This window comes from Mauremys reevesii, linkage group 20, assembly GCF_016161935.1.
Source record: "Mauremys reevesii isolate NIE-2019 linkage group 20, ASM1616193v1, whole genome shotgun sequence".
NCBI classification, from domain to species: domain Eukaryota; kingdom Metazoa; phylum Chordata; order Testudines; family Geoemydidae; genus Mauremys; species Mauremys reevesii.
In genome coordinates, this window is record NC_052642.1 from 24037471 (window position 1) to 24098418 (window position 60948).

The window sequence follows — 60948 nt, forward strand, 5'->3', positions numbered from 1 at the left end:
CTCCAGCCGCTCCCGTGGCTCACAGCCCCGCCCCCCTCATTGCGCGGGGGGGGGGGGGGGGGCACGGGGCGTGGGCACAGCGGGTCTCCCGGCAGGGTAATGGCTCTGCCCGCAGCGCCGGGCTGGACTCTGCACCCTGCGGTCTCACTCCGGAGCAGCGGCTACTTGCACAGTAAGAGGGTCTGGCCCTACTGCGGCTCCCCGTGTGGGGCTCACGAGCCCACGTGTCACTGCGTGGAGAGTTTATGCCGGTCGTGTCCCCTGCGCCCCGGCTGCCCTCGCCCATCCTCACGCCTGGTCTGAGGGCCCTGGCGCCTGACTGTGGTTCCAGCGCAACAAGACACCCGGACTCTGCCGCAGAAGGGAAGAGGGCAGGTGGGGTGCACCCCTGGGCCCACACATTGTGAAGAACCCTAGTTACAGTCGCCGTAACCGCTCCTTTCTGTCACCTAGGGGTGCGCCACTTCCGGTGACTCCTGAGCTGTGCCCAGACTATGGCAGGGGCGGCTGCGGAGTAGGGTCTCGTACTAACTGGAGGACAGCATCTGCTCTGGAAATATGGATGAGAGCAGAGTCTGGAAAAGGTGCAAAGAGGTGTCCAGCTGCAGCCCTACAGCTGTCCAAAATGGTTCTTAAGCAGAGCCCTCTCTGGGCCCTGCTCTAGCACCTTTCCGAAGCCGTGTACTGAGTCTTCAGTTATTCACTCTCGTTTTAAGGTTTCACGTGCCAGTAACACATTTTAACCCTTTTAGAAGGTCTCTTTCTATGAGTCTATAATATAGAACTAAACTATTGTTGTGTATAAAGTAAATAAGGGTTTTAAAATGTTTAAGAAGCTTCATTTAAAATTAAATTAAAATGCAGAGCTTCCCCCCACCCCCTGACTGGTGGCCAGGATCCGGGCAGTGTGAGTGCCACTGAAAGTCAGCTTGCGTGCCGCCTTTGGCACATGTGTTTGCAAGCTAACTAAGGGACACCACAAGGCTCTGTCTCAGGCCACAGGCAGCTGAGAAGGAACTGGAGTGATGCCAAGTCTACCCTTCCCTCTATGTCCTCACACTGCCACATGAGGATGTGTAGGGCATAGACTTGGACACTGCTGCTGAAAATCTCCAAAGGCACAAGGACACCCAGGTGCACCCAAAGAAGAGCACCCATAAGGACAACTACTTGGAGAACCACCACCCTTCTTCTGGGTGGGGCCTGGTGGGTTTGCAGATGGCAGCCCTATTCTAGCTCCTGTCACAGAGGAGCTGTTAAGAGGAAATACATTACGCCCACAGCTTAGCAATGCTGGCCACACCCAGCCAGATATCTCTTTGTCTAGCTCTCATGCCTCACCTACCAGACAGCTAAGCCTGTGTCTCTCTTCCACTGAGGCGAAGCATCAACTGGGGCTCTGACGCTACCCTGTGTGATGCTCTCTGTGGTGGATCACGTCTTCTGGGTATTGCTCAACCCTGACATTAAACTTCATGAGAGGTGGCCAAGTTGTTATCAAACCATTCCGGACATGAAGGGCCCCAAGGCTGCTCCAGAGAGCGATTTGAGATTTTCTCCCTCCCCTAACAGTCCTGTTCTTAAACTCAACCTCCAAGTGTCAGACTGGACAACTGCAATCTGGTTGCATCTGCCACTAAATTATTTGCAGCAAACATGTGGATGCCTTGACTCTGTCTTAACCCACTGCCCCAGCTCCCAAGACCATCTTTTTGTGACAGTGAATTTGCACTCAGCTAGGTCAGCTAACGCCTGGCTGTGGACTGAGGTAGTGACTTAGATACCCAAGGGGATCATGAAGAGGGTGAAGGCTTTAGGGGTTTTGTTTGTCCCGTCCCCTCCCCGGGAACATTAGTGTTCCCTCGAGCACAAACCCCAGGATGGCACAAGCAAGCTCTCGGCTAAAGCACTGGTTTTCAACCTGTGGTCCATGGACCCCTGGGGAGCTGCAGACTGTGTCTAAGATTTCCAAAGGGGTCTGCATCTCCATTCAGAATTTTGTAGGAGTCCACAAATGAAAAAAAGGTTGAAAAACCACTGGTCTAAAGACTGAATCATTCCTGTTCTTTTACGGGCCAATCCAAGATCCCAGTCAAACCAGTGGGAGGGATTTCATCTGCTAGAATGGGTTGAATCAGAGTCTAGATGTATTTTTCAGAGGAAGGAAAATCCATAGGATCTTCAAATCACTTCCCTAGGTGAAGGCCCTTCCTGGAAAGGAAGGTGGGGGTTATCCAGACAACCTGCAGCACAGGCACATGGGCAATGAAAGGACTGCAAAAGTGGGGAGAGCAACTCAGAATGCCACCCATGCACATTTGGTCTGGCCGTCCCTCCCCACCCCCCAATCATCCCAGGAGAGAAGGGGCTCCAGCTTTATTTTTCCATCAGGGCTTCAAGCCATAACTTACACAGTGGAGCTAATTTTGTTTCCCATTAAAAATAAAATGGATTCTTTTAAACTGGAACCCAACTTTTATGTTTCCAAGCAGCTGGGAATTCATACAGATGTCAATACTGAAGGGTAGAGGCAGGCCAGAGGAGGGGAGGGATTTGTGCCTTGTCTCTGCCACGGCTGAGGCTGAACTATTATTTTTTGTAGCTACTTATGGTCTGTGACATGACTCGCTCCTTTCTGTACTGGGATTCTGCCACCTATTCCTGCCCCAAAAAGCAGCCTATCTAAAAGAAAAATGACTCAATCAAAATTGTATTACCTTGTCCTTATGCACATCAGCTCTTACTTGCATCACTATGGACATCAGAGAAAGTACAAATGTGTGCAGCTCTTAGCACCATGGGGCCTAAGACTGATTGAGCTGCCTTCCCAAGGCACCTCTGCAAGCACAACCTAATGCCAACATAGAAATACATAATAAAAGCCTTGGGTTTGGTTTGGTTTTTACCTGGGTTCAGTTAAGAACCAGGTGCAGATCCCTATTTTGCATCAGAAGGGGTCAGGCCTGGAGTGTCCTGCCTTCCTTTGTTCTGTCCTCTGCTGGGAAAGAGTCTTTTGCCCCAACATGTCTCTGCACAAAGGGCCCATGAAATCCTGCTTCTCTGCTGTGCTGGAAGAGGGCTGCAGTGAGACGGGAGCACAGGGATCTCTTGGGCAGAGGAGACATGGTTCTCATGGTTCAGAGGAGACATGATCTCCCCTAGAGTGCAGCCTGGTGGCCCACCCTCCCTTTGGTTTTACTGGAGCTGCAGCTAGAATCTGGCTTTTTCAGAGTTGGCGTCTTTATGTAGCACATGCTATTGTTACCAGCTGACAGCTCTTGGCTGAGTGGCCTTTGTGATTCAGCCATGTGTTTATCCCAGCTAGTGGCCCAGCCCAGCATGGGTTTCCATGGAAAACTTCCATCAAAAACAAGGAGAAAGGGAGCTGGAGCAAGAGTGACTCAGATGCAACTGGAAGATTCTGTGGGTTAAATGGGGGAGGAGGGAGATACTTCATTTGAGACCATGTGTGTCTGCTCCTTGCCAAATGCAGACACCAGGGGCAGGGAATGACCTCGTCTCTCCACACCTGCCTGCCTGCAGTGATCCAGCATGACTCCCCTCTGCAACATATACTCCTTCCTTCCTGTCCACATCCCCCATTACGTTTCCTCTCTGCCCCCTCTCAACACTCTCCTCCCTGCTCCGCACACATTTTCTCCTGTCTGCCCCGTTCCGGGCTGAGGTTCCAAATACATTCCAGGCATACAGACAAGCTTGGACTCAGGGGTCTGAGTTGCGTAACTGTCTGTGAAACATGTTGATGATTTCCATTTGTACCCTCACCCCAGCCTCATGCGTCAGCCTCCTCATGTTGTCAGATACTTACGAGCAGTGCTCTCTTGTTTATAAGGAAAGGCAAAGAGCTGAGTAAGAAGCTTGGCTTGTGTTCTGGGTTTCGCATCAGCAGTGCCTGGAAACGCCTGGCTCTGTTCAGTGTGCACCCCATTGCTGAAGGGCTTTGGCAGATACAGAATTAGTGGGGTCAGGAATGAATCTAGACTGGGGACAGTTCGTATTGAAATAAAATGAGAGTTGAAATGGAGAAGGGGGTGGGCTTGGCTGGAGGTTGTGCCACAGCTGAGAAGGGGATAGAGTAAGATGGGTGAGTGGATAGAAAATGCAGAAGGACAGGTGGGGTTTGGAAGGGGATGTGGGAGGTTTCATTGGATTCGACATTACTCTCTTCAAGCCCAAGTTCTAGCTTCAATACCTTTGACTAGTGGGAGGAGGAGACGTCTGCAGACCTTTAAATAGGCTCGTTCAGCAGAGGGGCAGAGGGAAAAATTGCTCCCAAGAGCAGCAGTGGGGCTCGAAATGGCAGCTCTGTTAGTGGTAAGAGGCAGGCCCAAGCCCTTCTCCTATGCAGAGCCATCACCCTGAAGGAGAAGAGAAGCAGAGCTTTCACCTATTGCCTGCTGGTCCCATGAGGAACATAGACTCTGCTGTGAGGAAGCTCCCACCTTCAGAGCCCTAGCTGTTAGAAGCCATTTCTGGGAACAGGAGGCAGAGCAGGGCCGCACAACAGAGAACCTTACACTACAGTAGTCACTGGTATCATTACACCAGGGCCATTAAGAAGTAAATACAAGCAGCCAAGAGACCAGAGCCATCCAAGCCACTCAAAATCAAACCGTAAAGGACAGTGTGTGAAACATCATTGCCTGGAATCTATTAGCATGAGTAGTTCAGTCATTCCTTACCGGAACTCAGCTCAGGGCGTCCATTGCACAACTTGCTGAGCCACCCTCCTCCTCGGAGAATAATGCCAACAGGCCTCCTCAGGGAATGCTGCGCTAGTGACAGCAGTACAGTCCTGCAGTCACAGGCTGTGACTGGGCAGGCTTCTCCCACACCCCTGCCTCACCAACATGCCCCGATGCTGCCATGGACAGCTCCTCTCTAGGAGCCAGGGGAGGTCAGTCCTTGAACTTTCTACCAACAGGCAACTAGCGTCAACAGTGGTAGTGACTTTTGGGATAGATCTTCCTCTATTTCTTTTCCAGTCAGTCACACTCCCCAAAGCTGTTCTGTGCTTCTCTCGTACACAGGCCTTTCTAGAGTAATACTCAAACTCAGGGCTTGAGTGTGAGCCACAGAGCAGGCTGCATGCATGCAGTGGGGTCTTTAATATCCCTTTTGTATTGCTGCCCAGGGCTGAACACACAGCAAGGTAATACCTACTTTACACCAGACAGAGAGAGTTTTGAAGTTGTATTGTCTAGTTAAAGGGAGCAGGGAGCCAGGACTCTGGGGTTACATTTTCAATTCTGCAGTGACTCCCTGTGTGTCCCTGGGCAAGTCACTTCCCTCTTCTAGGCTGCCATTAGCAGCACTGACCTCTTGTACAGTGTTGTGCTATCCTTGCATAAAGGGCCAGGTTTGTAAAGGTCTTCAGGCACCTGCAGGTAGGCACCACACAGGCTTTTCTAAGGTGCCTGACTCCATGGGAGGAGTTGTGCTTTAAAAAATCCTACTAGGTGCGTATCTGCATCTTCACATGCCTCAATACTTTTACAAACAGCCCGATTTACATGTTTGAAGGGAGGCAGGTCCTATAGGGTTAAGAGGCATGTGCAGGTCCTTACCACACACCCCTTTGGCTCCGTTCTGTTCAGGGTACAAGTGAAAGCTGGTTTGGTGCTTTCTTCCTGGTCCCCCTTGCTCCATCCTGACCAGAGCCGTAGGGTAAGGGGCTGCGGGTGAGCGGTTGATGTGCACTGGCCTGAACTATTTAGCACAAGGCCAGTCAAGCTCTGCTGTGTTTGTCTGGAGAACTCAGTCGAGACAGGAAGCAGTTGCTATACTGCAGATCAGGAGCGGGAATTATTCCCTTACTTCTTAGTCCATGAAAACTGCTGCAGACCCTTGTAGCCAGAGTGTGAAAAATTACATCTTTGAAAGAATTGACTCAAACTTGGTTTCTGCAAAGTGCTTGTCCAGCTGCAGCCCTTTCATAATTAAGAGCAGCTCAGTGGAATGAGCAACACCAAAATCAAGAGCATCTAACTGTTCTCTCTGGGCCTGTCTCACTCTGAAATGCAGGCTACTAAGGAGTCTGAGCACCTCCTTAGAGCGGCGCTACTTCTACTGTGCATGCAGCAGTCCCTACAGCCCATCTCAAAAGCCTTTAGAAAGCTGAGCCTGACTCAGAAGGAACATGGGAAAGTTGTGGCAGCTTGTATGCCTGAGGTGGAGACAGGGCAGGTCTCCCTTTCACTGAATAATCTCTGCTAGCACCTGGGTGCCCACCCTCCTACGCAGTGGTTCAAGGCTTGCAATACATTCACAGCAGAGTTGTGTGTGCATGCATAGACCACTGCTGGATAGATTCTGACCTGTTCTTGAGCTCAGACAAACCATGGCCCTCTGCTGGCTGAAGCCAGACCTGCCACTGTATTGTCACCATCCTCTACTAGACAATCATACCTGCAAATGCTGGTTCTCTCACCTCCCATGCTTGGCTCACCCATAGGATGTGTCTTGGTACTATGGAGATAATGGAGAATGACTTTTAGCTCAAGCAATTTTGGAAGAGGCATCCCACAGTCTGTTCCTTATGGTCACAGGGGTATGATTTATCCGTTTACTACAGCGACTATGAACTGTCCACCTGTCAGGGTGCAAATGCTGAAAAAACATGATGTTGGCTAGTTTTAAATCCTGCAGTTAGCACAACTCCCACAAGACGGCAAAATGCTCCTATCAGCCAGAATCGGGTCACAGAAAGCGAAGGCACCTTAGCCTAGATCTGCCTACCCCCCTGAAGAATTGCAGGACTTTTCCTACCCTCATCTAGATCTATGAATACATCAGCAGCATTGTGTGATCTTCAGGGATCATTCCCGAACAACACTATCATCTCCCCGACAGCAACAACTGGGATTTCTTCACCTGCTCTACAGCTGCAGAGAGACCACAATACTGTCCTGTTAGCACCTCGAAGAGGGTATGAATCCCATCTGGGAACTGGGACAGTGTCATCACTGTGATGTTCTCTCTTCTATTGAGACACGGGTTGTGTTGCTCTGGAACAGGTGTTTTCAGAGAGAATCCTTTTAAAAGAAGCTCTTGACTCAGGCTTTTTTCAGGGAAGTACCCTTGGCCTCAGATACTGCCGATTCCACTTCAGAAGTGGCTAGTACAACCAGTGTGGGAAGCCCAGCAGAGCCCCCAACTCTTCCCCCCCCCAACCCTTTTTTTTTTTTTGGAATGAAGCTTACTGTATGTTCCAGGACAATGTCTCAGCCAAAGATCTGGCCTAGGTTTGGCAAGCAGGACTGTCACACTCAAGGCTCTTCCTTTGAAAAAATGCACTTGATATGGGACAAACTGCAAGGAGTGAAATTACATCTAGCCCTGGCTGGATGTGCACAAGAACTTCTTAGCTAGGAGGGGAATGTACCAAATGCCTTGGCACCAGCAGAGGGGCAGATGGAATCTTTTCTAGAGCTAGAGAGTACCAGCTTTGGCACCAAGTTTGGCCAAGTAGCTGGTTTTCTTTGAGGGGACACTTTGGAGCATAAAGGCTATGTGAGATCCTAATGCTCTGCACCAACCCCTCATTCTGTGTCTCTGCAGACACCTTCTCTGGCCAAGATCTGGGACTCCCATCAATACCACTCAGAGCAGCCAGATAAGTCTCCATAGAGACCACAAGAAAAACTACACAGCAGACTTGTGTGGCCTTTCCATTATGAGGCTCCTCATGCTAGTACTTTGATGCTCTACAAAATGAGATTGCAGAAAATGGGAAACATGTAGAGAGCGAAGGCAGGGAGGGTTTAATATTCTCCTGAGTTATTTCACCAAAGAAATTCTGGATCTGAAGTGAGGCAGCAAATGCCCTGTCCTCAGCCCATCCAGGTGGCAGGAGAACATAGGGACCTTTGGAACCTACGCAGACACACGGACGACAGCTCAACTGGAGTTCCATTGACTATAGATCATATCACCAAATATCCATCTCCTATGACAAAACTCCACCTGGCTTCACATCTTCTGACCTATGATAAGAGTTGTAGATTTTTAACACCAGAAATAGTATGATCATTTAGTTTGTCCTCCAGTAGAACACAAAACATTTAATTTCACTCAGTGATTCCTGTATCAAACCCGTAACTTCAAGAGTATCTTTTACAAAGCCATCTAGTATTGATTTAGAGTCCACGTGCCAGAGAATCCACCACAACCCGAGGTAAAACGGTCCAATGGTTGTTACCGTGTTAAAAATTTGTGCCTTATATCTAGTCTGAATTGATCTGGCTTCAGCTTCCAATCACTGGATCTTATGATCGTTTGTCTGCTAGACTAAAGAGGCCTCTGCCTGTCAGAAATCGTCCCCCCCGAAGGTGCTCCTGGGCAGTGATCACATCACCCAACTTCCTCTTGGGGCATCTAAGTAAACCCAGCGCCTTCAGCCTCCTCCCCTCCACACCCAGGGCAGGTCCCTCCGCTCTCATTCCCGAAACCTGGCCAGGAACTCGAGGTAGGCGCTCCGCTGGGGCGCGGCGGCGGGGACGAAGTGCCCCCCGGGGTGGCTCAGGAGGACGGGCTCCACGAAGTGGGAAGCCAGCTCTCTGCTCAGCGCGGGGGCGATGACCCGGTCCGTGTCCCCCAGGACGTGCAGCGAGGGCAGGGCGATGGGCTCCCGGTAGTAGCCGCGGTGCGGGGCGGCCCGGCTCCTGAAGCCGGCGATCAGGATGGCGAAGCGGCAGGGGAAGCGCGTGTCGCCGCCAGCGCCGCGCCCTGGCTGAAGCCCAGCAGCCCGTCGAAGGGCCCCTGCTCCGCGAAGGCCCGGGCCACCGCCGCCAGCGCCGCCTCCAGCCCGCCGCCGGCGGCCGCCTCCTCCAGCGCCTCGAACGTCTCCTCGCGGGGCCGCGAGAACCACCAGGCGCGGGGCTGGGCCTCGGGCCGGGCTCCTGCGGGGAGAGCGCAGGGCGCGGGCTGCAGCGGGGCGGCGGCGGCACCGGGCCCGGATCCCGGTCCCGCCGCCGCCGCCCGCCGCCCCGGGACGTTACCGTGCTCGGGCCCCGGCCCGGGCCCCGCCGCCGGGTGCGGCGCGCTCACGATCACCAGCTCCGCGCGGCCCCGCAGCGCTTTGCGCAGCGCCCCGGTCCGCTCGTGGAAGCTGCGCTGGCTCTGGCGGTAACCATGGAGACCCAGGAGCCGCAGCGGCGGCGGCTGCTCCCCGGCCATGGCGCTCCCCGGGACCGGATATCCGGCTGCCCAACAGCCCGCCGGAAACGCCCGCGCCCCGCTCGGGGCGGGGCTGCCGTTGGGTTTTCATTGGCCAGCGCCTGCTGAGAGGCGGAGCCGGGGCGGTCCAGCTGTGAGGGGCCCAGCACAGCCCCCCCCCGGGCCGGGGCCGAGCTTGGAGCCCGAGTTCATCCACCGGCGCCCGGGGATATTCCAGCGCCCCCGCTGCACCCGTGCTGGGGTGACGGGCCCTGCCCCCCAAGCTGGTCCAATACACGCGCTGACCTCACGCCGGCCTGTCAGTCTCTAGGCAGCCAGCAGCCCCCTGGGGCCAGGCCTAGCTCAGAGTGCCAGGCAGGGGAGAGAGCCGGGGGGCAGGGCAAGGCTGGGAGAGCAGGGGGCTGCGGGTCAGGAGTGAGGGGCACCAGCAGGAGCCCAGGGCTGGGATAGCAGGGGGCTGCGGGTCAGGAGTGAGGGGCACCAGCAGGAGCCCAGGGCTGGGATAGCAGGGGGCTGCAGGTCAGGAGTGAGGGGCACCAGCAGGAGCCCAGGGCTGGGAGAGCAGGGGGCTGCAGGTCAGGAGTGAGGGGCACCAGCAGGAGCCCAGGGCTGGGAGAGCAGGGGGCTGCGGGTCAGGAGTGAGGGGCACCAGCAGGAGCCCAGGGCTGGGATAGCAGGGGGCTGCGGGTCAGGAGTGAGGGGCACCAGCAGGAGCCCAGGGCTGGGATAGCAGGGGGCTGCGGGTTGGTATAGAGGGGCAGCAACACAACTTTGGCATCTGGCTTCCATTGAGTGATTTTTTTTCTTGGAAAGCCAGTATTTTTACAGGGTCTGCCCTGTCCCCCTCTGCTGTGAGCCCCTCTCTATCCTTTGCCCCTGCACCCTTTATCTCCCACCGCCACCCCCAGCAACACCACTGGTGACAGAGCAAAGACAACCACCCAGAAGAGGCAAGTTAACATCAGCTCTGACAGAGACAGGGGCTTGTTTCACTTCTCCTTTATATCAATGTAATCAGGAGCAGCCCAGGGCAGGCACCAGTAATAAGGTGAAGGCTGCTTTGTGAGTAGAACCAAGGCCCGGGGAGAAGAGTCCACATCTGCCCACATGTGAAAGGACTCTAGGGCTGGAGGACACTTTATTTCCAAGTTTCAAAGAGGATTTTGCAAACCATGGAAGGTGAAACACAAACTGACAAAGAATCTGTCCCTCTACTGCAACTGGCACATTTATCAAGATAACTACAGTGTGTAAGTTAGGGTTCACTGCTGCCCCCCAGCTGAGCCTTGATGTCTGCACACTGGGGCTGAGGCACCGAGGGGAACAGAGCAGCGTGTTGGCCTAAAATCCATCTTCCCCAGGCGGAACACAACTGGAACCGTGTCACTGTTCCCAACTTTGTGCTTCTCAACATCCTGTTAGTGAGACTATGTCCGAAACCCAACAGAGTTGAAGGGCCTTTGCATGGCCATTTCCACCTCTCTGTAGTACACACGGGACATTGCAATGCAAATTAATCATGGTCTGGGCCCAGCTGTTCCTCAATGGGAGATCTCAGTCCAGTGCCCAGGGAACAGTCCCTATCACCGAAACCACTGCTACAGCTGGTCCTTTCAGGCAGCCTCCGTGGAGACACTTTGGGCTGAATGGCCAGACACTGAGAGATGGTTCTCCAGGGCAGTGAGAGAGTGGCCCTGCCGCTGCCTACTCTGGGTGCCAGTCAGTCAATCTACAGGGCTGTTGATCTGGCCCATTTCACCAGCTCTGAAGTCAGACACAGCCCTTCCTGAGAGCAAAGCTGGGAATGCTTGTTTCCAGGCTGGTAACTGCAGGGCTGTACCTGCCGATATCCCCATTGCTTGGGGGTTCAGGGGTGCTCTGGCTGCAATGGGGCCTTGTCTTGACAGCTGCAGTCGGTGCATTTCTTCCCCACACCAGCATCCACTGGTACCACAGGTTCAGGCAGCTTCCTCTACGGCCGAGAGAGAGAGAGAGAGACCATTCAGAAGAGGATCCTGCCCCAGGGTTCTGCCAGCACCATCCTATCATCACACCTGCTCCCTAGTCCCAGCTGCTGCTCTTGAAACACACCTGCTCCACTCCCCTTGTGGCCCCTATTAGGTTATCTTGGTCTCTTCCATCCCCCACAGAAAGCTCACGTGCTGGAAGTCATGCTCGCAGGGTGGATTTATGGGCATGCTAAGCCTCCCCTCTCATTTCCTAGGCAGATGCTCCTGCATTGCCCTACAGTGAACAACTGACAGGCTGTGACACAGCCCTTTGTGCTGCTTCTGCTTATCACACTCCAGACAGGCGCTGAGCAGCTGCCACTTGTTACAGAAACAGCTACAATAACTCAGAGGAGCGCCTGCTCTCAGCCCATCTCTCAGCGGGAACAGCCGATACCGATCAGACAAGATAGCTGCTTCTCATAGCCACTCCAGTCCTGCTGGCCCCTTAAATCACTTCCCAGAAAGTCCTCCAGACACCAGCCCCTTGTGCTAGGATATTGTGACACACCCTGCGAGAGCTGGGAGCCCTGGCCTGAGCCTACCCCAGAAAGCACAACCCTGCCACACATGGTGGGGAGCAGGAGCGCTGACCAGTGGGGTGAGCTGGCTCAGCAATGACCCCAGAGGACTCTGCTGGGCCTGCTCCACCCCAGAGGGAGCCACAGCAAGGAAAGCTGCTCAGCATCCCTGCTGCAGACTCCTCCTGACACACACAGCCGCAGCATGGGGCCACCATCGGAAAGGGCTTCGGATTCGGAGCTTGAGGCTGGAAGTCCTGGGTCCATTTGCCATATGACCTTAAGTGAAAGTCTGTGCCCGTTCCAGGCCAACAGGGAGCATGAGGGAGGGTGGTGGCTCCAGCTGCCGAGCGCTAGACCAGCACCAAGCATTTCATGATCACCAGCCACTGGGTGGTGCTCTCAGCACACGGCAAAGCTCAGGCAGCGCAGGCTGCAGGTTGCGGGGCGGCTTCCTTGTCAACAGGAAAACCCCAAACCCGGAGAAGCAGGAATCAAACCTGTCCCAAGGGCTGGTGTCTCGTTGCCCAGGGCTCTGGCACTGTCCCCTCCATCCCTAGGGAGTACTGGGGCCACCAGCTGGGGGGCAGAGAAGGGAAAGTACCGGGCCAGGGCCCAGCTCCCTCCTGTTTCTGTCTTTGTCCACATACAACAGGTACAAAGCTCTGAGCACCTGCAGAGTCCTCTGGTGGTCAGGTGCAGGCAGCACAAGGTGCTGCCGCCTGACTGGGAGGGGCGAGGCCCAGGAGGAGCCAAGGCCTTGGCTAGGGCAGATTTGTGGCCATGTTCCCCAGCATCATCCCGAGAGAAACGGGCCAGGAGGAGGCAGCAGTGAGAGCTTGTGTCACCCCAGGGACCCTTCTTCCTTGCAGCCCCACTGCAGGTCCTTTACCTGCGTTGGCCGGCTGGTGCCCCTCTGGGGCTGCTGGCTGGCATGGTTGACTGTCCAGGGCCCCAGGGACTGGCCGGCGTAGAAATCCATGGGGTAAGTCTGCTGCCACTCGATTTCCTTCAGAGCCACAGCAGCCTGGATGGGTGCAAAGTCATGTCACCACAACAAAGGACCCAGATCCTCCACAGGGGAATCGCATGGAGAAGCGACCAGTGTACCAGCCCCTCTCAGCAGGTGCTGGGGGCTCAGACTGCTCCACACATGCACTTGAACGACTTAGTATAATGGCTAGGAGCATTAAACTCCAATCAGAGTCTCCAGCTTTCTGAGGTGCTGGTACTAAAAGGGCACTGCTGCGGGGAAGCTCGCAGCGCTGGGGTCCCTGGCTGGGCACTGCTGCGGGGAAGCTCGCCTGCATATTAAATCATGACAGAGCATTAGGAACAATCCAGGTGCTCGCTCTGATGTGGTGGGGGGAGCAGAGACGACTGGGAGCACATGGAGAATGAGCCTGCAGCGCTCTGTGTGGTCTGCAGAAGCATGTGGAGGTGGCTGTGACTGGCCCTCCCACCTGACGGGTCACGCAGACCAGGCAGAGAATTACAAACGTGTCCATAAATCTTCCCTAAAATAATGTGCTGCTGGCCCCTTAGTCCCTGTCTGCAGCGATGGGACAGCCCAGTCACAGCCAGGCTCAAAATTCCCCTGCTGTTATTTGTCTGTGCCCGGCTCCCAGAGCCTCTGCCCTCCTCACAACTCGCCTGCATTGGGCCAGGCCCTCGGTGGAGGAGCAGGAGGCATTTGGGGAGCTTGAGGCCAGCTGGGTGGGGCCGGAGGTGCACCTGATCTGTGCTATGGAACAAGTTCAGCCAAGGGAATGTCCATTCTGGGCCCCGAGCCTTGTCCGCTGGGTCCACCTGCGGTGCTGGGTACCGGGGCGAATCCAGTCCCACCTCTGCCAAGGCGAGACCGAGGGCTGCTGGGAACTTCTTACCTCGTAGGGCGTGAGCAGCGGCTTGCTGAAGGCTCCTCCCCAGTCAATGGAGAGCCGGGGACAAGCCACCTGCACCCACCTGGAAAGGAAGCACAGGGGCCACTTAGTTCAGGCCAGAGCTGCAGACAGGGTCTGCTCCCTCCCGCCAAGCCACTGGGCAGGGCCTTGCGCAGCAGCAATGGGAGACTTGCTCGTACGCTGCCCGGTGACCCCACGGGCTAGGAACAGTGCAGCAGGGAGGGGGCCAACAGGGTGCACTGTGGTTGCTGGCCTAGCTTGGCCTCCCCCGGTGGGGGTCCCTCTCAGACCCGGTCAGCTCCCTAGGGTGGGCGAATCCCCAGTGTGTGTGGGGGGGGCACGGGCTGCATTCGCTGGGGAGGGTGTTACACGGCGCCCCGAGTAGCAGCAAAGGTGGAGGCTTTGGGGACCTTCAGTGGCTGCCTTTATGGCCACCCCCCCCATCTGAGGAGCTGCTGCCGGGGCCAGGGGCGTGGCCAGTCAGGGCAGAGGGCGGAAGAGGGGCCCAGCGGACACGAGGGAGCTCCGAAACTGCAGAGGCCACAGAGCGATTATCGTCCTTTGGAAAGGCCAGATCCTCCAGCTCACTGTGACAAGGGCTGCAGGGGCCCGGGGCTGCCCGCCCCCTGCCACGACCTGCTCGGCTCAGTGGAGCAAACCGTGCTCGGCAGGTTTATTTCAGCTTGGCCTGGGCTGCCTCCCCGTCACCAGGAACCTGTCCTGTTCTCCACCATGTTTAGCCGAGTCCAGCCGAGCGAGAGCGTCACATGAAGCAGCCCCAGCACCCAGGACTATTTCAGAGCCCAGGGTCAAACATGCAGGGCTGGGAGAGGCTACTTCCCGAGCACTGGGGCACATGGCCTGGGGGCCACCCCACAAACCACCTCCTGCAGCAAGGGAGGGAGATTTGCAGGCACCTCACTGGGCAATGGTGCTCATTCCCCGCAGGTTGCTAACCCTGGGGGCCCATGGCCAGGAGAAAGGGGGTGACCTGCTTCTGCAGGGTGAGGGGTGGCTCTGCAGACACTCGCATGGGAGAGGATGGGAGGGGACGCGGGATGGTGCCCGGACAAGCCCTGGAGAATAGCAATGGAGTGAAGATGACCCCTGGGGAGGACAGACGAATGCAGAGCCTGCCCCACAGAGCATGGTGGGCCGTCACTCCAAGACACAGGCCATGTTGGGAGCAGGTGGGTGGCTCCACATGGACACGTCTTGCTGAACTAGGGCATGGGGAGGGGCTCACGGCCACATGGGATCCCAGAGCTGGGGCCTGCTTGAGTCCCCTGGGGGTAGCCCCTCTGATCCCAGCCAGGCATCTCCAAACTGGGTCCTGCCCCCAGCTACTGGGGTGGGGGGGCCATGTTGGACCTCACTGGAGCGCATGCTTGGTATCTTGCCACTCACCACCACAGCTTCAGGGGATGGGGAGGGGGGGCCTTGTGGCTTCCTGCTCAGGCTCTATGCCTCAGCCCCCCAAGCCACTGCCCAGGAGTCTCCAGCAGCCAGAGCTGAGCTCTCAGCTGACACTAACCAGCGTTTCCAGGGGGCCTGCACCCGACTCCCACGGCGAGGGCGGCACTGGGGGAGTGTGGGAGACACTGACAGCCAGGAGGTGCAGCCCATTGGGGGTCCCCACAACACATCATAAGAAGCTGGTCGGGGCCCTGAGCAATTGCTTGGCCTGCTGTTGCCTAGGGCCGGCTCTGCCGACACAGCACCTGTGCTAGGACAAGTCCCTGGGTCTGGGTGACACCAGGGAGCGACACTCCAACATCCTGGAGTAGAGACAAAGGCCTCGCTGCTCCAGCGCCCTAATGAAATCACCGGGACTGGTTCCTGCCCCACGACCCCCTGGGGAGAGACTCCTGCTCGTACAGGAACCAGAGACTGGATTTAAGCCCATTCCCAGTCCCTGAGGGTGCGCCTGCCTCCGAGCTCCCAAAGGGAGATGGGCCCACATGCCACTGACACAGCGTGTGCCTCAGGAGGCCACAGGGGCCTCGTACGAGACCATCACGTCCAACCAGCCATGTGCAGAGGGGCAGCGCCAGGCACCAGGGGTCTGCCCAGCCAGCCCCATGGACTGGACACCTGGCACACGTGAAGGACGGTGCCTCCTACACATGTGCACTGGCCCAGGCCCACCTCCCCCCTGCAGAGGAGACAGGCCAGGCTTGGGGCAGAGGCGGGAGAGCAGGGTCCAGCAGGGAGGGGGAGCGAGGGATCGCCTGGGACGGCCCAGAGGCAGGTGAGACAGGATCCAGAGAGCCCAGGGGAGCAGGGCAGACACAGGCAGAGCAAGGCCCACACTCACGCGTCCACGTCGGGGAACAGCTGCAGCTTGCTGGGGAAGATCTCGGAGAGCAGCACCCTGACGAACGGGAGGCCCAGGGCTTGGAGCCGCCCCTCCAGGTGCTGTGGGGAACGAGACACCGGGCGTGTTAGGAGAGCCCCAGCTCAGGAGCCCCCAAGTGGCAATGCCCATCGGGGGGCAGGGAACAATGCAGCCTCCGCTGCCCCGACAGGAACCCTGGGTAAGGCCCTGCCAGAGCAAAGGGGGGGCAACGAGCAGTGGAGGGGCTGCCCAGTACAACCGGGAAGGACCTCAGGAGCGTGGGGGCCTGACCCCTGGGATGGGGGGTGGGGTAGTCGATACCATAAGGCTCTGGAGGCCCCTGGTCCCTCCAGCCATCACTGCTGCAGCAGGGAGAGCTACTGGGGGACGGGCTGGGGCCCATTAGACAGGAGGCTGGAGCAGTCCCACCTGAGCCCCGGAGAGGGGGCTTCTCTCTGCCCAGATAGAAGCAGCCCAAGCAGCAGCAGGACAAGCTCCCCCACCCTCTCTGCAGGACTATCAGTTCTTTGGGACAGCCCCCATACAGCACATGGGGGACACTGGGGTGCAGCTCCAGCAGCAGAGCAGCTGGAGCCCAGACCCCATCAGCCCCAAACAGCAGCTTCGCTCAGCTCCGCCCTCAACACACGCAGCTGAGCCTAATGAAGTAATTACTGTTCAATGACAACAATCTGTTCTCGTTAGCAGCAGCCTTCTCCTCGGCTGCCTGCAGCAGGCTCTCGGAGGGAGCAGCTCGCAGCAGGGTCCCCTCCATCCCGGCACAGCCATCACTGGACATTCTGCCTCTGTCCTGCCCTCTGGCCGTCATAGCCTTTGCCACAGCAGCCAGGGAGAAGGGATGATTTAGTCGGGGATTGGTCCTGCTTTGCAGGGCCGCCCAGAGGATTCCGGGGGCCTGGGGTCTTCAGCGGCAGGGGGTCCTTCCGCTCCGGGACGCGCCGCCGAAGTGCCCCGAAGACCCGCGGCGGGGGCCCCCCCCGCCGCCGAATTACCGCCGAAGACCGAGCTGAACTTCGGCGGTGGGTCCCGCTCCGTCTTCGGTGGTAATTTGCCAGCGGGGGGTCCTTCTGCCCCGGAGCGGAAGGACCCCTCGCCGGCGAGGACCGGGAGCGAAGAAGCTCCTGCGCCCAGCCCCGCAAGAGTTTTCCGGGCCCCCTGGAGCGAGTGAGGGACCCCGCTCCAGGGGCCCCGAAAAACTCTCGTGGAGGCCCCTGTGGGGCTCGGGGCCTGGGGCAAATTGCCCCTCTTGCCCCCCCCCTCTGGGCGGCCCTGCTGCTTTGAGCAGGGGGTTGGATTAGATACCTCCTGAGGTCCCTTTGAATCCTGAGAGTCTATGATTCTAAGCCACTGGCAGCAGCATCCTCTGTCTTGACCCGTGAGGGCCCGAGCTCCTGTAGGCCCAGGTCTGCTCTCCCCGGCATCGTCAGCAGAAGGGCCCAGCAAAGCCTGCAGCCACTCTCGCTCCCCTCCCCAGCGCTGCCAGTGCCCTGCCCCCGACCCAGAGCAGCCCCCATACCCCAGCCCTGGGCCCTCCCTGACCCACAGGAGCCCCCAGAGCAGCCCTGGGCCCTGCCCCGCAACCCAGAGCAGCCCCCCAGCCCCACTCAGTGCTGCCCCCCCAGTCTGATGCACCTCCCCTCTGACCCCTGCCCTCCCTGACCCAGAGCAGCCCCCATGTCAGCCCTGCAGCCTCTCCCCCCCGACCCCGGCCCAAGAGCTGCCTGCTCGCTGTGCTGTGCCAAGCTGGGGGCGGTTCTGTGACTTGGGCTTGAGTGACCCCCCCAGCTTGTCTCCCGTGTGATGGGGGGCGCTCTGGGCGTGATCCCAGGCTGCACGGTGGGATGTGGGGCGGGGGCACCCAGGGATGCAGCAGGTGCCTCTCTCCCATCACGTCACCGCGGCCTTAGCCAGCTGTGGAGCAGCTACGTGCTGTCCCTGCACTAGCCCTGGGACGCCTCGGGGAAGGGCCAGTGGGAAATGGATGAGGCCAGGATGGGGCAGGAGGTGGAGTCCCAGCCTCGGGGAGCTGCTGCCATGCCCTGAACTCAGCAAGGATGCAGCACTGCAGAGCCCCAGCCCTGCCTGGCCCTTGGCACTGGGCCAGGACAGGGGAAGCAAAACCAATCCCGAGTTCACATCACTAAACTAAAAATAGCTGAGAATTAATTGCTGTGTGGCCAGCGTGGGGCTCGCGGGGCCGGCTCTCTCCTGCGAGGGGCCCGTTTAATGAGGCCTCGGCACTGGCTCCCTCTCATCTCCTGCTAATTGTCCTGCCAGCTCTGCTCCCGAGCTGTAGAAATCCTGGTCGATGGTGATCAATGGGCATGAGCCAGGGCCACGAGGCAAGTCACCGGCCAGGCAGGATCCCCTCCCTGCCCCACTGCACGGTGAGGCCAGAGGGATGATGGGCAGCCCCTCATCCATGCAGCCAGCCACGCGGGAGGCACAACCGGGCAAGTGCCAGGACAGCAGCGGGGCTCGGGGGGGGAGTGCTGCAGACCCCAACACGTGAGGCACAGATGGCTCCTGGACGGCAGGGAGGAGGGGGCAGCAGCTGATCCCGGAAGGGGGGATGGATTCTGAGAAAAAGCCAGTTTCTCTTTCCTGCTCCTGGGGCGCAGTGAAGCTTAATCGAGCCCTTTGGGGGATCTGGCTCCACAGAGCAGGGCTGGGGGGAGTCTGATCCCCAAGCCAAGCCAGCTGCGGGTCGGAGACATCTCTGGAGGTACCTGCAAGATGGAGGTGGAGCCCTGGCGCCCCAGGGTCCCGAGAATGAGTCCCCAGCTCTGGGCGCGGGCGGCGGTGCGGATGGCCTCCTGCCGGGCGTGCTGCATGCGCTCGTGGGAGTAGTGCTCCCTGGAGAACACTTTGCTGTAGGGGTCGTACCTGCTCAGAAGACAGAGAGCTGAGAGCAGGCACGGCTGGCGGTGCCCAGCAGTGCAGCCCCTCCCTAGAGTTAGACCCTGGGGGGATCAGGACCTTCAGGCGCTGCACTCACAGCTGCCCACAACTGACACAACATTCGGGGGGGGGGGGCTGTCTCTCCCCGCAGGGAGGGCAGGAGGGGGGCTGACCCCCTGTTCCGGCAGGGAGGGGCCTGCACACAAGCACAGGTTCCCTCATTGCTCTGCAGGCAGCTCCAAACCACTGCCATTCCTGTCAGTCACAGGTCGCTGGGCTCCCCTCTGACCGCATGCTGGGAGGGGAGGGTTACCGGCTAACTGCCCCTCCTCCACACCCCGGGGGGGGGGGCAGCACAGACCCACAGGCCTGCCAAACCCCCCTCTCCCCTCCAGGAGGCACCGACGGCTCCTGGCCGGAGAAGCCAGGTGGGGCAAGGCCAGGGCTCTCTGCTCTCCTGGTGTCCCCCGTCCTGAGGCAGCCACCTCAGGCTGATCTGTCAGTGCCAGCCTCTCCCTGCCAGGCGAGGACCGTCTGGGGGTGGTACCCTCTGGCCCGGCCCAGGTACAGGAGCCTGCCTGGACGGTTCATTAGACCCAGCAGGCCCGGTGGTGTAAGACTGAGCCCTTCCTACCACCCGCATTAGAGGGGGAATGAGCCCAGATGCTGTGGGAATGGGTCACTAGAGAACGTTCCCAGCCAGGGGCCCGTGGCCCTCTGGTCAACTCCCAATGCAGGGCAGAGCAGGGCATGTGTGAACAGAGATCCGGCTCGCCTTGGCTCGGGCCCTGGCTGCAGCCCTGCCGAAGGCTGCAATGCACACAGGCCAGGCCACTCGCTCTCCTCCTGCTCTGTCATTCTTCCCCCTCATCAATTATGAAGAAATCTTTGATTTGTTGCTTTGTTTGACGAAGAGAATTTTAATCAAATCCCACTTGGGCTGCAGCAGCTTCCCCAGCCCCATAAACCTGACGTGCGTCTCCCGTTAGTAACAAACGACCTACTAAGAAATTCAGATTTCACAAAATGGGCCAGCCTTTCGCTCCTGATATTTCATCTGCTTTCAGCAGCCTCATCATCACATTTTATGGCCTCTGCCTGCAGCAGCCGGGGAGTTTAATGGCTGCACCTCAAACAGCTTTCACAGGTACTTGTCAAAATGTTTATATTCAGCCCGAGTAAATGGCTGGTGTTCATCTCATCCAGCCCGACTCCCCTCTGCACCTCTCCCTCAGCCCTGGATCCGCTTGCGATTGCTCCGAGGCAGCTCCCCCACATGACTCCCTGCCAGCCAAGTCCGCCTGAGTGCCCAACACCCTGTAGGAGGCCAGACCGTGCTGCTGGGACCTGCAGGGTGAAGGCCCGGGGCCTGGTTCTGCTCCAGGAGCAAAGTTGACTAAGGCCATGTCTGCCTGTCCAGTGCAGCAGCGGCACGGCTGGGCTGGTACAGCTGGCCGCTGCAGCACGTCTGGTGAAGACGCTCTATGCCGACGCTCTGTGTCCCGTTGGCATAATAAAACCACCCCCGCGAGCGGCAGAAGCTGTGCTGGCGGGAGCTCCCCTGCTGGCATCGCACGGTGCACACAAGCGCTCATGTCAGTGTACTGTATGTCGCTCGGGGGCGTGGGGGCGGGTTTATACAACATAATCTGTAGTGGAGACAGAGCCTGAGAAGCCCATGAACAGGCTCTGCTCTTGGTAGACAAGTTTTGACCTCACCGCGTCTCTCCTCGCCCGGCCACGCTGCACTGCAGACCAGTGGTTTGCAGAGCGCTGGCTGCCGGCTTCCCCACCCCGGCTCTGGCAGCAAATTGTATTAAGAAGCTAAACAAACATTAAACACTTCCCAGCATCCCTGCCATGGGCTCCCACGGGGGGGACAATGGGGGGCCAGGCAAAAGCCAATGGGAGGGGAGCCGGGTCTGAGCGACAGTCAGGGGAAGGAGAGGTCGGATGCCCAGCCAGAAATGGGAGGGGAGGTATCCACAGACAGTCTGACTATGCCCATGCTAGGAAATCCCATATCCACTCCCCAGCAATGCCCCCAGTACGGCTCAACCCTACAGTGTGAATGTTGGTGACCCCTGCAGCCTGGCTGGCTCCAGTACCTGTAGGCGGGAACTCCGGGGTTGGCAATCATGACAGATTCCAGGTGGAAGCGCCCATCTCCCAGGTACCTGTAGCAGGCAGAGAAGAGCTCAGGGACGCTGCCACGCTGCTCAGGAGCCAGCTGACTCCAGAGCTCAGTCCCAGAGCTGGGGACGTTTGGTTCAGGCCCATTCTGACTGCCCGGTGGCTGCTGCTGCAGCTGCATCTCAGCGCTGGGTGTAGGACCCACACAGGCCCACGCTGAGCACAACAGGCACAGAGCAGGCGAAGCAACTGACTAAGGGCTGGGTTCAAGCAGCCCTGCACTCTGGGACTTGCAAACAAAGCCTGTGAGGCCACATGGAGACCAGTCAGCGCCCGTGGGCAGGGGAGAACCAGCTCACGCTGGCAAACAGTCAGAGAAAGCTCCCCCCGCGCGCGCACTGGAGGGGATGGGACCGCTCTGCCTGGCGCGCATACTGCACTCACAGCAGGGCAGGTCACCCTCCTTTGGTCTGACCTATCCGTGGAGCTCAAACAGCCCTGGCATGAGCAGGATGAGGAGCATCACGTGAGCCTTCCTGGGCTGAATGCACTCGGCTGCTAGCGGCTGGCAGGAAGATCTCTGCTGCCGCCTTTCCTTTAACAGCATGACATGCAGACAGGGAAAGAACACAAGGACGTGGCTCTGGGAGCCTGCCTGGGGGACGAGCTCTGGGGTCAGGGCTTTGCACAGCGATGGGGCTGGCCCTCCTCACCACTCCTGGCCCAGCCCACAGCTAGGTTCCAGGGGCCAGGCCAGCATAGCTGGTGCTGTAAGCCCAGAGTGTAGACACAGCCTAAACCAATGGCAGGGGGTTTCCGTCGCTGTAGGAACACCCCCTTTCCGAGCGCTGGCAGCCAGCTCACTGGACGCGTCCACACTGGGGCTTAGGTCCTCGGGGTGTGGATTCTTCACAGCCGAGTGATGTAGCGATGTTGACCTAGACCAGGCCTCCATATGGAACAGAACCCAGCCATGCTAAGCTGCCCGCCCCGTACACCCAGCAGCCTCCTGGGCACTCCAGGATGTGCCCCTGCTGGGCCCACTGATGCAGTGGCACCTGGGCACAAGTGAGACTGCAGCCCTGGGCACTGACCCGTCTCCTGGGTACCACAGGTAGGGAAATGAGTCAGGAGCGTATTTTAAACAATGCAATTTCCATTCCCACCACTCCACCTGGGGCTCTCCCCGCCCCCCAGCCAGCGCACGCCGCCACCACTGCCTGGGGGAGCACCCCCTGCCGGAGCCAGGAGAGGCATCTATTCTCCACCCAAAAATGGATTCCTGCTGCTGGACTGGGGCAGAGAGGGTGAGTCAATGTACAGCCTCAGAGCCGCTCAGTAGCTACATCTGGTTAGAGACATTTCTGCTTCCATTTCTAATCAGATTTCAAGTCAGCAATTACATTTCAAAGCCTTTCATTCAGCTGCCCTAATGGAGTGAGGGCTTGGAAAATGAATTCAGACGTAAAACTTGACTAGATTTTGCCCTTAATTGGAGAATGACATTTTGGAAGATCAAAGCTAATTTGTCTGGAAAAGTTAGCCCCAGAGACGGGGCTAAATAAGAAAATAACAACTCAGACAGGAGCCTGTGGAGTCGCACAGGTACAACAGCCAGTGCCACAGCTGGGACTCACCTGCAGCAGCTGGACCCCCACATCTGCAATGGAACAAGAGCCCACGAGCTGCACTAGGAGAGGGCAGGGCCAAGGAAGGGGGTTGGCCTTGAAAAGCCCTAGTGTACATGAACATGGTGTGGAGCCTGAATCCCCCTCCCTGAAAAGGTGGGAGGGCAGGAAATTGGAAGGCAACACATTTAATACTGATGGAAGGAAACCCACGATTAGCCTGCAGAACTCACTGCCACAAGACATGGCTCCGCAGGAGTGCAGTAGGAATCAGGCATTTCCATGGCTAGTTCCTTTAGGCTGCATGAGGATTTACTGGACAGCTCCGACCCCTCGAGCCAGGGCCTGAGATGCCCATTGTCTAAGCAGCGTGCCCCAGAGGCCAAGCCCCTCTTCAGGAAATGAAGCCAATCACGCGTGTCCCCCCCAGACCCTGTGGCCTCGCCACTCTTCAGTTGTTCCCTGGGGGGGGTTGGTTCTTGTTGCCTCCTTTGGAGCCGGTGACGGTGCTAAAGGAAGCCCCCCTGGGCGGCGCTGGCAGTTCCTGTGTGCCTCTCACCATGCTGCGTGTCTACAGAACCCACCAGAGCAGCCCCCGCTGTGCCACCCTGGTGCAATGTGCCCAGTGCCGTGCCAGCCCGGAGTCAGGGCAGCTGCAGCTGCAGCTCAGCACAGCGAGCCGGAGGGGCCTGGCACTCAGTCACAGGAGGCCTGGAGAAAACATCTAATGGCTCCATGCCGACTCTGAGGCACTAGATCCAAGCCCGGGCATCAGGCGCTCCCGAGGCTCTGGGGAGAGAGGGGCAGCGCAGAGCGGAGTCTGGAGCCAAGGCCGGGCCAGGCCGGGCAGGAGGAAGGGAGGCTGGGGCCCGCTAGAGGTGAACTTGAGCAGGGAAGCAGCAGGCCCAGCGTGGGCTCCTGCCAGAGAGCAGTGTGGAAGGACGGGGAGTGTGTGAGGGGTCCTCCCCTCCCCACAGCCCTGCGCTGTCACCAGGATCCCATGCACCGTGCACTGACAGGCCAGCATCCCCCTTTGGGCTGAGGTGAGACACACCAAGCTGGCCTCCGGGAACGTGCCCCCCGTTACACCCCAAGAGTCCCCAGCACAATGGGCCAGCGATCCCGACGCAGGCCGTTCAGTCACTGTGCGTGCTAACCCGAGGGGGTGGGCACCACCCCGTCCCACTTCAAGCTCCCAGGCAGGCTCAAGGGGCAGCATGAGCTGTGGGTCGCCTGCCCCACACACGGACTGCCACTGAGGGCACAGCCAGCGCAGCTCTGCCTGGGCTCCCCCTGGGTGGGGTCGTTTATTTATTTATTCTGCAGCTCACTGTATTCACAGTACATTAAGCATTTCCATTACCTAAAATAATTAGGTGATAGGAAGCGAAGTGCTCCCTCTAATTTGCTGTCCTTAAATAAAATTAATGGTGCTGTGATGTTGGGGCCCGGCCATTCGTCTTCTCCAATTATCTGCCCGCCTTTCCATCTACTATCTAGTCTGATCTACGACTCAATTATTCCTTCTGCACTACAAGCACAAGCCACTGTGCAGAGCCTGCCAGGTGGGTCCTGTCTCCCCCAGGTCTGGAGCACAGGGACCCACCTCTGCCAGATTCCCACTCCCCCCGGCACCCTGCAGCGCAGGGAATCCCAGGCTCCTCCGAGGTTCCCATAGCTCCCTGGACACGCATGGGGCTGTACAAATGGGGGAAGAGGCCTGCTCCACGCACAGGTTTTGTATCGCCTGAACTAGAGGACTTAAAAATACCCATCGTTGAAGCGTTTGCGAGGAACCCTGGTACTTACACAACGGCATCTGTGTCCGGCCCCAGCCGGGGAGACGTGCAGCCCAGGATCTCGCCTGGTGAGAGTGGCTTGCACTGCGGGATGCTGACTTTGTATTCAGAGCGCAGCACCTGGGAGGCTGCCTGTGGGGAAGAGACAAGGGGTCAGAGACCAAACATGGAGGACGGGGCTTCAGGGTGGGCTGGGCTGAGAACAAACTGCCCCAGAGGCTGAGGGAGGTGGAGAGGGATGGAGCAGCGCAGCGCTGTGTGCTTGGAATACAGCCCCTGACTGATTGCACAGGGCGTTCCCAGGCCGCCTCGTCACACCTCCGCCCTCAGACTCTGTGTCCCTGGCCCAAACGCCTGGGCCCCTGCCAGCCCCCAGCAGCAGGCTCCGCCAGGGGTCAGCCGAGGGGCCCTGGCATGGCAGAGGCGAGGTCTCCAGGCAGGGCTGGGGCCGGCTGGAGCAGCGAGAACTCGCCTGGCCGAGTGAACTGGCCCTGTCTCGGCGAGGGAATGTGAGCCAGATGCTGGAAGCCGCTAGCAGACGCATCAATTAAAATACAAGAGAAAATGTTTAACGCTTCAATGACCCCATGTTTAGACAGACACGGCTCAAGAGGCTCATTCATCTCTCCCGTCCTGCTGAGCCGGCCATTCACCAGGAGCAGCTAATCCGCAGCCAGACCTGCCAGCGGCTGCCGGAGCTTCCCCTGCCACTACCAGCATCGCAGCAAAATGCCAAGTGCTCTGCTGCCTGCCCTGACATTTACAGGGCCGGCTCCCCTGGGACGGGGGGGCGCATGGCCATGAAACATTGATCAGAGTTATTACAAAGCACTTGATCAACATTATGGCAGGAGAATATTATTGCAGCTACTCATTAGAGGGGAACTGGCGGCTCTGAGCAGTCGCTGAGGCTGGAAAGAGAGACACCATTAGACACGCAGGTGTGCACCCAGCACAGCCCCTCCCCCGACAGGTGTGCACCCAGCACAGCCCCTCCCCCGACAGGTGTGCACCCTGCACAGCACACCCCCCCGACAGGTGTGCACCCTGCACAGCCCCTCCCCCGACAGGTGTGCACCCTGCACAGCCCCTCCCCCGCCAGGTGTGCACCCTGCACAGCCCCTCCCCCGACAGGTGTGCACCCTGCACAGCCCCTCCCCCGACAGGTGTGCACCCTGCACAGCACCCCCCCGACAGGTGTGCACCCTGCACAGGTGTGCACCCTGCACAGCACCCCCCCGACCGGTGTGCACCCTGCACCGCCCCTCCCCCGACAGGTGTGCACCCTGCACAGCCCCTCCCCCAACCGGTGGGCACCCTGCACAGCACCCCCCCGACAGGTGTGCACCCTGCACAGCACCCCCCCGACAGGTGTGCACCCTGCACAGCACACCCCCCCGACAGGTGTGCACCCTGCACAGCACCCCCAGGCTCTGGCAGGCACCCTGCCCTGCCCGAGCACATGCCGTGTTGTACTCCGCAGCTCCGCCCGGAGGGGGCTGCAGCCCAGCAGGGAGGGAGTGCTGGGTCTTCACACACCTGGAACTGTTTTAGGGCCCTTCAGAGTGAAATGCTTTCAGAAAAGCAAGTTCTTCCCCTTCCCCTTCCTTCACCCTGGCACCGCGCCCATGAGCCCCAGCCCCAGGACACGGTAGCGTATCCCCACCCCCTGACACTGCAGCACCCAGGCGTGGAGGCTACCGCAACTGCCCGATTTCCAGGCTGAACATGGATCTTGATAACATAAGAACGGCCGTACTGAGTCAGACCAAAGGTCCATCCAGCCCAGTATCTGTCTACCGACAGTGGCCAATGCCAGGTGCCCCAGAGGGAGTGAACCTAACAGGCAATGATCAGTGATCTCTCTCCTGCCATCCATCTCCATCCTCTGACGAACAGAGGCTAGGGACACCATTCTTACCCATCCTAGCTAATAGCCATTTATGGACTTAGCCACCATGAATTTATCCAGTCCCCTTTTAAACATTGTTATAGTCCTAGCCTTCACAACCGCCTCAGGTAAGGAGTTCCACAGGTTGACTGCGCTGTGTGAAGAAGAACTTCCTTTTATTTGTTTCAAACCTGCTGCCCATTCATTTCATTTGGTGGCCCCTAGTTCTTATATTATGGGAACAAGTAAATAACTTTTCCTTATCTACTTTCTCCACATCACTCATGATTTTATATACCTCTATCATATCCCCCCTTAGTCTCCTCTTTTCCAAGCTGAAAAGTCCTAGCCTCTTTAATCTCTCCTCATATGGGATCCGTTCCAAACCCCTAATCATTTTAGTTGCCCTTCTCTGAACCTTTTCTAGTGCCAGTAGATCTTTTTTGAGGTGAGGAGACCACATCTGTACACAGTATTCGAGATGTGGGCGTACCATGGATTTATATAAGGGCAATAATATATTCTCCGTCTTATTCTCTATCCCCTTTTTAATGATTCCTAACATCCTGTTTGCTTTTTTGACCGCCTCTGCACACTGCGTGGACATCTTCAGAGAACTGTCCACGATGACTCCAAGATCTTTTTCCTGATTTGTTGTAGCTAAATTAGCCCCCATCATGTTGTATGTATAGTTGGGGTTATTTTTTCCAATGTGCATTACTTTAAATTTATCCACATTATATTTCATTTGCCATTTTGTTGCCCAATCACTTAGTTTTGTGAGATCTTTTTGAAGTTCTTCACAATCTGCTTTGGTCTTAACTATCTTGAGCAGTTTAGTATCATCTGCAAACTTTGCCACTTCACTGTTTACCCCTTTCTCCAGATCATTTATGAATAAATTGAATAGGATTGGTCCTAGGACTGACCCTTGGGGAACACCACTAGTTACCCCTCTCCATTCTGAGAATTTACCATTTATTCCTACCCTTTGTTCCCTGTCTTTTAACCAGTTCTCAATTCATGAAAGGACCTTCCCTTTTATCCCATGACAGCTTAATTTACGTAAGAGCTTTTGGTGAGGGACCTTGTCAAAGGCTTTCTGGAAATCTAAGTATACTATGTCCACCGGATCCCCCTTGTCCACGTGTTTTTGACCCCTTCAAAGAACTCTAATAGATTAGTAAGACATGATTTCCCTTTACAGAAACCATGTTGACTTTTGCCCAACAATTTATGTTCCTCTATGTGTCTGACAATTTTATTCTTTACTATTGTTTCGACTAATTTGCCCAGTACCAATGTTAGACTTACCGGTCTGTAATTGCTGGGATCACCTCTAGAGCCCTTTTTAAATATTGGCGTTACATTAGCTATCTTCCAGTCATTGGGTGCAGAAGCCGATTTAAAGGACAGGTTACAAACCCTAGTTAATAGTTCCGCAATTTCACATTTGAGTTCTTTCAGAACTCTTGGGTGAATGCCATCCGGTCCCGGTGACTTGTTAATGTTGAGTTTATCAATTAATTCCAAAACCTCCTCTAGTGACACTTCAATCTGTGACAGTTCCTCAGATTTGTCACCTACAAAAACCAGCTCGGTTTTGGGAATCTCCCTAACATCCTCAGCCGTGAAGACTGAAGCAAAGAATTTGTTTAGTTTCTCCGCAATGACTTTGTCGTCTTTAAGCACTCCTTTTGTATCTCGATCATCCAGGGGCCCCACTGGTTGTTTAGCAGGCTTCCTGCTTCTCATGTACTTAAAAAACATTTTCTTATTACCTTTTAAGTTTTTGGCTAGCCGTTCTTCAAACTCCTCTTTGGCTTTTCTTAATACATTTTTACACTTTATTTGGCAGTGTTTATGCTCCTTTCTATTTACCTCGCTAGGATTTGACTTCCACTTTTTAAAGGAAGTCTTTTTATCTCTCACTGCTTCTTTTACAGGGTTGTTAAGCCACGGTGGCTCTTTTTTAGTTCTTTTACTGTGTTTCTTAATTTGAGCCACAGTGTTGGGCTGTTGAGATGTTCTTCCCACCACAGGGATATTAAATGTTGTTATATTATGGTCACTATTTCCAAGCGGTCCTGCTATAGTTACCTCTTGGACCAGCTCCTGTGCTCCACTCAGGACTAAATCAAGAATTACCTCTCCCCTTGTGGGTTCCCGTACCAGCTGCTCCAAGAAGCAGTTATTTAAAGTATTGAGAAATTTTGTCTCTGCATTTCGTCCTGAGGTGACATGTTCCCAGTCAATATGGGGATAACTGAAATCCCTCACTGTTATTGAGTTCTTTATTTTGATAGCCTCTCTAATTTCCCTTAGCATTTCATCATCACTGTCACTGTCCTGGTCAGGTGGTTGATAATAGATCCCTAATGTTATATTCTTATTAGAGCATGAAAGGACTATCCATAGAGATTCTATGGAACATGTGGATTCACTTAAAATTTTTACTTCATTTGATTCTACGTTTTCTTTCACGTATAGTGCCGCCCCCCCCACCCACGACCTGTTCTGTCCTTCTGATATATTTTATACCCCAGAATGATTGTGTCCCATTGATTGTCCTCAGTCCACCAGGTTTCTGTGATACCTGTTATATCAATATCCTCCTTTATCACGAGGCACTCTAGTTCACCCAGCTTATTATTTAGACTTCTAGCATTTGTGTACAAGCACTTTAAAAACTTGTCACTTTTTAATTGTCTGCCCTTTTCTGATGTGTTCGATTCTTTATGTGAATGTTTCTCGTCTGATCTGGCCCTTACATTATCCTCTTCCATCCTCTGCTCCTGACTATAACCTGGAGATTCTCTATCATTAGACTCTCCCCTAAGAGAAGTCTGTGTCCGATCCACGTGCTCCTCTGCAGCAGTCGGCTTTCCCCCATTTCCTAGTTTAAAAACTGCTCCACAACCTTTTTAATGCTTAGTGCCAGCAGTTTGGTTCCACTTTGGTTTAGGTGGAGCCCATTTCTCCTGTATAGGCTCCTCCCATCCCAAAAGTTTCCCCAGTCCCTAATGAATGTAAACCCCTCCTCTCTACACCATCGTCTCATCCCCGCATTGACACTCTGAAGCTCTGACTGCCTACCTGGCCCTGTGCGTGGAACTGGGAGCATTTCTGAGAATGCCACAATAGAGGTCCTGGATTTCAGTCTCTTCCCTAGCTGCCTAAATTTGGCCTCCAGGACTGCCAAGGAGAGGAGTGTGAGTGAGCTGTCAATTACGGGCCGTTCGCAGTCCCTGCTGTGCTCCTTATTAAACCCACCCAGTCCCGTTAGCCCTGGGAGCCCAGGGTTTGCGCCACAGGTACGACAGGCACTGCTCCAATAGCTTCTGGCCTGGGCTCCCTGCAGAGGGCCCAGCAAGGGAGCAGGTGACCTGGAAGCCTCCAGGCGCTGGCTCCGGGAAGTTGTTGCTTATCTGCATTCGTAGGCATTGGGAGGCAGCTGGTCGTGGGAATGAAAGAGCCCCCCAGTGTTACCGGTGTGAGGCCCCAGGTCTAGCAGCCAGCCCGGCCCCACGGCTGTCTCACCTGCAGAGCGGAGACGAACTGGATGGTGCTGACAAGAGCCAGGCAGGAGCCCTTGGGGAAGTTGAAGTGGATGGTCTCCACGAAGTGGGACGTGTCGATCTTGATATCCACAAACACATAGAGCATCTTCACCCCCTGCGTTGCGTCGATGGGAACTAGGGCCAAGGGGAGAGAGGTGTGAGCTCAGCTGGCTGCCCCAGCCCTGCCGGCCAGGAGCCGAGGCACAGGGCCAGTGGAGCATCCCTGCTGCAGCACCTCCCAGCCCACGCACAGGCACTGGCTGGGGAAGCAGCCAGAGAGGCGCTCGAGCCCAGCTGCTGAACCGTCCCCCCGGGGCCGGCCCCACTCAGCAGCACTGCACTGGCTTGCAGAAGCCACCAGGCAGCCCCACCCCCATTTTCAGAGGCTCCCAGCTCGCTGCCCAGTGCTGTTTCGTGTCATCTATTTACACTGAGGAACGTGTCGCAGGCAGGCAGGGCTCCCAGGCCCAGGCACGGAGCTAGCCAGGAGATGGTGCGCGAGTCCCTCGGCATGGCAGCGCCAGCCCACCGTGGCCAGGTCAAGGCGTGTAGCACAGCTGGGACAGCGCTGGGAGCTGAGGCGTGGCAGGCAGAGGAAAGCAGCACTCGGTCATTTCTCTCTGGGTAATGGCCGCCCAGGGAATCGATGAACACAAATCTAATTACCCTCCATGCTAAGGAGCCCATGTCACCACGATTAAGCGAATAATTAAAGAACACGGGGTCCGCATCGACCCACAGCTCCGCGCTCACTGCCCACTTCAGTGCCATTCACCTGAGCACAATTAAGTGCCAAATTACTCCCTCTGGGGGGGTGGGGGCTGTGGAGGGGCTGCAGGACCACAGAGGGAGATGTGCTCTTGTCCCTCACAGAGCAGGGGGGATGGCACAAAGGGCAGGGAGATCTCGCTGTAACCAATGCAGGGTAGGGTCCCCAGCCTGCTACGGGCACAGGAGCTCTGCTCAGAACAGCCAGGGCGTCAGCCAGCAAATCAATGGGGAAGGCACCACGGGGTGCATGGCCAGCAGCTGCACTGCACAGAGCCAGCCCCACTGGCTCCTCGCTGGGACCAAACCACTGCCTTGCAGTGCCTGCCCCTGTCCGCACCGCTGGGGCCTGACGCCCCAGTGCCACCCAGAGGCCCAGGAAACCAGTGCCACAGCTTCACACCTCTGGTTTCCCTGTAAACCCGCCACACCCTGCCTCAGGCTCCTGGGGAATCCCGCCATGGGCATGGCGCAGGCCTGCACCACATGAGCCACTGTGGGAGACCCAGTGCCCGTGGCTACCCGGCTCCGAACACCATAGGCTTCAAGCTTGCTAAGCAGGGCCAGGCAGGGTCACTATTTGGCTGGTAGCTCAGCAGAGGGTGATCCCCTCTGCATCAGAGTGACCCCAGTGGCCCAGGTGGAGGCGCTGCCTTTCAGAGAGGCTGAAAAGGCCCCAACTCGTGGCCATGTCTGGTACATGTGCGGGCACTGGCACAGCCCCTGCCCCGGCCGGATCAGGCAGAGTGTTAGTCAGTCCCTTCCCTTCAGCTCTTGTGCCGAGCTGCTTGCCCAGGAAGTGCTCCCCTCCAGCAGTGGCTGCATTTCCCTGAAAGGGCTGGGGACCTGCACCAGGAGAGCCCAGTGCATAAAGCAGCTCCCACCCATGTGCCTGGGGAGATGCTAAGGAGAGACGCCCCCAGAGGGATTTTACTCTGGTCCCCGAAATGGGCCAAGCTGGGGGTCCCTTCAGGCAGGCGGCAGCGTCATGTGAGCTCCTGCTCCCGAGTGCTTCTCTTCTCGCCGTTCATTAATCTAACAGCCGGGACAGACCAGGAGTTTTTACATCCCCAGGCTATTGACGCCATCTCCCCCTGACCCTCGCTCCTATACTGCAGTGATGGACATTGATCGCTGCGGTCACTCCCCCGGACGTGGGTTGGGAGCCTCCCTTTCCAACCCTGCAATATTCTATAAGAAATGTGATTATTAAAAGTCATTTCTATGCCCTGTAAATTCACCTCTCAGGGAGGCTACCCCATCTGGGGCCCATGATGCAGACACAGATGGAGGACCCACTCTGGGTGGGGTGCCTGGGCTGTCCTGCATGAACTCCCATAGGTGGGGACTGGACTGCAGAGCGAGGGAGCTGGACCCAGGGAGCCAGAGGAGTCAGCACCGAGGTTAGAACTGGCTCCGGACTCAGCCAGACCCCAGCTCCCACAGTCCGGTGCCTGAGCCTCTGGAAAGCGCAGACAGCCCTCCCCCCATGCCCGCTGATGCCAAGGACACACAGGAAGGGTCGTGGGTGACCGATGCTGGAGCGCGTGGCAGGTCAGTGCCCAATGGGTGGGGGTGCTCTGCTGTCCACTGTACGTGCCCAGGGAGTGTGTCCTGCGAGCTCTTTGTGGTCAAGCAGGGCCCCGGGTCACACAGCACGCCGCCGGGCAGGCAGACGCTCTGGCCACACCAGCAGAGACACAGTCAGCCCCCAGGCCAGTCTCAGTGGGGCAAGGGCAGCAGAGCCCACCCACCCCGAGCCAGGAGGTGGCCTCCTGCAGCTGGGCTTCGTCCACCCCAGGCTTGCCCTGCCCTCCGTTACCCGGGGCAACAATTCCACAGAGCCACCTTAAAACCCAAAGTGTCTCATTGTTATTTTTGGGCTGATTCCACCCTGGGTGGACTTCAAAGTTAGCAGCATCTGGGACAGCAGCGCAGTTTCCATGGCAACTGAATCCAGAGTACCCTTCTGCCTAGGGAGCGCAGAGCTGCTCCTCGCCTGCCCTTTAAACCAGCCCTCACGGCCCCCCCAGCCACCAGACCAGGGCCAGCACGGGCCCCAGGGCAGGGGAGCCCCAGCCAGACCCACCTCTTCTGCTCCCCTAGGCCTCACTCAGCACCTCCCTCCTGCTCCGGCTCCACTCCCCTCCCCAGCACTTGGGACTGAGGGGCTGGGGTAAGGAGCTTGCAGCCTCAGAGCCCGCTGCACGGGGAGCCTCCCCTACCAGTGGAGAATGGGCACGTGACGGGGACTCAGGACTCCTGGGTTCGAATCCTGGCCCCGGCCCTCCTCCCCATCCCATGGGGAGAGCACCGACCTGCCTGCCGGGCCAGGGGGGTCACTGATCAATGCATCCAGCCGTGCAGGGAAGGGGGCGGGAGCACCAGGGTCAGGCCGCAGCGAGTTTCCATCCCCATCCCCGTCCCTGTCCTGGGCCGAGGCGCTGCAGGCCCGGTGGGCTCACTGTTCTGGAGCCCGAACACACCGAAGCACAAGGTGCCCCAGGAGCGGGGCAGGGCCCTGCTCAGGGGCAGGGAAGCTCCCCCTTCCCTGCAGGCAGGAGGCGAGAGGGCGTTTTCTGAGCAGCAGCTGGAGAGCCCAGGGTGCCTAACACGGCCCCTCGGGGACAGGGGAGGGCTGCCCAGGGGCTTCCTTCGCCTGCCATGAAGCCCCCACCCCAGGCCTGGGCATTCAGTGTGTAAAGGACCCGCCCAGGCCCATGTGTCCAGCACATGCAGCAGGGAACAGCGCTGCAGGGCTGGCTTGGATCCTGTGCCGAGACCCTGTGACTGGTGGCTGGGCTGTAACACCAACACGCCGGGGGCTCCCTGGAGCACGCAGCCCCCTCACCAGGACCACTGTTAATGGCAGCAGCAGGAGGGGGCTGGTCGGTCCCAGACTGGGCACTGCACCATGGAAGCCAGGCGCCGGAGAGGGAGCAGGGAGCACGAGGCCAGCAACGGGGGGGGGGGGGGGGGGTAAGTGTGCTAGATGTGGGGAGGGGGACAGACTGGGCAATGCTGCCTCCAAGGGGTCCCTGTGCCATGGAGGGCAGCAGCCCAGGAGGGAGGCGTGACCCCCCCCTCCCCTGGGAGGCGTTTGGATCCCACTGGGGGGCACAGCCACTCTCCCAGCTCGGGCCTCCAGCTGGTGCTGATCCAGGTCCAGAAGAGGCTACAGCAAATGTCTCTCTGTGAATGGGACCAGTGTTTTCCAGCTGGGAGCTCCTCCCCTCGGCGCACCCAGCTGGTTCGGCCCCTCCACCAGCCCCTGGAGCACACGGTGCTGCTTGCAGCTTGGCTGGGCAGAGCCTGCCTGTCGGGCAGCAAGCGGGAGCCCCAGCTCAATACATGGCCCAACGGAGCTCACAAGCTGGCCGAGTGCCCCCAAGGGCACAGCGCAGCCTCCTGCCGGGCACCACAGCCCAGTGCCCATGGGAGAGAGCGACAGACAGCCACAGCTCGGATCCTGCAAGGCTGGGCTCCCCGTGCACGGCAGGGTTTGCTGCCATTGGCAAGGCCAGACAGGGCTGAGCGGGCTGGGCTGGCTGGGGCTCTGGAGGCGCCCAGGGAATCCAGGCTGCCATTCACCTCTCCTAAGGCTCAGGAGTGGGTGAGGCGGGCGACCAAGCCCCTCCAAGCTCCCCAACCCAGGTGGCCTGCGGGCGCAGCAGGGATGATGTCTCGTCCCTGGGCGGCTGCTGGGGAGCCAGCACCCCGATGCTCGGCCACACGGATGCTGCGGCACACGCTAGAACAAACCCCTCACTGTCTTAACGCCTCCTGGACACACCAGCCCGGCTGCTGCAGCGCAGGGCTGGAGAGAGAACCTGAGACACGCCATTGCCAGTGCCGCACTTGCAGGCCTCTGCTCCCTGCCAGGCCCTCCATGGCCTGGCTCTGCCGAGCATCGGCACAGCCTCTGAGCCAGAGGGCCCCAGCCACAGAGCAGGGGCAGTGGAGAGCAGCAGGGAGCAGCAAAGGTTCCTCCCATGCAGCCTGAACTGCGGCCAGTTTGGCCAAACAGACAACAAAGCCGCCCTGGGCCAGAGCAGAGAGATTCCCTCTTCAGGAGATTATGGACTCACCACTAAGCTGGGGACTGGGGCCCGTCTGCAGTTCCCTGCCACCCTGCGAGGGCGCTTGGCATGTCGCTGAGATGGGATGGGTTCTGCCCGGGGCTCAGAGCTCCCCACACACAATGCCGGGGCTCTGCCAGCATCAACCGCCCCTGCCACCCCCTGCCCAAAGCTGCCACTCTTCTGCTCCCACTCCTCCTACCCAGCGCCATCTTCACCACACTGCCCTTCCCTCAACCTCTCCCAGCTGCACAGCCCACCCCCACGGCTAGTGCCTGCCTCACCCAGTGCAGACGCCACCCGCCAGATCTCTGACTAATCCATTTTGCTTTCCAAGATCCCCCAGCCCCATCGCAGCTCACACCTCTCTGCCCGCTGCAGAGAGCCCCTCACCGCTGACATCGGCTGCTACACAGGCCCTAACCCTTCACGGCCTGCAGCTGCCACATCGACAGACTGCAGCCAATGACACTCAGCTCTGAGACTGCTGCCTGGGCACGGCCACGCCTGGGCTCGGGGGCTCGCCAGGTCATGGGTTCGGGGCAGGGGAGCCTGGGCCTGGGGGTCAGGGCTGGCAGGGATCAGCCTGGGGACTGGGGTTTGGAGGGGTTGGGGGGGGATCAGCCTGGGGACTGGAGTTCAGTGAGCGGGAGGGTTGGCTTGCTTTACACTGGCTTTTCCCTGTGTACTGATCCTGACCCAGAACACCCCAGGGCATCAGCACCTAGACACCCCAGAACCCCCTTTGAATGGAGCCAGGGCTCTGCTGGCAGGGTACGTACCCAGGCAGCTGTGTCCGTAGTGCACCATGAAGTCCGCCCCGAGGGCCCTGGCAGTGTAGTCATCCACACAGCACGCGCCGTACGTCACGTCTCCCATCACCACCACCTCGGCACCAGTGAACCTGTGGGGAGGGCAGGAGGGGCAGCGTGAGGCCAGCGCTGGGCTAGTGGTAGGGAGAGATGCACCAGGCGGCCTGGGGCTGTGCCGCCACATGAGTCGCATATGTGTGTGTGTGTGTGTGTGTGTGAGTGTGTGTGTGTGAGAGAGAGAGAGAGAAACAGGCTGCTTGGTGGCCAGGGCCAAACCCTCGTGCACTTGCCTCCGGGCTGGGGTGATACCTGCCTGGCTGAAGGCTCGTTTTCAGCCTAGTCTGACTGCAGACCCGGCCTCAGTGAGCCACAGAAACCACGAACGTGTTCCATGGCCTGTCCGTTAACTCCACTGCCTCCCACCAGGGCACGGGGACCCTCTCCCCTCAGCCCTGAGCCAAGGAGCTCACAACAGCAGGGTGAGAAAGGGGCCTCCCCGACCCCAGTGCTGGGCTCCTGGCAGCAGGACGGGGAAGGGCTCACACCGGGGGAGCTGGGGTCAGGTGCTAAGGCGCGTCGGAGCCCAGCAGAGCCTGCTCCACGTGAGCGTCTCCCCATGGCCATTCCCTGACCAGCACTGCTGCCTCCGATCCCCGTGCAGGGCAGCACAGCAGGGCAGGGGCAAGCGCCAGGCTCCCACGTCCTGCCATGGATTGCAGCCGCTGCAAGCCCGCCCCCACAGGGGCCCAGGACAGGCAGCGGGTACTCCTCGAGATGGCACCACCATTACACTGGAGAGAGGTAATCCACCCCTTCAATTGGGTAAAGCTGTTTGCAATTCAGGGGATTATCTGCTCATCAGATATTACGCTGCCAGCTTCCCAACATACCAGGACGGGGAGAGGAGAGGCGAGGACTGTCCGTCTCCCGCCAGCATATCCTGGGGACGCCAAGCCTCCTGGAACAAACGCAGCACGAGCCAAGCAGCAGCCAGGGTGAGCCCGAGTGGAAAGTGACAGACCTCCATTCATGTGGGAGAGCTGCTTCCAGGATCCCGTCCCGCCAGCTCCCCAGCCAGGCCACAGCCCCACTTGGAGCAGGGGCTCAGATTTGATCAAGCCCATGTGTTTGAGGGAGCAGCGCTGGCTTTACCTCTGCACGGCTCCTGTCAACTGTGCCCACCCCATGCCTGGCACTGCTGGAAGGGTCTGAACCCCATCCCTGCTCAGCCTGCATACCCAAGGCTCCCCGTGTCCCCTGCATCCAGCATGCCAATGGCACCTCACTCTTGTGTCTGTGGGGAGCAGACTGGGGCCCTCTCCACTCGCAGAGAGGGTCCCAGGCACTGGCCCATTAGAGGAGCATCTGCTGCTTAGGTGGCACCTGGAGAGAACTGTGAGTCACACAGCTCCCTGTCAGCGCTTGCCTTCTGCTCCTGGAACCAGCCTCAGCGGAGGAAAAGCGGGCCCAGCTCCCAGTCCCACACAGCCGGAGCAGAGCCCGGAAGAGCAGCCATCCGGCTGGCACCCACGAGGCCAGGGTGGGGCGGCTTGTGACAGGCCTGGTGCCAGAGGCAGAGGCTGGTCTGTGATTTAAAGACGCCATCTCTGTAGGTATTTTATTGCACCAGTCCAGGGATTATTAGCTTGGCCGCATGCCCGGGGAGCTGCTGTGGTATTTTAATTAGGAAAGCAGGTATTATAATGACAAAGCCCCCGCCTGGAGGGGCTGGTTAAACCATATGCTAATTCCTTATTTACATCAGGTTTCACTGAGCACTTGCAGGAGCGGCTCTCCTCCTATTGTCTGGGCCCTATCTCACTGCACCACTTCCTCCGGCCTGGCCTCCCCCACGGGCTGGCCCAGCTGCCGGTGCTGGGCAAGGAGACGGATCGGCAGGGCCCATCTCACAGCGAGGGGCTCAGTCTGCAGACCCCCCGGGCGGCTCTGCTTAGGTAGCCAGCTGCGGTGCTTCCTGACATGGCCGAGACCCCACGCTCCAGTGGGACCCCCTCTCAGGCAGGACCAGCCCACGCTGAGTCCAGCAGCGGCCGAGGGGAAGGCCCGACAGCCCAGCCCAGCCCTTTGGGCCGTTCCCAGGACCCCTGCAGGCAGCGGTGGTGCAGTCTCCAAGTCACCCAGCCGAGGTGGCTGAGGAGGATGCCGTGACAGGCCAGTCTCCACTCGGCCCAGGAACCAGGGTGCCTCTCGCTGTCTCATTCCAACCCACAGACCACAGCCTGGGGGCTGTCGGATCCTGAGCGCCCAGCTCTCTGGGGCAAAGCAACTCACTGATGACCCCAATCAAACTCACACAGGGACTGGCCCCCAGGCTGCTCGGGCAGGGCCCCCAGCACGATGCCGCCTGAAGAGCGGGGCAGGGAGCTCCGTACCACTCGAGAATAGAAACTGTGGGCAGATCCGGCCAGATGGCGGGGGGGAGAAATCGCAGCGCGTGCTGAATGTTAACAGCTCAATAGCATCCGTCAGCGCCGGGGCAGGGAAAGGGATCGTGTCTTCAGCAAGACCTTCCCTGCACACGCAGCAGCCCCTCCTCCTGCCCGGGGGACAAACAACCCTCTGCAGGGAACCCCCCAGTTCCTGTGCTGCTGGCTGGCACGCTGCAGCCCCGGGCCCAGAATGGCCTGGTGGGTGCTAGCGACCCTCAAACCAGTCTGAGAAAGGACAATGACACACAGTGTCACGCTCCTCTGCCCTGAAAGTTCCAGCTCCCGCAGCAAGGGGACTGCGGCCTTCCAGACACAGGGGGACAACTGCCACCCTGCCCCACAGCGTGCACAAGGGGTGCCGGGCAAGGGGCACCCAGCAAACGGCTGCCCCTGACTGCAGGGGAGCCTCAGAGATTCCAGAACGCGGCTCTCGACCCCCAGCCAATCCGGACTCGTAGCCCCTCCTCTAATAAGCGGGGATGAAATTAACATGAATCAGACTCCACTTCTTGGACGGGCAGAGAGAGTGGGAAATTATTCATCTCCTTAAGATTCCGGATGGGGAGGTCTGACTCAGAGCGGCTGCCAGCTCTGCTTAATTTTTTATAGATTAAAATGTATGCAAATTGGCCCAAGCCCCAGAGAAAGTCCCTGGGGGTGCAGAGCAAGAAAGTGAAACGGCAACGGGGGGGCGGGAGCAGGCTGGGGACCTGCCCTGAGTACCCAGCCCCCCCCAACCCCGGCTCTGTGACTCCCAGAGGAGTGTGGGGGGGAGCAGGCTGGGGACCTGCCCTGAGTACCCAGCCCCCCCCCGAACCCCGGCTCTGTGACTCCCAGAGGAGTGGGGGGGGGGGGGAGCAGGCTGGGGACCTGCTCTGAGTACCCAGCCCCCACGAGCCGTGGCTCTGTGACTGCCCCAGCCTGGGAGCAGGACACGGCTATGGGGCTGGGGTGCAGCGGCAGGTGGGGCACATGGCCCAGCGAGGAAGGAAAGTCCAGCCTCGCCCCCCCGTGCTCAGAGTGGGAGGGGAGCAGGCCCCTGCTGGTCCCAAGCCCTGCCTGTGCCCTGGCCCAGCATGGAGACTGCAGCGTGGGGACAGCTGATGGCGGCTGGAGCCGGGGAACAGCAATAACCATCTCCCAAGACAGATCCCAGGCGAGTGCCAGAGGCTCCCCGGCTGTTTCAATCACTGCGGTGCTGCTACCGCCTGCCCAAGCCTTTCATCCAGCCACAGAGGAAGGAAACTTCAATTAGCAACCACCTGAACTGACCCAGTGCAGAGCAGACCCACCTCACGCCCTCCGACCGGCGCCAGCACCACCTGCTCTATGCCAGGCCTGGGGCTGAGGGCAGTGGGCCAGGGCACCCCACTGAGTATCAACCCACCTGCCAGGAGCCTACTGCTCTCCGGCCACCACAGCAGCGTTGCCCTGAATTATCCAGCAGTCGCTCCACCCCCTCCCAGCACAGCCTCTCCCACCCACTCAGCAGGGAGCTCATGAATATTGAACACTCGGGGAGGTTATTCATCTTCCAGCTCAGTGTGAAAAACCTCCCAGCCTGCGCATTTCTCTCCTCTTCCAGCTCAGTCCCTATCTCCTCCCAAGGGCCATTCAGCACAGACAGACCTGCCCCGAGCAGCCCCCAGGTACCTCCGCCACCGGCCTGGGGGCGAGTGCATCACAACCCCAACTCAGGGGCTGCTGCCCGCCCAGCGCCCTGCCTAGAGGGCAGCCGGGCGGGTTTCCAGGCAGAGGAGAAGAGGGAGCTCAGAGCTACGTGCACTAGGACAGGGCCAGCCCAGCCTGCTGCCCAGGGCCGGCCACTAGCCATGGCACCGCTGCTGTGGCTCAGGCTGCTCTGACTGCAGTTCTGCTTTTCACACCAGTCCCCAAAGCAGCTCCTGATCCCTTGGCTGACGGCGGCTGGGTGCCCTTCGGGGGCAAGCATGGCCGGGTGAACTTCAGCGCACTCCTGGGAGCAGCAGGGTGAACATGCAGACCCGGGAAGCAGCCACCCAACCCAACACGCTCAGGCAGAAAAGCGGTTTAACCAGGGCACACAACAGATACCCAGAGTCCTGGGCTGGCGGCCACTTGGACAACACAGCCCTGTGCCGGGCCTGGCTAGGGCTGCCAGGTGTCCGGGTTTCAACCAGACCCTCCCCAGCCTGGTAACAATGAGCAAGAACGTGAGGGTGGGGGAGCGCAAACGACGGTGGGGGGGTGGAGTGAGCAGAGTGGGGCCTCGGAGAAGCGGCAGGGCAGGGGTGTTCAGTTGTGCGCAGCTGGAAAGTTGGCCACACAGCAGGGCCGAGAAATTAGTCAGCCCAACCCTGGCCCCAGAACAGACAGACTGGCTGGACCCTCCTGCCCCCCCAGTGCAGACTCGCTCCAGATACGCGTTTAGAGCTCCCCATCCCATGCCAAGGGCACCGCTGCCCCATCCCTACTCAGCAGCCTGCCCTGGCATGGCCCCCTCTCCTCCGCCGCCCCCCAGCAGCCACCCTCCACCTGGCACGTCTCTCCCGGTGGTGCCCAGGGCGGCTGGAGCTGAGCTCTAACGAGCGGCTCCGCGTTTCACTGTGACTCATGCTAATGGGGGCACTGGGCTCTGCTGCTCAGGCAGGCTGGGAGATAGTGTTGAGAGCGACTGGGGCCTGGGGCTCCCGAGGACAAGGCCAGAAACGGGGGACTGGGCACTGCAGGCTGGGGTGGGGCCTGGAGTCCATCCTGCTCCCCCTGTGGCCGCCCAGGGCCTCTCCCTCCATGTACTAACGCCACCGTGCTGTGCCAGGTAGGGTGAGAGCGACTGGGCCCAGCCACTGCAGAGCGAGCCAGCACTGCAGCTGGACGGGGATGCAGGAAGCCAGGCCAGGACGAATACCGAGAGCCCCTGAGGCAGGGCCGGTGCAGGAGCCGACAGCATGGGGGGGGGGGGGGGCGGGGGCAGAGGCTCTGGGGAACTAACACACATGGCCAGGGTATATGGTGGGTTAGTGGCTGATTACAAGGTACAGGACCATTTGCCCGGCCTGGGACACCTGGGCACAGTGACGGGGGAGGAGGGGGGGCTGAATCCCACAGCAGGGGGGAGCCGGGCACGGGGGCAGGGCCTGGGGCCAGGCTGCTGGGTAGGGGAGGTTTAAACGCTGCCTCAAGCAGCAGCAGCAGCAGCACAAGGGCCAGGGACCGGCCCTGAGACAGGCCAGGCAGTGGGGAGCCCGCCAGGCCCCACGTGCACGGGAGCTCGGGTGTGATGGGCTCCAGGGTGCAAACACCTCACTGGGGTCCTCCCCCTCCCCCCCAGGCGCGTGCTGGCTGGAAGGTCCTGGACAGTGGATTCCCTACTAGAGAACCAGAGAAAAATGTATTTCATTAGCGGGGAGCTAGTCACCAAGCCACATTAACAGGCTTCCAACTTCATTAGCACAGGCAGGCTGCATGTAATTAAAATAATGAGCTTGCAATTTTACTGCAAACGGCTTTGGAACAGCGCTGCTGCAGCTGGGCAATTACAATCTGTGCGCGGAGCCTGGCACCGAGATGGCCCCAGAGCATCTGCAGGCTGCAAGTGGGTCACGCTGCGAGACGGGGCCGCCCAGAGTCTGGCTGGCACAACCCCATCACCCTCCCTGCAGGCGGAGCAGCCCTGGCTCTGCACCCCACCCGCTTAGAGCCCCCAACCTTCCTCCCCACCCGAGGCAGGGGGGGTCACCCCTCTGGGACCTACACGAGGGCCCTGCATGGGGGCCCCTCTCCAACAGCCTGCACGACACCCAGGATGAGCCTGCGCTGGGCAGGCTGGGCCAGAAAAGCCTTTGCCACTTCTACTGTGTGCAGGAGCCTCCAGGCCCAGCGTCCCAGAGGGGACTTGAGATCCCCGCAGCCACCCGGGTCAGTCCAGGACCAGGCCTCGCCCCTCCCCACGGGAGCTGCAGCAGTGCTGCTCCCACCCAGCCAGGCAGCGCACAGCGGAAGGCACGTCCTGAGAGGGGAGCACAGAGAAGCACGAGGGGCAGGCGTGCGGGGGGGGGGGGGGGGAGGGCACAGGCGGCTCCTGCTGGCCAGAGGCTGAGGGAGAGGACAGCCTGGCAGGGCCGGGTGTGACTAGAACTGATCTGCCACGGATAGGAGCAAGCTCTCAGCACAACGCCAGTGTCGGGGCTTGGTGGTTCCAGAGCCCAAGGCACCGGGCCGGACTCGCCCCCGGGACCATCCCCGCCCTGCGCCATCACCCCCAGCACTGGGGTTTGCGGCATCTCCAGTGAAGTGAGAACTTCATTCCGTCTTAACGATGCCGTTGTGTGGTTAATGACGGTAATTAAAGTCCCCTGCACAGCACAGCCCAGCCCAGCACAGCACACGCGTTGGGAACAGTTCAGCGCCATCAGCGAGCTGGGCCGTGGGCCCGGGAACAGGACAGCACAGCACGACTCAGCAGGGCCACGCACAGGGACACCTTGCGGGGGGAGCTGCTGTCAGCTCCGGGGTCAGGGGGAAGTGGGCAAGTGCCCCAGAAAATCCCTCCAGCCCCTCTCCAGCCAGGCGCCCAGGCTGCAGAGTAACTCCTGGCCAGCACAGTGCTAGCGAGCTCGGGACACTTGCTCAGCCCTGGCCACACCTCTGCCCTAGCACATCCGCCCTGGTGTCTGACGCGGAGCCCCAGGCTGGGAGGGCCGACGGGCCCCAGGAGGCCGCACCAACTGGCTGAGGCATCTCAGAGAGTTTCAGACGCAAGCCAGTTGTCAGAAGCTTTTTTGCTCCTCATTATCTCCCTTTTCTGGTTTGCGGGGCCTTTCAAGCTGCGCCGGAGCCGTTTGCCGCTCTGCACGCGCCAGCCAGGCCCCGTTCCCAGCAAGCGCAGACCCTGCATGAGGCACTTAACTCTTCACTGCCCACCAGCGACAACGTGACTTCGCTGGGCCCCCTTGCAGTCTCCAGCCAGTGCACGGGGAGGGACGGATGGACAGTGGATGCCCATCAAGGTGCATGAGCTCCCTGCCCCAGGCTCACCCCACCCAAGGGCTGCGGGCTGCCCGCCCCGCCCCGCTGTCCAACTGCTACCACACAACATGCGCGCCCAGCTGCTGCCTCCCACCCCCCTGTAGTCCAGCACGCTGTGTGGGGCACTATGGGGCAGAGTCCATTACAATGCAGGGCCCAGGGCCAGCCCCTGTGTGCAACACCACAGTGAGCGCACATCGTCCCCCCAGCCCCTGCACCCCTAGAGAAAGGAGCTGCCAAATTCTCCTCTCCCGCCCCACTTGCCATCCAGCGCTGCAGGACTCCGGGGCCATCACGAAACATTTGGGCTGCTCCACAGATTGTGCTGCATGGGGGCCCTGCCACGGGACACAGGGCTTACGCTGCCCATGCAGAGCCCTTGGGCCCTCTCCCCTCAGGGCTGGGACAGTGGGAGCACCAGCTGGCAGCCCAGCAACACAGAGAGCAGCAGGGCTGGGCCACCCCTCCCAGGACAGAGGTGAAAGGGGACTTCGCAGGCCCATGGAGTTCCCCAGCCCCAGAGGACAATCTGCAGCTGTCTCCTGCCTGCTCAGAGAGGCCAGTGTGGTAAGAGGAGGGATGGCTGGGGGGGCGGAGAGAGCTGGGGAGCCCAGGTTCCTGTCAGGGCTGCAGGGGTCCCCTGCGATTACCAGGAGCTGGTCACACTGAGAGAAGAGACAGGGATTAGCAACCGCAGCCCCTAACGCTTGGAGCTTATTAACAGGGAATCAAGAGCCCAGCTGCTGAGCCTGCTCCAGCGCCTGCCCAGAGCCCATGCTGCCCCCCTAGCAGGGAACTGGCTCTCCGGTCACTCAGGCCTGGGCACACAGCTCCCCATGGCACGCAGAGCAGGGGCTGATCCAGCTGGGGGCTGGCTGGGTAGAATCATGCACCCGCCAGCCTGAGTGAGGACCCGGGCAGGGATCTGCTGTACACGCCTCTCCAGCAGCTGCCTGGCCAAGCTCCTGCAGGGCTGACTTGCACACTCCCCCCACACCCCCCTCCAGGGACCAAATCGCATCAGCCCTGATAAACGGAGCCAATTTGGAACTTTCAGAGATAACTCATGATGCGATTTCCAGCAGGCAGCAGCCCTGCCAGCTGAGCGGGAACAGCGCCGCAGCACACAGGGCAGCAGCGAGCTGAGGACACCACAGCTCCCAGAGGTGCTCAGAGCACGGCCCGGCCTGTGACTGACAGAGACCTCGACTCAGCCACAGCCGCATGGCGTTCACAGCACTGCGGGCAGCCCGGCCCAGCGGGGTCACGGCCCGGCCCAGCGGGGTCAGCATCCCGCAACCCCGCCCCTGGGCCCGGCCCAACGCAGCGAGGTCACGGCCCAGCACTGAGTCCTGCATTTAAGCCAGTCGTCAGGGTGCGGAGCTCTGCAGGCTCTGCTCTCGCTCCAGCCATTTGGGCGAAGCTCCTGCTCCTTGCACGGAGAAGTGCAGTTTGTTAGGAAGTAGATAACAAAGACAAACCTATTAACACTAATTAACGAGGCCTTGCACCGATCAATTCTGTAAGTGTGCTGTACATTTCAAAGCTCCATGCTCAGTCTGTCACGAGGCAGCTGCGGTACTGGGCTAACTGTGTCTTCATGTAGCTCACGGTCCCCCGGGGCGCAGCCAAGCCCTAACGGGCCAGGCTCTGGGGCCACAGGAGGGACAGCTGCAGCCTGATCTCAGAGTCCCAGCCCACTGGAAGAGATGCAAGCCCCTCCCCTTCACGCTGCAGGGAGGGATCCCCCAGCCACACTGCCCAGTCTGAGCCACCAGCCCCCTTCTCCCCACAGAACCTCACATTCATCTCTGGCACTTGGGCCCTTCCCCACAGCTGGCACTGGGAGAGCCTCGGCATCCTTCTCCCCCGCCCCCATGGCAGCGCAGGCCCCTCCAGCTAGCCGGAGCTGACAGCAGCAGGACGGCGAAGGCTAAGGGGTCTCCATCCCGCCCCCCAGCACTTGGGTTACCAGGAGGGCTGTGCTGGAGCAGGGGCTTAGAGCAGACGCCTCTGGCTGTGGGTGGCAGAAGCAGCCCTGCACCGGGCGCAGAGTCCATGTCTGGGCCATCTCCCATGGCCAGAGGCTACACAGCACGTGCTCCGGCGTCCCAACACTGGGGCTGCTGCACCCCAATGTGCTGCCCCCCGTTGCTTTTCCCAGGGAAAGTCGTTCCTTCCCGGATCCGTGCAGCTTGACCAATCAGTGCGCCTGTGGCAGGCACGGCAGATGCCTGTATTGTGCGGATACCATCCATTCCTCTGTCGGACTGTGCGCGCTGGCTGCTGCATGGTGACAAAGGAGCAATTCCAGTGGGACGGACAGGACAGGAGGGCAGGACTCGGGCAGCCCCTCGGAGACCCACCCAGACATCTCGGATCCCAGGTACAGACTCAGCCACTCGCTACGGCACAAAATAGCTATGGGACTGTGGGGGCTCAAGGTCTGAGCTCCATCCTCCCACCTGGGGCTTCAGAGCCCAGCTCCAGCTGGAATGTCTCCACGGCTATTTTCAGCCCTGTCGCGTGAGGCTGGGTCTGCAAACCAGGCCCTGCCCCTGGCTGCCCTGGCTGGCTGGTTGGCTGGGTAGAGGTACCACTCGGACTTGGTACCACACATTTCGATTAAAAAACTAGAATAATACAAACCTGCCGTGGCCCTCGCTAAACACCCTGGCTGAAAACACGGCACCATCATCGAGCGGGGGTGTAGCTAGTGGGCCCCATAGGGATGGGTTCTTGTCCTTACCCTATTTAACATTTTCATCAATGACTTGGAAGACGACAAACTCCTCGCCGAGAAAGTCTGCAGCCGAGACAAGGATCGGGCCATAATGGAGCACAGGTCACTGATACAGCATGATCAGGATCGCTCGGTAATCTGAGTTTCACTATGGTTGAATGCGAAGTCCTACATCTAAACACAGGCCGTCTTCACAGGCTGGGGGCTCTCTCCTGGGAAGCAGGGACAGACGTAGGAGTCGCACTGGAGAGGTGCTGAACATCAGCTCCCAATGCAACACTGTAGCCGAAAAGGCTAACGTGATCCTTGGAAGCACACACACGGGATCCGAAGGAGCAGGGAGGTTATTTTACCTCTGTGTTTGGCACCGGTGCAACCACTGCTGGAATCCTGAGTCCAGTTCAAGTGCCCACAGTTCAAGGAGGACATTGATAAACTGGAGAGGGGTCAGAGAAGAGCCATGAGAAGATTAAAGGATTAGAAAACCTGCCTTGTAGCGATAGACTCAAGGAGCTCAATCTTTTAACTTGGAGAGAAGGTTCAGGGGTGACGATCACGGTCTGTGAGTACCCACATGGGGAACAAACATAGATTATGGGCTCTGCAATCCGGCAGAGAAAGGTCTAACCCGAGCCAACGACTGGACATTGAAGCCAGACATGTTTAGACTAGAATAAGGTGTAAGATTTTAGCTGTGAGGGTGATTAGTCACTGGAACAATTTCCCAAGAGACTTGGGGGATTCTCCAACCCTGGCCGTTTTCAAATCAAGACTGGCAGTTTTTCTGAAGGACACACTAATGAATTCAAGACAATCTCTGCTCTGGGTTGTGCAGGAGGTCAGACTACACCACCAGTGTTCCCTTCTTGCTTTATAATCCATCAATCCATTTCCCCCATGGGGACATAACCCGGTTTAAGCAGAGTCTGGAGACCCTGGCAGACCAGAAGCTTCGAGGGAGATAACAAGGGAAACCTTTGAAGAGCAGGGGGGAGGAGGGAGGCTGGGGTGTAGGTTGCTCCCCCAAAGCCCAGCAGCAGGGTGTCTGGATAAGCTGGCCCTACCTGGCTATAGACAGAGTCGAGCTGCGATAACAGCCCTCTGTGGCGCTCCTCCGAGCTGGGGTGCTGTACCACCGAGCTGTTTGGTGCTGCTGGTCACGGCTCCTGCAGGGGAGTCTCACAGGGCTGCGCAATCCAGGCTGGGCATTCGCAGGGCACTGTGCCCAGCAGAGCGGGAGAATCGTAGCATCCGCTGGATGAGCGGCTCAGGGCCAGTGTCCTGGAGGGGATGCACGCAGACTGATGGGGGAATGGTGCAGGCAGCCCCCTACAGCCCTGTGGTGGCTGAGAGCTCAGTGGGGCCCATGCACTGCTCCACGGCCCAGTGCCCTGTGCTGGATGCTGCCTGCCCCCTGCACTCGTTTGTTCGGGCTCCTTGTCAGCCACTGTGATCAGCATTCAGCGCTTGTGTTCACACTGCCTCCTTTGATCCACACAGACGGCTCCAAGGCCCCCAGCCCACATGCTCCCCGCTCCCTGCCACCACCGCAGCCCGAGGCTCAGGGCACTGGGGTCCCCGCAGCGTGTTGGAGCTGAGTCTGCTCAAAGGGAGCCCGGGACCCAGCCCCCTCCATCACATCCAGCCCAAAGAGCGCCGCGGCTGAGGGTGCCGACCCCGGCACACTAGCCCCATCCAGCCCCCAGACAGCAGCACGGCTCAGGTACCCCCAGCACCCGCCCCTCAGGACTCTGCACCAGTTCCCAGACCCCTTTACGGGGCTGCCCCTCGCTGCTCACCCCAAAGAGCACGGCTGCGGGCCACAGCACACGCCCTCCTGCAGGCCTCCATGCTGCCGGCTCCCTTCCCTCTTGTGCTCTGCAAGCTGCTCCCCGTCCACCCCAGCAGCAGCTCCCACCTCACTGAGAATCCCAAACTCTGCTCCACACTGTCACAGGAGAGAGCCCATGGGGGCCCGAGGGGCCCCCTCCTGCCACGCTGGGAGCAGCCCCAGGGGCTTAGCCATGGCAGGATGAGCGCTGGGGGCAGGAACATATGGGAGGTGCCAGGTGCTGGTCACAAGCAGGGACAGGGAATGCCCCCTGCTTACCTGCTGGGAGAGAGACCAAGGGGCTATTCGAGGGGCTCGGAGCCCCAGCAATAGAAAGGATGTGGGTAACAGAAGTATCTGGGAACCCCCCATCCCTCACAGCATGGCTGGGGAGCAGACAGACAGATGCACCACATGAGAGAGACAGCTAGGCAGGGGCCCCGGGCGCTCGGCGGTTCCTGGCACTAATGCAGCCAGATGCAGTGAGAATCCTTTAACAGATGTCAGCTCCACAACAGAGATAACCTGAAACAAAGACATGGGGCGGCAAGCGGTGAGGGAAGAAAGGGCCTTGGGATCCCAGCAGAACTGGAGCACTTCCCTGAATTGTAATCCTTGTCTTCAAGGCACGGCGAGCGAGCCGGCTCTCGCGGTCCCTGGGCATGCTCCTGCTTAGCAATGAACTGCAGTGCTACCTCTGTGCACAGTGGAGTGGGCCCCTCCCCTGCAAACCCTGCCAAGGACAGCGCAAGAGGGGAAGGCAGAGCCCACCTGGGGGCCAAGGGGGTTTGTTAAACAGCATGTTTGAGTCCCTCCTTCAGGCGGGTTCATGAACAAGCGCACGACCCGGACCCCAGGCCCACAAGGGCGGCAACGTCCCAAGCCACCCAGCAAGCCCGTGTTAACGGAAGAACCAGGTCTCATGACTCAGTGCAAGGCCCAGCTAACCGCATGCCCAGCCAGCTGGCAGCCCCAGGATGCCCCCTCCGAGCACACGCCACGCTAGGGCCTTGACTCAGTCCAGACTCCAAGAGGAAGGGCATCCCCTGCGCTAGCCAGGCTCCCAGCCAAGCCCTGCCAAGCCTGAGAAGCAGTGGCTACAAGCCACAATCGTCCTGCCACTGCCACCTCCCCTGGCTTAGGCCACATCTACATTGCAGCCTGTATTGGCAAAACCAATGTCGCTCAGGGGCGTGAATGGTCTGACCCCTCCGCACCCAGGCGACAGAAGTCACAAACTGTCTGGCCATTGGCTGGGCCCAGGTAGCCAGCGACGGTCACATCTGATCCTCTAGGGATCTCGGCAAAGATCAACATCTTCCTCCCCCTCCCCCACCCCCACCGCCTGGTTAGACATGCAGTTCACAGGGAAACTGAGGCACGCACAATAATCATACAAAACATTAAGAAAACTCTCCAATTTGTCATGCCCCCCCCCTTCGAGTCTGAACTGAGCGGGGTCCCTTCAGCTAATGGCCTGGGGAAGTGCAGGTCCCCCTCTCCGTAACATTTGCAATCCCATGAACCACCTCCATCTCACAATTCTGGAGGGTCAGACTCCACTGCAGGAGCCTCGCGCTTTGGTATAGCCCGTCAGAGGAGAGTGCTCAGTATACACAGGAAAGTGCCTCCCAAATAGATACGACTGCAGCTTTTGAAGCACCCACCCCATGGCTAGGCACTCTCTCTCTAGGGCCGCTCCCAGGGCAGCAGCTTCCTGCTCAGGTACCCGACGGGGTGTCTCTCCCCCTTCGCATTGGCTTGCATCAGCACCGCGCCCAGCCCGGTGTCTGTGAACGCTACGAAGGCTTGTCAAAGTCTGGCACTGGGCCCTTGACTACAGCCTCCTTCAGCGCCCAGAGAGCCCCCGGCACTGCTCGGTCCAGACCACCTCGCCTGGCTTCCCCTTCCTACATAGCTCCGTGATGGGGCTGCTAGGGAGCTCACATGGGGTACAAATCTCCGGTAGTGTCCCACCATCCCCATAAAGGCCTGGACCTGCTTCTTGGTTTGGGGAGCAGGCCAGTCTCTGATCGCCTCCACCTTGGCCGGCTCTGGCTTCCCACCTTGTGGCCCAGGTAAGACACCTCTGCCATCCCCACCTGGCACTTCCCAGCCTTTATAGCCAGTCTGGCCTCCTGGAGGCACCCCAGCCCCCTCCTCACCTGGGACACAGGCTCCCCCCCGGTCTGGCTAAACCATCCATGTATGCCAGGCAACGTGCGCCCTCCCGCTCTGTAACTGACCCACCCGGCGCGGGCAGGTGGCAGGCACCCCGTGAGGCTGGAAGGCAGGACTAGGACCTCACAGAGCCCCAAAGGGGTGATGAATGCAGATTTCCACAGGCGCCGGCCAGTAGCCCTTGGTGAGGTCATGGGGCCCCCAACATGTCTAGGATCTCGTCCGTCCTGGGCATGGGGCAGGCTCCCCGTGCGACTGGGACGCTGCTCCCACATGTGCGGGGAGCTCGCCTGCCCGGCACGGGACCCACACCGTGCTGCTGGGGCACAGGGAGCTGGTTCTGCCATGGCTGGAGCCGAGGCAGCTGGGTGAAAAGGGCCGGCCAAAGCGACAGCCAAGCTAAGCTTCCACATTGGCACCAGCTATAAATATTAATGGCACGAGGAGCCAGGCACGAACGAGGCCGGGGACAGCGTCTGCCGCGCTAACCCCTCACCTGCTGCCGTTCTCTCCTGACCCCAGGCAGCTCCTTGGGGAGCGAGGGGGGGCGTTTCCATGGCTTCCCAGGCTCAGGCAGTGTCTATAAAGTCCCCGCTGGCCCCAGCCATGGACGGAAGGCTCCAGCTGCGCCCGAGGGGCAGCTCCAGGGCTCACTCGCCCTGACGACGCACAGAAGGTGGGACGTTTTCACAGCCCTGCGCCATGAAGCCAGGCCAACCTACGTCTCAGGGGGAGACCAGGCCTCAGACTCCAGCTGGTATCTTCACAGTTACACCCAATAGGCTGGCACAGCACGAGGAGGGGGGCTCGGGGCCGGCGTGGCACCAGGGGGCAGGGGCGGCGCCCGGGGGCTCGGGGCCGGCGTGGCACCAGGGGCCAGCGTGGCACCAGGGGCTCGGGCCGGCGTGGCACCAGGGGCGGGGCGGCGCCTGGGGCTCGGGCCAGCGTGGCACCAGGGGCGGGGCGGCGCCAGGGCCGGGCGTGCGGCATGGGGCCGGGCGGCGCCCGGGGCGGGGCGCGCCCGGGGCGGGGCGCGGGCGGCGCCCGGGAGGGCGGGGCGGCGCCCGGGAGGGCGGGGCGGCGCCCGGGAGGGCGGGGTGATGGCCGGGGCTGGCGTGGCACCCGGGGGTGGGGGTGATGGCCGGGGCTGGCGTGGCACCAGGGGGTGGGGGTGATGGGCGGGGGCTCGGGGCCGACACAGGCCCCCAGGGGCACCAACAAGCCCCACCCCTGGCCAGCACCAGCGCTTCCCAAGCTGCAGGCCAGGGGCCACCTCCCCCCTCGTCCGAGCCCCGGTTCCATCACAGGCCCCAGGCCTTGGCCACAAGCTCCAGCACCTCAGTGACCAGAGCCAGGCCACCCCGCCCCAGCGTGGGCCCCATCCAGCCCAGGGACCCCCGCACACCACGTCGCTGCTCCCCTTTCCCCCATCCAGCCCCACTGCTCGCCAGGCCTCTCCCCCACCCCGAACAGCCTCGTGGCAGCCCCCGCATCGCCCACATCTCCTGTGTTAGTGCTACTCTGCTGGGGGCCTCCTCCCCACAGATCCCACACCCATGGGCACCCCCCCATATACACATGGAACCCCCCCCGGCACACAGCCCCCACCCATGGGCACCCCCCCAATATACACACGGAACCCCCCCCCGGCACACAGCTCCCACCCATGGGCACCCCCCCATATACACATGGAACGCCCCCCGGCACACAGCCCCCACCCATGGGCACCCCCCCATATACACCCGGATCCCCCCCCCGACACACAGCCCCCACCCATGGGCACCCCCCCATATACACACGGATCCCCCCCGGCACACAGCCCCCACCCATGGGCACCCCATATACACACGGATCCCCAGCACACAGCTCCCACCCATGGGCACCCCGCCATATACACACGGATCCCCCCGGCACACAGCCCCCACCCATGGGCACCCCGCCATATACACACGGATCCCCAGCACACAGCTCCCACCCATGGGCACCCCATATAAACACGGATCCCCGCCTTGGCACACAGCTCCCACCCATGGGCACCCCCCCATATACACACAGAACCCCCCCGGCACACAGCCCCCACCCATGGGCACCCCACACACACATATACACACAGCTCCCCCCACAACCCTCTCTAGGATCCTCCATTTTCAACCCCACCCTGGGAGGCCCCAGGCGGGGTTGCTGGGAGGCAGGAGCGCCCCGTGCAGGGCGGGTAGCTGCGCTGCGCACAGGGACTCGGGTTCACGGCTCATTCCGATATCCCCTTAATCTGCTGCCTTTGAAGTTGGACCATGAAAGCAGCTCCCTGCTGTGCAGCGCAGGGAGTCACTTGAAGGCACAGGGAGCTCCCAGGCAGGCTTTGACGATGCCCAGCCCAGGGCGCTCCGCAAGTCCCGGAGGCCGGCCAGAGGCAGCGAGACACTTTGCCAGCTCCCCCTGCTCACACCCGCACGGCTGCAGCACCCCGGGGCACCAGGGCTGATGGCCACAGAGCAGCCACCAGCCTGCTGGGGAACAATGCTGCCACCAAGCCCAGCTGGCACCTACATAGCCCAGAGCCACAAGCAGCAGCACAGTGCGCTGGGGACAGAGGGGCCAATCACCCAGCTGCTCTGCACCCCTCCTGTGCAGGGGGGTGGGCCGGGGGTTACTGGCAGTGCTACTTTGGGAGGGTGCCCTGCTCTGACCCTGCCTGCCAGGTACAGCATTGGCAGCTGTCTGGCTAAGGGCAGGTGGGAAGGGAAACCAGCCATTGCACCAGGCAGACAGATGCCAGTGAGTGTCCTGACCCCCCACGGTGCTATTGGCTCTCACTCCCCATGTGCAAACAGAGGGAGCTGGGGGGTGGTTACAGCAGGCAGGGGAAAGAGATTAGCCTAAATCTTGCGAGGTGCCTCAATCTGCTGCCCTGCAGAGCTGAGAGCTCCGCTCAGCTCCCAATGGCCTCTCAGCACTTCACCCTCCACTTCTGCTGGGCTGAGGGAAGCAGCATGGGGGCAGCGGTCTCCCTCCCCCCACCCTGCCTCTCTGCGGGCCCATGTGAGCAGCTGGGAGAACCTGCATGCCAAGGCACAGACCCCCACCTGCAGCCCCACAGCTGCCCTCTCAGCCCCAAGGAGCGAGGGGACAGGATGCCAGGGTAAATGGGCAGCAGGGCCTTTCCCCTGGAGCCCAGGATGAGCATGGTGCAGAGGCCATGGCCAGCGAGGCAGGGGCTTGGAGGGGCTCGAGGGAGCCCCTTTCCCTCCCAAAGCAGCAGGCCACTGAATGGAGAGTGCCCGAAAGCACCAGCCTCTCAGAGCTCACCTGCTGCCACCAGGCCATCCCCACTGCAGCCCAGAGTGCTCCTCGGCACACAGGCCCCGAGCTCACGTCAGCCAGTTGTTAACACGGGCACCGTGACCCCAGCGAGGGCCAGGACATGCTGAGCTTGTCGGCTGCTGGCTCAAACGCACCAAGGGGTGGGGGGCAGAGCCAGGCAGCGAGATCAGCCCGACAGCAAGGTTCTCTCACAGCTCGCCGCTCGCACGGCCGCAGACATTCAACCACAAACAGCCTCTCTGGGTGGGAAGCCAGGGATGTGCTGAGTGAACACTGGCCGGCCGCCCCACCCCGCACTGCACAGCTGGGCCCTACCTAGCACAGGAGATACCAACTACATGCACAGTGGGCAGCTCCGCGGCAGGAGGCAGGGCCACGGAACAGGCAGATCAATGCTTTAGCAAAGCTGTTTGATGTGGGGCATTACTCTTCTGCCCTGGGGACCTGTCTGGTGAGATGCCAGGATGTGTGGCAAGGGCAGACACCCCTCCAAAGGCAAAGAGCCTACGTCTTTCACTCACCTTTCAATGATGTCAGCGATGGTGCATGCAAACATGAGGAGCCCTTCGGGCATCTGCAGAGCCACTAGGAGAGAGACAGATGCCCAGGGTTAGGATGCACTGAGCAGGTCATTTCCTCCACAAAGCGAACATCGAGTACAAGCCTGACGACACCCCTGGGCACACTGAGCCAGATCCAACCCACACACAGCTCAGCCCTTCCGCCTTCAGCATCCACCCCAGAGCTCCTCCGAGCCAGAGCTGCCCCACAGCATGCTGGGATGCCGGCGCACTTAGCCCGTAACACCCAGCATGGCTGCTGGCTCCAGGAGCTCCTGAGCACTTCCTAAGGGGAGGGAGTCAGGAGTCCTCTGCACTGGGGCAGCTGCAACACTCTGCTCCCTGGCCACTCTGGGGAGGAGTCTCACAACATGGCAACGGTGCAGGAAGAGGAGAGCTGGAGAACTCCCTGCAGCTGGGTGGTGACCCCGCCCGGCACAGTGAGAAGCGTGGCCCCAAGGTGCAGGCCAAGCACCAGGGCTCAGGGTTCTAGGCCAACACCTCTGTGCCCAGGCCCCACGTGCTGCAGCCCAGCAACGAGCCAAGGCCCCCCCGGGTGCTGGCCCAGGTGACAGGCAGCAGGAAGTGCCTCTTCCCACACGCACAGACGGGCTGGGAGCTCGCTGCCAGGGCGTCGCGAAGGCCAGAAGTAAAATGGGTTCCAAGCAGAACGAGGCTACGTCCATCGTTGGCCATTGGCCAGGGTGGGCAGGGACAAAACCCATGCTCCAAGTGGCTGCCAGAAGCTGGGAGTGGATGCCAGGGGCTGGATCACTCGATAGTTGCCCTGTTCTGTTCGCTCCCTCTGAAGCACCAGGCACTGTTGGAAGACAAGATCCTGGGGCAGGTGGGCCATTGCTCTGACACAGCATGGCTGTTCTTATGCTAACAGTCAGACTGGGACTCAGCCTCCTTTTGCCCTCTGGATCCTCTAAGAGGCGAGGGATGGTCCCCATGCTGGGCTGCTCCCTGCGGGGGTGGGGACTGAGCGCCAGAACTGTGGCCTTTAGCTCCAGCTGCAGGTCCCATTAATCCCATTATTCTCTTAACTCTAGATCCCACTAACGCATCCCGGCCTTAATGACGTACCCAGGGTCTCCCTGGCTGACAGAAATCCCCAGGCTACTGAGCCTTGCCTGGGCAAACACCAGCTCTATTTAAAGACATTGGTTGGACCCACGCTAATCTCCAGCTGCCCCGACTCACAAAGCTCTTCTAAGCGAGATCAGCTTAGACCAGCCAGGGAAATCCGGGCTTCAGGCACCTCAGGAGGGCTCCCAGAGCGCCGCTTCCTCCCCAGCCAGCCTCTGCTGCCCTGGGACGCCTGGAAAGCGGCGTGGGCCACATCTGCCAGCCCTTCCCAGTAGGGCTGTCAAGCTATTACAACAATTAATCCTGATTAATCACACTGTTAAACAATTTATTTACATATTTTTGGATGTTTTTCTACATTTTGAAATATATTGATTTCAATTACAACACAGAATACAAAGTGTACAGTGCTCACTTCATATTTATTTTTATTACAAATATTTGCACTGTAAAAAACAAAAGAAATAGCGTTTTTCAGTTCACCTGATACAAATACTGTAGTGCAATCGATTTATCATGAAAGCTGAACTTACAAATGTAGAATTATGTACAAAAAATAAAACGTAAAACTTTAGAACCTACAAGTCCACTCAGTCCTACTTCAGCCAATCGCTCAGACAGCTTTGGTTACAATTTGCAGGAGATAATACTGCACACGTCTTGTTTACAATGTCACCTGAAAGAGACAACAGGCCTTTGCATAGCACTGTTGTAGTCCGCATCACAAGATACTTATGTGCCAGATGCGCTAAGGATTCATATGTCTTCATGTTTCAACCACCATTCCAGAGGACATGCGTCCATGCTGACGATGGGTTCTGCTCAATAACAATCCAAACAGAGCAGACTGACACATGTTCATTTTCATCACGAGTCAGATGCCACCAGCAGAAAGTTGATTTTCTTTTTTGGTGGTTCAGGTTCTGTAGTTTCCGCATTGGAGTGTTGCTCTTTTAAGACTTCTGAAAGCATGCTCCACACCTCGTCCCTCTCAGATTTTGGAAGGCACTTCAGATTCTTAAACCTTGGGGCGAGTGCTATATCTATCCTTAGAAATCTCACATTGGTATCTTCTTTGCATTTTGCCAAATCTGCTGTGAAAGCGTTCTTAAAACAAACATGTGCTGGGTCATCATCCAAAACTGCTATAAGATTAAATATATGGCAGAATGCAGGTAAAACAGAACAGGAGACATACAATTCTCCCCGAAGGAGTTCAGTCACAAATTTATTTAATGCATTATTTTTTAGGGGAGCATCATCAGCATGGAAGCATGTCCTCTGGAATGGTGGCCAAAGCATGAAGGGACATATGAATGTTAAGCATATCTGGCACGTAGGTACCTTGCAATGCTGACTACAAAAGTGCCATGCGAACACCTGTTCTCACTTTCAGGTGACACTGTAAACAAGAAGTAGGCAGCATTATCTCCCGTAAATGTAAACAAACTTGTTTGTCTGAGCGATTGGCTGAACAAGAAGTAGGACTGGGTGGACTTGTAGGCTCTAGAGTTTTACACTGTTTTGTTTTTAAGTGCAGTTATGTAACAAAAAAAAATCTACATTTGTAAGTTTCACTTTCAGTATAAAGAGATTGCACTACAGTACTTGTATGAGATGAATTGAAAAATACTATTTCTTTTATCATTTTTACAGTGCAAATATTTATAATAAAAATAATATCAAGTGAGCAGTTTACAGTATGTATTCGGTGTTGTAATAGCAATCAGTAACAGTTCAGACACACCAAGCACCTCTCCCTTCCCAACACCCACAGGTGCCTGCTCCTTTCCTCCAGGGCATGGGTGGCCCAGGGGTGAGGATCGGGAGTCTGATGCATTATTCTCTGCACTGGCAGCCCATGAGGAACGGGGCTGAGCAGGCTGTGGCAGTGACCCCAACCAGGGAGAGGGCTGGGGCATTTACTCTTCAGCAGCTGAGGCCATGGGGGAAATAAAGCAGCTGCCACCAGCTGAAACCACATCCAAGTCAGAGACGCCCCAGCAGAGACCAGGGCACCTGCGCCTCCCTCTCCCCAAGCCTGGAAACACCCAGCCCTCAGAGTCAGGAGCCCAGGCCTATGCCTGCCCCTCCCCCCGTAGCAATGGAACAGCTTCCCAAGACCCCAATGCCGTCCCTCACCTTCGGGGGGCCTTGCCCTTCACCCATATTCCACCGAGGCACTCGCCCACCCGGGTGTACCCCCAATCCCCAAAGGCTCAGCCAGGAAACACAGGGAAAGAGGAAAGAGCCAGAGAGCCATAACTGCAGCCCTGGCCAGCATCCCAGCCCAATCTCCAGCAGGATGACAGCTCCATGCGACTCAGCCCGTCCTGTCTAATGTGATTATAAACCTGAGATACAAACACACTAACTCGTCGGAAGAGTTATGGCCAGCTCCCCGGAACGTGACATGCCGGCGGCGTGGCAGCTGCTTCCCAGCCTGACTGACAGCTTGGCACAGCCAGCGTCCATCAGTCCGTTCCCCTAGGTCCCAGCCCAGCTCCTGGCCTGGCCTTACAACACACCCTCTCCGGACTGACTGGGACCCGCACACTGGCAAGGGCCATGCACGTTCTGACTCAGGCGTGGCCGGGGCTGTGACAACAGGGCCAATGGGATCTAGCCCCCACGCAGCCCAGGTGGTGAGCTGGTGCACGAAGCCCGGCAGCTCCATTCCCAGGCACAGCTCTAGGATTGCCACGTACCTTTCTTTGCCTCGGCCTGCTGAATTCTCCAGACTGTCTTGTAGATCTCAAAGTTATAGTTGCTGGGGAGGGCTCCAACTGCCTCCTGCAGCTCCTTATTGGTGAGAATTGCCTCGGGGATCTGCATAGCCACCCGTCGGCGCTGGGGTCCTCGGCCTGCAAGGAGAGCCAAGGAGCTTCTTATACAGAAGAGCAAGGAGCCAAAGGATCCGTGAAGAGTGGGAAGGTGCTCAGCAGCCGCACGTGCCACACCTGACTCCGTTGGCTACCACGGAGTTTGACACCTGGCTCCCACTGCCACAAGGAGACAGGCCATCACACCAGCAGAGCCGGGGGAAAGCCTGGCTCCGTCCAGCCAGCAGTGAGGACTGGTTGGGAGGCACAATGAGACATGCTGGATGTGTCACAAAAAGGGAACCACCTATTGCCTCCAGAGGCCTGATGATGCAGCATCCATCGGGAGATGCCAACTCACACAAACGAATCCAGAGCCAGAGCTCAGACCCGTCTGCTCGCCTGAGAGCGCAGGGGCCCCACAGTCCTGCAGCATTCCCGCAAGGCAGAGACCCACAGCAGTCCCCACACCCGCCCCCCAACCAGAGAGACTGAGTGAGTGCAGGACAAGGGGAGGAGGTTTCCACCCCTCAGCAGCCAGGCTCCATAACGCAGGGAGGCACCAAGCCTGCTAATCTAGCACAGCCGGGGTGGTGCGGGGTGGGGGTGCAAAGTAACTTCATGCTCCGACCCCTCAATAAACTAATATAAAAGGCAGGGAAACGAGGTAATGAAAGCTGTGTGATCACATTCAATCTTGCTGAGCGACTGGAGGGGGCGAGGGGCAGCTGTCGGGGCCTGCACTGAGCCCAGATTAGAAACTCCCAACAGAATTAACTGAGAGAGGCTTGGCCACAGCCCCCACCCCACTGACATGCACAGAGATGGGGGGCCTTGCCCAGAGCCAGAAACCCACTGCCCAGGGGCTGCTCAGCACCAGTAACCCAGCAGGGAAAGCTCTGCTGAACAGCTAGGGGCAGCACCGCCTTCCAGGAGAGGCAGCGGCCAGTCACTCGAAGCCGAGTTCAGGGGAAGGAGAATGACGACTCCCAGGAGAGCAGGAGTCCAGCCAGCGACAGCTGAGGAGCTGGTGCCTGCTCCAGCATGACCCTATCGCCCCAGCTACATGAGGCCTAGAACGACTTCTGTGCAGAGACCCCTTCCACTTGCCAGCTGCCCTGCGTCCCCAGACAGTGCCCCCCGGCCACCATCCAGGGAATGCGGAGACGTCTTTTGTTCTCTCAGGCAGCTGGCAAGTTTAAAGGTGACCACCATGTGGCTACAGGGGCCCATATGCAGGTAGGAAGGTCCTACGCACTGGGTCACCACGCACAAGCTCCAGCTGCAGCACCCCCTCGGCAGTGAGGAGTCACCTGAAATCCTGCTACACAGAGCCCAGCAAGCCCCCCAGAACCAGCTCCACCTGCAGCCCCTCCAGCCCCTGGCAGAGCCAGCACGGGGGTGGGGGCAGGGCTCTCGCATAAGGGCTGCCCTGAGCCCGATTCATGACTTGGCCCCAAGGGAGTCTCAGGTTAAGGCTGAGCAGCCCTAGCACACGCTGCCTGCCAAACACATTGACACTAACGGCTGCCGGGGGGAGCTCCCTTGCTCCTATCCCCAGGCCTTGAGCCAGACCCTTCCCCAGCTAGAGCCTGCCCCAAGAGAGCTCCCCTTCTCCCTGCTGGTCCGCTGCCCCCACAAGGACTCCTCTTCCCTACCCAGCCAGGACCCCACAGGAGTTCCCCATCCCACCCCCTACCAGAGTCCCACCAACTGGCACAGAGCCAGCACTGCCACACGCGTGCCCACGATGCCCTGTGGAAGGGGCGGCAGCTGGCTGGCACTCCTGTAGGGCAGTGATCTGGCAAGGGAAGGGCCGGTGTTACTTCTCCAGTATCTCACTTGACAAAGTGATGGGAGCGGTAAAGAGCAGGTTTCTATTCCTGTTTTACCATGACTGCTCGAGACCCTTTTGTGGGACTCGGTGAATCAGAAAGGCTGTCAGCAATCCGAACCCTGCCAGATGAGCTGATGCAGCGTAAGGGCTGCTTTATTTATGTTTGCAAAGGGCCCTTTCATGACAGTGCCTCACAGCGAACAGGTGTTCATTGCTGTCTGAAGGCCAGGTGACTCACGAGCTGCTTTGCCCACTCACTACATGAGTTATCCAGGCTCCTGTGAAGCAAACTGCCCAGATAAACTAACTACAAAGTAACTTTGACGACTGGGACGCTGAAGTCCTTATGGCTGCCTGGCTTCATCTCAGCCATGCCAGGCAGGAAAAGCCCCTGCTGACCGCTCTGTCCACCAAGCGAGCAGCAGCCAGAGGTGACTGCTAGCGGGTTACTGGAACGTGGGCTGGATCTGAGACACTGGGGTGAGAGCACAGCTCCAGGCCGATGGACCCACCCTCCTCAATCCAGGCAAAACTAATGGTCCCACGGCAGCCACTCCCAGCAGAGCCTCCCTTCAGACTAGCCGGCATCCTCTGCAGAGCGTGTCACCTCCTTATGCTCGGCCCAGGAGCTAGAGCTGCACGGGGGTGGGTGCAGGCCTAGCTCCTGGGGAACGCACCCGGCAGACGGGGCTGCGACCCTCCAGGACTGGCCTAGAGTCTCCATGAAACCGTCCAACCAAAGCTGGCAACGCTCCCACCGCCCTGACTGGCACGTGAGAGGCGGAGGGGCTGCAGCATGGCCGGGAGAAGGGCCCCTGCAGCCCCCGCCCCCTGATGAAAGGGAGGGGGCCGCCCTCGGGGAAGCGCGCACACGCCGCTGACAGACAAGCACGTGCCCCCCCCCGGCGTGCAGAGCCACGGGGGGCGGCAGAGGCCCCGGATCCCTTCCCCTGGCGGGGGGGGGGGGTCGGGGAGCGGACCCGGGGCCTTTGCTCTCCGGGCCGCTCCCCAGCCGGGGGCTACGGGCCAGGCTGGGGCCGGACTGACCCGGCCCCGGCCGCAGGCGGGGTCCCTCGCGCCCCACACACCAGGCTCCCACCTGGCGCCCAAGCCGGGGGCTCGCTCCGCGCCAGCTGCTCCCGCGCCGCCATCGCAAACAAACCCACGTGGAGGCCGGAAAGGCAGCGCCAGTAGAGCCACGTGCGAGCCACCAGATCCTAGACAGGAGCAGTCACCGACCGAGCAATCGAGCGTATGGGGGCGGGGCCCCTGGAACTCCCTGCCGCTGGCTTTTCCCATTCGACCCCACCATGGGAGGGAGAGCTCTGCTCCTGCGCCGCAACAGCGCCGAGCGCCCTGCATAGCACCCCCTGCTCCCGCCCCGTGGAGACCCTGCATAGCACCCCCCCTGCTCCTGCCCCTGGGGTGCCCCCTGCATAGCACCCCCCTGCTCCTGCCCCTGGGGTGCCCCCTGCATAGCACCCCCCTGCCCCTGCCCCTGCCCCTGGGGTGCCCCCTGCATAGCACCCCCCCTGCTCCCGC

At 59.3% G+C, this 60948-nt stretch overlaps 2 protein-coding genes across 4 annotated transcripts; both read right to left on the minus strand.

Annotated features, from left to right (window-relative positions):
- Positions 1-7761: 7761 nt before the first annotated feature.
- OVCA2 (OVCA2 serine hydrolase domain containing) lies at positions 7762-9248 on the minus strand. Its single transcript, XM_039507350.1, is given in 3 exon segments — positions 7762-8736; positions 8739-8921; positions 9021-9248. Coding segments are annotated over 3 exon segments (639 nt in total). The 5' UTR covers positions 9199-9248; the 3' UTR covers positions 7762-8458.
- A 1397-nt stretch (positions 9249-10645) lies between these two features.
- On the minus strand, positions 10646-60697 carry DPH1 (diphthamide biosynthesis 1). Of its 3 annotated transcripts, none has more exons than XM_039508224.1 (12): positions 60573-60697; positions 57456-57611; positions 53617-53680; positions 35533-35654; positions 29884-30038; positions 24463-24584; positions 21001-21069; positions 18721-18877; positions 15950-16050; positions 13615-13693; positions 12621-12755; positions 10646-11170 (listed from the first exon to the last, which is right to left on the minus strand). In XM_039508224.1, the coding sequence occupies exons 2-12, from the start codon at positions 57580-57582 to the stop codon at positions 11066-11068; spliced, it is 1236 nt and encodes a 411-aa protein (XP_039364158.1). In that variant the 5' UTR covers positions 57583-57611; positions 60573-60697; the 3' UTR covers positions 10646-11065. The 3 variants fall into 3 exon arrangements, with proteins under 3 accessions (XP_039364158.1, XP_039364156.1, XP_039364155.1); XM_039508222.1 differs by having other exon boundaries at positions 60506-60599; XM_039508221.1 differs by lacking the exon at positions 60573-60697 and adding an exon at positions 59919-60153.
- Positions 60698-60948: the final 251 nt, after the last annotated feature.

What these genes read in the sequence shown, in the direction of transcription:
- DPH1 (XM_039508221.1), bottom strand. Translation starts at nt 59,994, where the DNA reads ATGCCGGCTAGTCTGAAGGGAGGCTCTGCTGGGAGTGGCTGCCGTGGG. An exon ending in ATCGCTGACATCATTGAAAG is followed by an intron (nt 35,655 to 53,616) that starts GTGAGTGAAAGA and finishes CCCTCCCCACAG; the next exon opens with GTTCACTGGTGCCGAGGTGG. An exon ending in CCGGACACAGATGCCGTTGT is followed by an intron (nt 21,070 to 24,462) that starts GTAAGTACCAGG and finishes TGCCTGCTACAG; the next exon opens with GTACCTGGGAGATGGGCGCT.